Source organism: Oryza glaberrima, chromosome 4 (assembly GCF_000147395.1).
Source record: "Oryza glaberrima chromosome 4, OglaRS2, whole genome shotgun sequence".
Lineage (NCBI taxonomy): Eukaryota > Viridiplantae > Streptophyta > Magnoliopsida > Poales > Poaceae > Oryza > Oryza glaberrima.
Genome location: NC_068329.1, coordinates 25,225,143 through 25,295,476, shown reverse-complemented (window position 1 = coordinate 25,295,476; position 70,334 = coordinate 25,225,143). Strand labels below are relative to the sequence as shown.

Below are 70,334 nucleotides of genomic sequence, written 5' to 3'. Positions count from 1 at the left end.
CAGGGCAGCCGGCCGGTGGGGCAGGCGGGAGTCCGGCGGCCGGCGACAGGTGATGAGGCGGCGGCGGCGCAGCACGGCCTCCCGCGCCCGCCCTCCCTCGCCGCCGCCGTCACCGCCGCCGGGGAGGAGCTGGGCAACGGCGGCGGCCCTATCCCTGCCCGGAGCCGCCGCCGCCGCCGAGGCCGAGCGGCGCAGAGTCGTCTATGGCAGTGGCTCCCAGCGGCTGTGGGCGCGGGGGTATGCGGCGAAGGAGGTGGTATTCGGCGTCGGAGCCCGGGCCTCCCTTCTCAAGCGTTGCAGCCGCCGCCACCTCCCTTCTCCCGTGTCGTCGCCGTCGTCCATCCATGCATCTCCCACCCCCACTATCTCTCGCCCTCTCAAAACCCTCTCCTAACCCGAGCCGCCGTCGCCGCAGCCGCACGTCGTCTCCTCCGCTCGCGAGCTCCTCTTCCAGCCGGCGAGAGATCGGAGCACGTAGGGGGCGCGGCCATGATGTTGGAGACGAACAACCTGCTGCTGTCCCTCGTCAGGAGATCTTCACCGCCTGCGCCGTCACACCGCCACTGACTTCCTCCGGCGAGCCCACCGGAGGCAGCTCACCGTGTTCCTCCGTCGGCAACGGTGGTGGCGGCGTGGGGGGAGGCCCTCCTGCTCCCGTATCGTTGCCGCCGCCATCTCGTCGCCCGTCGCTGGCCGCCGGAGTCCCATCTCCCGCCTCCCCCGCTGGCCTCCTCTTCATCCGATGGTTGCCTTGCCCGATGAGAGAAAAGAAGAGGAGAGAGAAAAGAAAAAGAGGGGAGGGGAAAAAGAGGCTAACATGTGGGACCCATGTAGACCCCACGCCGAGTCAGCTGCCACGTCCGACAAAACAGGAGTCAAAACCGCCGAGGGACATAATTTGTACTGGTTTTGTAGGTTGGGGGATGCGTTGTATCCGGTTTTGTGGTTGGAGGACGATTTTATAATTCGATGACAAGTTGAGGGACCTTCAGTGCACTTTTTCCCCCAACAACTAGTGATTAGTGGGCCTTTTGAAGGCCAGCTTATAACAGCGACCTTTGGTCCAGTTAAATTTAAAGGCCCTTAACCCCGAGCTTAAGCCTCCTTTTGAATTTAAAGCCCACGAGGCCTTTGGTCCAGTTAAATTTAAAGGCCCATTGTAGAATGCAGCTTCACCCGATTCTGAATTTCACGTTCACACTCTCTGCTTCCCTCTGTTCCCACTTCCCAGGCACCAAACTGAACAAACGGACTGCACGATATTGGCTGAGACAGGGGGTTTTGGGCCTCCCATGGCTTCAGATTTCACACTGAATTTTATTGTAGCTTTAGCACCACTTTTGGCCTTCTTCACCCGAAATGTTCTACAGTGTGTTTATATCTCCACCGCAATGGTGGACGGTGTGTAGATGGATTGTTGATCTGCCGTTGCAGCGCATACGATGATACGAATCCACCGAAGACCAAGCAAGATAGCAATATATCCCATGTTGAGAACTTCGGATGTTCTGTTCTTTGCCGGGCAATGAAGGTACGCACAGGCTTCGTTCCGTCCTGCGTGGGGAAGCATTTGTTTGTCTCCGTCTCCCCCGGCCTGATGCTGCTCCTGCTATGCTAGCGCCTACTCCATACACCACGGCTCCACACGCATGTCGTGTAGCAGACTGGTGGGTACTCGATCCCATAGCACGGTAGAAAAGGGAACTTCTGAGTTCTGACGATGGCGGCATGGCAATGCGCCGCAGCCTCGCTGTGGTTGGCACAGCGACCACCGGTCAGATCGTCTTCTCGCCGTCTCGCGGGAGCCATGCCTCATCCGCTAGCTAGCTGCTGCCTGGAACAGGCGGCGTCCATGCACGCTACACACGCACGGCTCGTCTCGAAGCCGCCGATACATATATCGATCGCAAGTTGTCTTGATGTCTTCTGAACTTCGCGAGCTGTGCAACGGTTTGACCTTCGTGTAGATAATGATACATATCGATCGCCATACTTGGTGATTGGTTGCATACTTTGAAGCAGCCCGACCCACTATGTCTTGGTCCAATTTTTCCATTCCTCCAGCTGATGATGCTAAGTACTACTACTCCTAGATTAGACCGTTGTATTTGGCATGTGGCTCGGACTAAACCAAGTCGTGGCATCGATCACGGATGACTCCTGCCATTTTATAGTATTATCGTTACAGAAACAGAGAGAGCGGGACAGAGAGGACTTCTACTACTGGTAACTACACTTTGCCCAAGCTATAGAGAAGAAGCATGAGGGAGGCCGTCGGTTTGCTGCAAAAAGGGGCCACTAAAATAAACCAGGATTACTCTGTTTTAGGGCTCTATGAACCACGTGCATGCTTTGGCATGTGGGTTAGTTTCCTCGTCTTTTCGAGTGGAAAGTTGTCATGGCAGTTGGCTGAGTTGCCCCCATGCTAGCAGCGCTAGAACTACTAGCACTACAGTACTACAGTGGTACACTTGTAACCGCTGGATGCCGGAGTTCTGAAGTTACAGTGCACACCATCTTCCAGTAAAGAAAATTCTCCAGATCCAAGAACTGAGTAGTGGTACTACTGATTTTGGCTGGTGGGTGCCGCAGACCAACCTGGCCAACCCATGTGCCTCCAAACCATACTCTGAACAGAGTTTTCCTGGTACCCCGTACTAGAAAACGAGTGTCAGACATATGGCATCCTTATCAGAGGGGAGCATAGAGATTAGCGATTAACTGGATCAGCTTGGGCGATGGACCAACTGCTATTAAGTACTCTTAATACGGCTAGCTAACAAGTCAAAAAAGCCGATTCCCACACTCCATATCTACATATTACCAATTACGTCCCCCTATGGAGTATATGTTAAGGGCAACCACAATGTGCTAAAAAGATAAACTTAAAGAATAAATATATTCTTGAGACACACCTTATACATTGTGCAAGTTAGCAATAGGAAAAAATTTCTTATGATGCACCTTAAGCTTACAACTAGCCATAGTGAATAAACAAGTATTTTTTTCTCCTACACATCCTCTCTTTCCCTACTATCTCAAAGAAGTTGGCAGCCATCTTAATTTTTTTATTTTGTAGTGGGACCCATGTTAAAGACCATATACGTTGTCCATCATACCATAAAAAATACTAACTATTTATGGGTCCCACCTTAATATGTGTATATACATCATACGTTGGCCTTGCCCTAGGCTGGTATATATCCTGAAAAGAACAATGGCACCCGAATGACCGAATATATGTTTCCTCTTTTATTTATAAAAGTATATACTAGTTGTACTATACTTATCCAACCATGTATAGCAGTATAGTAGCACTTGAAAAGTGCCAATGCTAGCTTATAAATAAACAGAGGAAAACCATAATGTTGATGGCGCGAAAAATTGATACAGCTCGGTTCTTTGACGAGATGTTGGCGTGTCACCTCCTAATTAGTATTGCTTTTGTCGTTGCTTTGCCTTTGATAGTTTTAGTAAGGGCCTGGTTATTTGGTAAAAAATTTTACCACTGCATGTTACATCAGATTTACTGATATATATTTAAAATATTAAGCGTAGTATAATAACAAAATAAATTACAGATTTCATCATGAAACTGTGAGACGAATTTATTAAACCTAATTAATACGTTATTAGCAAATATTTACTGTAGCACCATATTGTCAAACCATGACGCAATTAGGCTTAAAAGATTCGTCTCGCAATTTCCCAACGAGCTGTGCAATTGTTTTTTATCTATATTTAATACTCTATGTACGTGTCCTACCATTCGATGTGACAGTGTGAAAAGTTTTGTTTGGGAACTAAACAAGCCCTAAGTATTCGCTAGGACAAGTTCCCACCAAGAACAGTGATCACGGAAAACGGAGTGGTCCATTAGCACGTGATTAATTAAGTATTTGCTATTTTTTTAAAAAAATAGATTAATTTTTTTAAGCAACTTTCGTATAAAATTTTTTTATAAAAAATACACCGTTTAACTGTTTAAAAAACGTGCGCCTAAAAAAACGATGAAAAATGCTTGGGAAAAGGGTATCCGAACACAGAGTAGTCCATTCTGTTGGTTGCTTCAGTCTCACACAAAGGTACGGCCCACAAAAATCTCCGCCAATTGATTGGAGCATGCTGACATTGATCTCGCCGACTAGCATTTGTTAAGATGCCGTACTCTATACCACACCGCAACTTGGCCGTTTATCCTATTGTTACAATAAGAAGCTCACAAGATTTGAATATCCAGACTTCAGTCGGATCAGATTAGGCATTCGTCACGCCGTCAAGGTCTCGAGGATAAGATCCTACCGCTTCCCATGCTACAACAATGATTCTAGTGAGGGACAGGCACGCCTCCTGATGGACAGTTGTGAACAGGTTACGTGCCCGGTTTTCAACTCATCGAGCGGTCAAGAAGGGCCTAATACAGCCTTTGCTGACTGTATTAACCCCACTCCTCCACTAGTCCAGTACCCTGTTGCCCTGGGTAGCCACTGCTCTTTGTGCTAGTGCTACAGGATGGAGGCGGTCGCACCGGTGTACCACGAGACAGCAGCAGCAGTAGTACAGTAACATACTATATGCGTTATGTCCGAGTCAAAAGACGGTGCATAGTTGGCATCAGGAGTACGGGGTACGGGAGGGGAGTAGGCACCGCGCAGCATGTGTGGCGTTTACTGCGGGCGGCCAGGCGCGAGGCATCATCCAGGCGCGGGGGCTTGCGCTGTACTTTACTCGTGCTGTCGTGCAGGCTCTTCCTCGGCTCCTCCACCTCTTCCCTGGCCCACGTGCCAGCGAGAGACCTGCCGCGCGCGGTCTGGTTCGAGGTTGATCTATCGGCCGTGCGAGTCCGGTTGGTCGGTTGCAGGTTGTCTGCCCGTGCACCGTATGGGTGGCGGCTGGCGTGGGCCCGGGCTTATTTTCCCACGGTAAATTTAGGGTTTATTCGGTTTGAAGGAAAAATTAATGATTTGAATTCCGAAGGTTTAATTTTTACAAGTGTCATTTGATTTCTGAGAGTGAGGTATAGTAAAAATAAAATTTTGCGAATTAACCGTGATTTGATAGGAGTTTGCATTATTGGTATTTACACGTGAGCATGTCAGCAGCCCAGCTACTGACGTTTCGGACGAGCAACAGCAACCGCAAGATGGTGGGCCGCGCAAACGGGTTGCAAGACTCCGTATCCCAAATACTAGATTCATTGGGCCGGATTGGGCCATGTAATAGCTAATGCATAGCTGGCAGTTGTGAGCTGGCGTTGTTGCCGAACGAGAGAGATATATAAACAAACTCCTCTGTATGATGAAACTCATATGAGAAAGATCAATATATCGGCGGCGAAGGCGGCGGAGGTGATGCGATCTTGTTGATCCATCGATGAAAATTTGATGGAGATAACCCAATCATGTGGAAGTCTAATTGTGAGGCTTATTTTGATGTCTATGGCATACATCCGGGTAATTGGCTTATGGTAGCAACACTCAATTTCACTGGTAATGCTACCTTTTGGCTGCAAGCAGTTAGGTCTCAACTAGAAGGGGTTACTTGGTCTGAACTATGTGAAAAAATTTGTACTAGGTTTAACAAAGATAGGCACCAAGCCCTTATTAGACAATGGATTAAAATTTGTCAAACAGGATCAGTAGCTGATTACGTAGAGCAGTTTGATTGCATCATGCATCAAATGATGGCTTATGACCCATCTTTGAAACCAGTCTACTTTGTCACTAAATTTGTTGAGGGGCTAAGGCATGAGATTAGGTCTGCTATTCTGCTTCAAAGACTTGGAGATTTGGATGTTGCTTGTACTCTTGCTCTTTTACAAGAAGAAGCATTGGAGGGTGATAAGCCAAAAGAATCTAAAAAATCTGATGGATACCAGAAACAGTCAGTCAAAGGTGCTATGCCATTGCCTCTGCCACCAACCACTAAAGGAGGGCCTCCAATCATTTCAAATGATAGGAGAGGAACTGAATTAAACAATCATTCAAGGGAATATGATAGATTGTCAGCTCTCAAGTCTTATAGGAGATCCAAGGGACTTTGTTTTGTCTGTGGGGAGAAGTGGGGCAGAGATCACAAATGTGCTTCCTCCATTCAGTTACATGTGGTCCAAGAGTTGCTAGACGTCTTACAAGGTTCATCTCAGTCTGAGCAGGCTGTTTCAGAACCACCTGAATCTGACACCTTAATGGCTATATCACAGCAAGCTATTAATGGTACTGACTCCAATCACTCAATCAGGTTAAGAGGATGGGTTCAGGGCATTGAAGTTCTTATGCTGATAGATTCTGGCAGTACTCACTCGTTTGTGTATCAACAGATTGGTCTCAAATTATCAGGGGTTAAGGCTATGCCAGTACCAGCTAGAGTTAAGGTTGCTGATGGTGGGTTCCTCACTTGCTCACTGCACATAATTGACTGTGATTGGTTAACTCAAGGAATACATTTCAAGAGCAACTTTAGACTTTTACCATTGGGTGCCTACGATGTGATACTTGAAATGGATTGGCTTGAACGGTTTAGCCCAATGAGGGTGGATTGGGTACACAAGTGGCTAGAATTTCAGTTGAATGACTCAATGGTCAGGTTGCAGGGAACACTGTCTAGTACTCTCAGCTGTCTCCCTATAACTCCGGGTCAGTTACATGGATTGGCTAAGTCTGGTGAAATCATGTACCTTGTTCAATTGGATAAATCTACTAATCAGCTATCTCCCTCTATTCCTGAGATTGTGTAGCCCTTACTGATTGAGTTCCAAGAAGTTTTTCAAGAACCAAAAGGGCTCCCTCCTAAACGGTATTGTGATCACAGGATACCCTTATTCCCAAACTCCAAACCAGTGTTTATCAGACCTTATAGGCATACACCTGGACAGAAGGATGAAATAGAGAGACAGGTTCAAGAAATGCTCCAAAATGGAGTCATTCAGCACAGCAGCAGTGCATTTTCTTCACTTGCACTCTTGGTTAAAAGAAGGTTGGTTCTTGGAGAGTCTGTATTGATTACAAATAGCTTAACAATATCACTCAGAAAGGAACTTACCCCATGCCAGTTATTGATGAGCTCTTAGATGAGTTGGCTGGTGCTAGATATTTTTCCAAGCTAGATCTTCGAGCTGGTTATCATCAAATCAGAATGGCTGAAGGCGAGGAGCACAAAACAGCTTTTCAAACCCATAGTGGACACTATGAATATAAGGTGATGTCTTTTGGCCTTACAGGAGCCCCTGGCACTTTCCAAGGTGCTATGAATGACACCTTGAGTCTAGTGTTGAGGAAATGTGCCCTAGTGTTTTTTGATGACATCCTCATATACAGTCCTGATCTGCCTACTCATCTTACTCATTTGAGACAAGTCCTGCAGCTGGTATCTAATCATCAGTGGAAGGTTAAACTCAATAAATGTGCATTTGCCCAGGAACATATATCCTATTTGGGCCATATTATCAGTGGGGCTGGAGTTGCAACAGATCCTTCTAAAATCCAGAGTATTGTCGATTGGGTTAGACCTACTACTATTAAAAAGCTGAGAGGATTCCTGGGATTGGCAGGCTATTATAGGAAATTTATTAAGAAATTTGGTGCTATTAGCAAACCTCTTACACAATTGCTAAAGAAGGATGCTCCTTTCAATTGGACTGCAGAAGTAGAACAAGCATTCCAATTGCTCAAACAATCTTTGGTTTCTGCTCCTGTGTTAGCTCTCCCTGATTTCCAGCAACCTTTCACTTTGGAAACCGATGCCAGTGACCTAGGCATTGGAGCAGTCCTTTCCCAAAATTAGCACCCAATAGCTTATGTGAGCAAGGCTCTAGGACCAAGAACACAAGGCCTTTCCACCTATGAAAAAGAATGTTTGGCTATTATGATGGTAGTTGATCATTGGCGCCCTTACTTACAATTCCAAGAGTTCCTGATCTTGACAGACCACCATAGTCTCATGCACCTTGCTGAACAAAGGCTTAACACTCCCTGGCAACATAAGGCTTTCACTAAATTGCTTGGGTTGCAATATAAAATTGTCTATAGAAAGGGCAAGCACAATGCAGCTGCTGATGCCCTTTCAAGGAATGTTCCTGCCGAAGTGTCAGAATTCTTGGCTCTATCTGAATGTTCTCCTGTGTGGTTGCAAGACATAATCTAGGGATATGACCAAGATCCTGTTTCAGTTAAGCTTCTAACAGAATTGGCCGTTAATCCTGCTTCTCACCCTCAGTATAAGCTGCACAAGGGGCTCTTGAAACACAAGGGAAGAGTGTGGGTTGGCAATAATTCTTCAATGCAACAGCAAATCATCTCTGCCTTGCATGACAGTCCCATGGGGGGACACTTAGGATTTCCTGTTACCTACCACAGAATCAAATCTCTTTTCTCTTGGCCTCATATGAAGGATACCATCCAACAACAGTTGAATGCTTGTTCAATCTGTTTGCAATCCAAGCCAGACAGAGCTAAATATCTAGGACTGCTGCAACCTTTACCCGTTCCTGATGGAGCTTGGCAGATTATATCCATGGATTTTATTGAAGGTTTGCCTCGTTCTAACAAGCAGGACTGTATTTTGGTAGTGGTTGACAAGTTCTCTAAGTATGCCCACTTTATGACCCTATCTCATCCTTTTTCTGCCATGGATGTTGCCAAAGTCTTCATGCTTAATGTTTATAAGCTGCATGGGTTGCCACAAGCTATAATTTCAGACAGAGATAAAATTTTTACCAGTACATTGTGGGAGCAATTGTTCATCAGGTCAGGCACTGTCGGTGATATGGGCCCGGGGGTATCAGGTTTAGAGGGAGGAGGCTGCCCCCCGATGCCACGTGGCCCTCCCCCGAGGGGAGTCAGGCCTGAGGTGGGGTGGCGGCCACTCCTTCCCCAAAGACTAGTCTGAGGAGGCTGCCCCCCGATGCCACGTGGCCCTCTCCCGAGGGGAGTCAGGCCCGATGTAGGACGGCGACCACTCCTTCCCAGAGACTGGATGGAGGAGGCTGCCCTCCAATGTCACGTGGCCCTCCCCCGAGGAGGGTCGGGCCTGAGGTAGGGCGGCGGCCACTCCCTGGCCGAGACTAGAGGGAGAAGGCCGCCCCAGGCGCCATGTGGCTCCCCCCCGAGGGGGGATCGGGCCCGAGGTTGGGCGGCGGCCGCCCCCTCCCGTGACTAGGGGTCGGGCTCCCCCGACCCCCTCTCTAGGTCACCACGTACGGTGGGTTAGGTGTCCGCCTCCAGGTGCCCACCTACCCGCATTTATGGCGTCCCGAGCGGTCGCGCCACGCCGCATTTAATGCGGCGTGTAGTGCACTCAACCGGTCTGTGACCGGTCGAATGACCGATGAGACTGGCTAGTGCGCCTGTGCGCTGCTCGTGTGTCAGGCGGCATGCAGCCTGACATGTCCCATCAAATAGTGATAGTGAGAGGTTCTCATCCTCTTATCCAAGCCGAAGTCGGTCCTCCCGCTCTGGTCAAAGCAAGGCTCCCGTTTCCCGGTGTAATAGGAGCCTAGAAGTCTTCACCCATTAAATGGTGACTGACAGGAGTATCCCTCGTGTCAGGCGGCAAGATTTGACAGGCCCCATCATCAAGACGACGTGTGCTTGGCTTCCCAACCACAGAGACAAGACATGCATTTAATGGAAAGATTATAATACTTCTCCACCGGAGCTAGGTTAGGTTGTTGGGTCCATGTGGTAACCCCTTGAGGTATAAAAGGAGGTCCAGGCCTAGTGGTGGAGGGGGGACGGGGGGGGGGGGGGGGCGAACTGGCGCTTGGGTCTCACAACCCCAAGCACTTGTGTTCTACATTCAATCAATCATGCACAGGAGTAGGGTATTACGCTTCTTAGCGGCCCGAACCTGTATAAACCTCTTTTGTCTCATCGTCTTGGGGGGGCGGGCGGGCTAACCCCCTCAAGATCACACAGCTCCGCTCACCAAGCCCTCGAATCTCACCCGCTGCCCCCGGCCGAACTCACAAAGGGGGGCCTCACGGTTCCCTGGTGGAGGAGTTCATTCTCCGACATGCACTAAGTTACATCTCAGTTCAGCCTACCATCCTCAAACAGATGGACAGACCGAGAGGGTTAACTAGTGTCTGGAAATCTTCCTTCGCTGTTTTGTCCATGCTACTCCCTCTAAATGGTCTGAATGGCTACATCTTGCTGAGTTTTGGTATAACTGCTCTTATCATTCTTCACTGTATAAGTCACCTTTTTGAGGTTCTGTATGGCTATCCTCCTGCTCATTTCGGCATCAGAGAAGATGCTTGCAGTATACCTGATTTAGCTCAATGGTTATCTGAAAGGAAGTTGATGGCTCAACTGCTTAAGCAACATCTGAATAGAGCCCGACAGGTTATGAAATATCAAGCTGATAAAAAAAGGAGTTTTCGGGAGTTTCAGGTAGGTGATTGGGTTTTCCTTAAGTTGCAGCCTTATGTGCAATCTTCAGTTGCCAAGAGAGCTAATCACAAACTATCTTTTAAGTATTATGGGCCATACCAAATCATTGCCAAGGTTGGTCAAGTGGCATACAAGTTACAGTTGCCATTGGACTGTGCTGTTCATCCTGTCTTTCATGTCTCTCAATTGAAAGGCTCTCGTGGGTTCAAGCATCCTGTTCAGAGTCAGCTACCTGGTCCAACTTCCAGTATTCAGTTTCCAGTCCAAGTTCTAGATACTAGGCTCCATAAGAAAGGTAACCGTATTATTCCTCAGTTGCTGGTTCGTTGGTCTGATTCTACTGCAGATGAAGCGACCTGGGAAGATGAAGCTAATCTCAGGCAAAGGTTCCCAGCTGCCCTGACTTGGGGTCAAGTCAGTTTCCAAGGGGAGGGGCTTGTCAGCAGCCCAGCTACTGACGTTTCGGACGAGCAACAGCAACCGCAAGATGGTGGGCCGCGCAAACGGGCTGCAAGACTCCGTATCCCAAATACTAGATTCGTTGGGCCAGATTGGGCCATGTAATAGCTAATGCATAGCTGGCAGTTGTGAGCTGGCGTTGTTGCCGAACGAGAGAGAGAGATATATATATATAAACAAACTCCTCTGTATGATGAAACTCATCTGAGAAAGATCAATATATCAGCGGCGAAGGCGGTGGAGGCGATGCGATCTTGTTGATCCATTGATGAAACTTGTGATCTTGTTCGTTCTTGTGAGGAAGAGTAGAGTGCTCATAGAGCAGTGGATTATGATTCTGCGCATTTTCCCTAACTGACTGAGAGACCAACATTCCGCCTGCTCGAAATTACTGCACTAAACGTGTTTGGGATGAATGTCCTTCTAAAATAATACTTCATTGTTAGTACTACAGGTTACTACTAGACCTAGAAGAAACAAGGTTTGGGTAGGAGGATAATACTTTATCGAAAGGCTTAGGCTCTAGCCCATGTTCCACGCAATCCAAACCTCCACGACAAAAGAATTACAGGGTTGGTTTAATTCTGTACCTATGAAAAATCATTCTACCAAATTGTGGTAGAATAGGATGACAAATATTATAAATCATTGCATGACAAGCTACTGTAGGTTGCTTAAAGTCAATACTGAGTGGTGGTGTCGGCGGAGCCCAAGCTGTGGTGGGCAGCCATCGACGAGCGGCACGCTTGCCAGGCCACGGCGGAAGGTGGAGATGTGGCGACGATGGTGACCTTATGGTCTCCGTGCGGCGCGAACCTTCCTATGCTGGCAACTTTGGCGAGTGCTGGGCGTCTGGCTTCCCTCCGGCAAGAACCGGTCCCCTCCACCGGTTTTGGGGCGTGAGCATCGTGCTTCGGTGGACGTCCTAGTGCCGCGCCATTGGACGGCGGGTGCACTGTGGCGGAGGGGGTCATCAGCACGGTGTGGAGGGTGGCAAGGCGCCGACGAAACGGTCCGGCGGCCCGAGGTGACACGGGCAACAGATTCGTGGCTGAGTCGGCGGTTTCTCTGTCAGGGAGGAGCCACGATCCTTCGACGGGCACATTTCCAGACTTATGTCCTCTTGTGACGACACCTTTGTCGACAAAAGTTGTCCATGTCGAGCGGGCTAGTGTGGGGGGGGGGGGGAGAGGGCATCCATTCTTCTCTCTCACCCTCTCCCCATCCAACCCATCTGCGTGGATGGAGCCGGTGTGTGTCGAGGTTCGAGCTTCCCCATGATGATCGACTGGCGGCGTGGCGCCGGTGCGGTGGCCGTGCGTCGAAGGTTTTCGTTGGTGGTGGCTACAGAGCGTGCAGGAGTTTAGTTCTTGGGAGGGACAAAATTTTGGGCGAAAGCTCTGCCTCCGGGCCGGCAACAACAACGCCTGTGGGTGCCGTTTTCCTCTTGGGGTGTTGTTGTATTTCTTATCTCTCCTAATTACTTTCTTCAGGTGAAAACCTTGTCCTGGCCTCCCGGGACAGACGACAGTGGCACCTTTGGTGTCGTTTCTTTCTTGGAGGTGTCGTCTCGAAGACCTTCTGTTTCGCTCTTGCAGTGGGTCTTGTTGTAGACGCACGGTGTGGTTGTATTTTCTTTTTTCTGGTCTGTGGTCTTCCAGGGCTATAGATTGTATTTTTCTCCTGCTTTATCAATACATAAAACTCGCACTGTCTTGTGCGGTTCGTTTTTTTTTTAAAAAAATAATACGAGCAAGGGCAAATTAATTGATTGATGAAAACAATCTTACGACATGAATAATGGTGCGATGTTGTACAGAAAAGAGAGAACACAGAAAAGATTGTTGTATGTTAATTAACATGTAGTCTAATAGACAAGTTAAAATAACCATCTACTTCACTATTTGTATGTGTTGTTTATAGAATAAAAAGTAATTATATAAATCTATTTGAAACAGCTAGACGGATGGCTAATGTGGGTTCTCTATATTCTGTTAGACATGATGTGAAAAAAAAAACTCTATATTCTCTATACTCACTCCGTCCCATAATATAGCAACCTAACACTGGATGGGACATTTCATAGATAATTACTACAAATTTGAACATGAGTGTGTTCAGATTCGTTGTACTATAAAATATCTCATCCAGTTCTAGGTTGCTATATTATAGGACGGGGGTAGACAATAAATATCTAAACCATTATTTATACATATTATTATAGAAGAAATTCAGTGTCATTGCGTTACTTGTAGTAGGAGTATATTATTGGATGTGTCTCTAGAAAGAAAAGGAATAAATTGTGCTCAAACTCTTGCTCTAGTACTGCCATGTCAGTATACTACTTATCTCCGTTCAAAATAACTTCATTTTTAAACTTGGATATGGAAAACAAGGTAAGAGCATCAATAATCTGCATGTCAACAGCGATCCATACACACGAGACCCACATACAGATTATTTTTGATCGATTAGTTTGTTTTTCACGGTTTTTTCGCAGATATAACATAAATCTTGAACATGATAGCAAACTATTAAACCACTATGTATGGACCTACAGTTGAGTGATTAACTGTACGATTATAGTTTTGTTAACTTCTTCCCTTTTCACTTAAGATGGCTGTTTATGGATGAAAATCTATCGTCATAAACATATTTTGTCTTTTTTTTGAGCAAATGTCGAATAAGGGGCCATTTGATTTGTAGAAAGAATATATAAATTTTAGAGGATTTCAATTCTATAGAAAATATTTTCTATGAAAACATTTAAAACAATGGAGTGAATCCTATCGTATCCTTTGAAATTTCTATAGAATATACAATCCTATCAAAACTTAGCAATAGCTCAAACCTCATGGAAAATTTTCTTTGAATCTATCTCTTTCATCCGATTTTTATATTTTTCCTATAAATAATCAAACGATTATTTATGTATTTTTCATACATCTTGCTGTTGAATTTATATCATAATCCCTGTACTTTTCTTGTTCCTCCCTTTTTTTTCACTTCTACAATTCAGAGGGAACCTTACAGAGTGGGCTCGTGCACTCAGCATTTACACTTTTAATAGCGCCAACCAGGATCGTATCAACAGAAAATATACAGTAACACCACCGAGTTAATGCTTGCTGAAACTGCTGCCACGCCGCGATATACACACGCAGCACACGCGCCGCCAGCGATAGCAGCGTAGGGTGGCGTAGTGTCGTGTTCCCAAAGCGCAACCATTTGCATCCTCCCAAGAGTAATAAACCAGCCGCTCCGGAGTAATAAACGCTCTCTCTTCACGATTAAACCAAAACCGGATGCATGTGCGGCTCCCTTTCACGGCCTCCCCCCGTCTTCACCTCCACCTAATCAATCGATCCCCACGCCCCCAATCCTTCCTAGGCGGCAAGCGCTTTAAGCAGCCAGCAAGGGGGGCAGTGGTGCAGAAAGGCGAATCGCCCCAATCCCACAAGAGGCGAGGGGAGAGAGGAGAGCGAGCAGCGGGAGCAGCAGAAGCCGCCAGCCAGCCATGGCGGTGGGCGCGACCGCCACGAAGCTGCACATGCCGTCCGCGGGCGGCCGCCGCCCGTCCCTGTTCCACCTCGCGGCCGTCGCGGTGCTCTGCACCGTGTCCTACCTCATCGGCATCTGGCACCACGGCGGCTTCTCCGCCTCCCCGGCCGGCGGCGTCGCCTCCTCCGTCTCCATCGCCACCACCGCCTCCGTCTCCTGCGTCTCCCCCACCCCGACGCTCCTTGGCGGCGGCGGCGACTCCTCGTCGTCCGCGCCGCTCGACTTCGCGGCGCACCATACCGCGGAGGGGATGGAGGTGGCGTCGGGCCAGGTGCACCGCACGTACGAGGCGTGCCCGGCCAAGTACTCCGAGTACACGCCGTGCGAGGACGTCGAGCGCTCGCTGCGGTTCCCGCGGGACCGGCTCGTGTACCGGGAGCGGCACTGCCCGTCGGAGGGCGAGCGGCTCCGGTGCCTCGTGCCGGCGCCCCAGGGGTACCGCAACCCGTTCCCGTGGCCGACCAGCCGCGACGTCGCGTGGTTCGCCAACGTGCCGCACAAGGAGCTCACCGTCGAGAAGGCGGTGCAGAACTGGATCCGCGTCGAAGGCGAAAAGTTCCGGTTCCCCGGCGGCGGCACCATGTTCCCCCACGGCGCCGGCGTGTACATCGACGACATCGGCAAGATCATCCCCCTCCACGATGGATCCATCCGCACCGCCCTCGACACCGGTTGTGGGGTAGGCCACTTCATACATAAGCACACCCTATTTGCTTAAGATAGATGACATTCGCGCATAATTAGCTCGATTTTAAGTAGTGTTTCGTACATTCGTAGCAAAATTTGGGGGTTTAGTTATACTCCAGTTTGTTGATGCACTAGAACATGAGGCGGAAATCTCGGCAACGCCGGAATGGGATTTTGCTTTGCGCGTGTCGGAAGTTTCCAGTCCCACACTGCTCCTCTGGGCCCTTCTGCCCGGGCAAACGGGTCTGACCCTAAACGAGCTTCTGCTCCGACCCGGATCAGAGGAGGATTTGTTCGTTTCATTCTGTGATTAGGCAGGTCAGACTGTAGAGTAACGTGACCAATCCGACATACCGTTTCGTTTAGAGGCTGAACTGAAGCACTGAACTGAAGTTACTAGTACTTGACTGCTTGTAGCATTCCGTGCGCATAGTGCATTCTTTGATCAAATTCTCCATGTCGGCTGCGGATAGGAGAGGTTCTGTTGTGTGCACTGTGCACTAATATCGTTGAAAACTTGGAAGATATGTAGTGCCTTTTTACACAGTGACAATGTCACACATAATGGAATTTTCACGTCTACAGCAAGCTGTGCCAATAGTTGTCATTTTGATCTATTTGTATTGCTAGATATGTGGAAACTGAGTTTTTCTCATGTGTAGAGGGGCAAGTTACCCTTTATATATTATAACCAGACGCCTAGAGTTATGGATTCCTAATGTGTTGCACTCTGCCGCTTGTTGCAGGTAGCGAGCTGGGGCGCATACTTGCTGTCACGCAACATCCTGGCCATGTCCTTCGCGCCACGTGACTCTCACGAGGCACAGGTTCAATTTGCACTGGAACGTGGTGTGCCGGCGATGATCGGTGTTCTTTCATCCAACCGGCTCACCTATCCAGCTCGTGCCTTTGACATGGCACATTGCTCCCGCTGCCTCATTCCCTGGCAGCTCTACGGTATGGCAACATTTTGTCCAAAATTAACATGTGTTGGCAATGTTCTGTTAATCCTTTGATAACTCAGGTGCAATTTGAAATGCAGATGGGCTGTACTTGGCTGAGGTGGATCGCATTCTGCGGCCAGGAGGGTATTGGATTTTGTCTGGACCTCCAATCAACTGGAAGAAGCACTGGAAGGGGTGGCAGAGAACCAAGGAGGACCTGAATGCAGAGCAGCAAGCGATTGAGGCAGTGGCCAAGAGTCTTTGCTGGAAGAAGATCACGCTCAAGGAGGTTGGTGACATTGCCATCTGGCAGAAACCTACTAACCACATTCACTGCAAGGCCTCCCGCAAAGTCGTCAAGTCCCCACCCTTCTGCTCAAATAAAAATCCAGATGCTGCATGGTAATTACAACACTAATTATATCTTTATTGTCCATCTTGAAGTTAACTCACGTTCACAGTTCAGGATAAATCATATTCATGTGATCGATTATAGGTACGATAAGATGGAGGCTTGCATAACTCCTCTCCCAGAGGTTAGTGACATAAAAGAGATTGCGGGTGGCCAGTTGAAGAAATGGCCAGAGAGGCTCACTGCAGTGCCACCCAGAATTGCCAGTGGTAGCATTGAGGGTGTCACTGATGAAATGTTCGTGGAAGACACCAAACTATGGCAGAAGAGGGTCGGGCACTACAAGTCCGTGATAAGTCAATTTGGACAGAAAGGACGGTACCGCAACTTGCTTGATATGAATGCGCGCTTTGGCGGCTTCGCTGCGGCATTGGTGGATGACCCTGTGTGGGTCATGAATATGGTCCCAACTGTTGGCAATTCAACAACTCTTGGGGTTATATACGAGCGTGGGCTCATCGGAAGCTACCAAGACTGGTGAGTTCTTGTACCGCAACTCTGCAAGCACTGCCCCTCTCTTTGAGACTGAATATGATGACGGTCATGTTTTGTTGGTGTGTGTGCTCATGTTTTTGTTGGTGTGTGACTTCTATCCGTGCTTACTGCAGGTGTGAGGGCATGTCCACGTACCCTCGGACCTACGACCTCATTCATGCCGATTCAGTGTTCACGCTATACAAGGACAGGTAATCATAAGCTGCAGTAAAATTCAGTCCATCAGAGCAACAGTGACTTCTGTTCTTGTCCGTGGAGTATAAATCTGTACTCCTATGCAGTAGTAACTGCACATTATTCTTTATGCCTGTATTTGAGAAATCTAATAGGTATCGTTAACAGTCACTCTTGGAGACTGTTTACCCTGGTACTGGACTGACGCAGTTTTCGTCTCTTGCAGATGCGAGATGGACAACATTCTGCTGGAAATGGACAGAATACTGAGGCCTGAGGGTACAGTGATTATAAGAGATGATGTTGATATGTTGGTGAAAATAAAGAGCATTACCGACGGTATGAGATGGAACAGCCAAATTGTTGATCACGAAGATGGCCCGCTCGTCCGGGAGAAGCTCCTCCTTGTTGTAAAGACATACTGGACACTCGGGGAAGAAAAGGAATAGCAATAACGTGAAATAAAGTGTTAGAAAAAATTGACATATTGGGCAAATATCGTAATCGGCTTACCATTTGCCTTGTGGATTTGAAGTTTCTTTTTCCATTTCATTCTTTGGGTGGAATAGTTCACATATGGAGTTCAGCCCTCGATGTTTAGGTGTAAAAGAGGTGCTGAGAAGGAAACCCTGCAAAGTTTTTGACATTAAAGGACAACCAAAGTATTCCAAGTGGGTAAATAGAAGCTACAATTATGGTGTCAATCCTTTTTGTTCCAATGCACGGTGTTTGCCATTACTTTTTACTAGTAGATTACCATTCTGATATAATTCTTACATTACTCGTAGGTCTGGTTTCTACGGTCAGTAGCATTCTTCATGCGCTGTCATCAGGCATTTTAGTACGGAGTACCAGTGTACCACCATAGTACGCCTACTCTCCCTAGAACAGTAGAACTACCGTGGAATGTTTACATGGCTAGACGCAAATTGTCTGAACTGCCTTTACGTTTGCTCGCACATGCTACTGGAGTGCTGAACTCAACTACTATGCCTGTGAGGTTTGACTCTGGATTCAGCTGAAAATTTGGTGGCCCACACTGAGCGTACCATATGCATTCGTCTACACTAACTCCAGGTGAATAATGTCAAAATTACAAAATTAGTTACAGTGTAGCTGAACATTAGGCACGCTAGCACCGACTGCAATGCCTTAAAATGAGACAAAACGGTTGTACTGGTATATTCCGCGTCTACACGCCTTCGTTGTTTTGTGCCGACGTCAGCGTCGGTGCTGGAATTGGAAGTGGTAGTGGAAGACAAGCCACGCAAAACATCCAAAAATCTGACACAGAGTCAGCCAAGTTGAGAAAAGGGCCTAAAGACTTTTAAGTCCTAACCACTTCAATCAGCATCTGGAATATATTTGCATAATTATTGACACCATTTTGTCACTGTCATACCATAATTTTCATGTATTACTTATAACGAGTACCATTTTTTTTTAAAAAAAAGATCGTGAATGTCTCTGAATTTTGCCCTTAAAAGCATAATTTTCATGTATTACTTATAACGAGTACCATTTTTTTTTTAAAAAAAACATCGTGAATGTCTCTGAATTTTGCCCTTAAAAGTAAATCTCAGTATATCTAGCATATAAGTAGTTTGCTAGTAAGATTTAGGACATATATCATGTATTATGGAGAAGATAACGTTAGCTGTCTAGTTTCAGATCTTGCAAGTAATGGACTAACGGCTAATTAAAGAGTTCATCACCATTGGCATGCATGCAATGCAAAGGATGCAATGCGACGGCAACAGAACGCACTGGTCCCCGACAGGAGGAGCAGAAGAAACAATTCACTTGTGGGCGATCGGTGCATGTATTGAAATGATGAGGACACTTGACAGACCACGAGGTCCCCCTGTCACAAGGATTCATCTGAGATATCCCCCATTATCCACCGGAAGAACAGTGATGCATACCACCTTACAGCTAACCAAAGTGTCAATCTCACCTAACGCTGCAATAACAGAGCTCTTAACAGTGGCATCTCTGTATACAATAGGAGGGCTACTGGTTACTGGTTAGCTCGCAATAGTGGTTACTTGTTAGCTGTTGAGCTAGCAATGGCAATCAGTCTATATAGGATGCTAGTGGTAGTGGTTAAGAATCTTCTGTCAAGGACATGCACGGAGAAAAAATAATTGACATTTAGTTTGTGGTAATGCCATAGGCCAGAGCAAATAATACAGTAAATTTTCATGTCCAACAAGAAGTATGAACAGGATATACTGTAACAAGAAGTATGGCTGGTAATGGTACTGATTAATTAGCTTGTACTCTTATAACTGCCTAAAAATTAAGCCCATACCTTTGGGGATTGGTGCAGCAAGTACTTCCGCTGCTGATATCTTCTGTCAGACAATACGTCGGGTTCCATTATCCTGTGTGTGGGTATATATACCTTTGAATGAAAACCGTGGCTCTTTATCAGGCAATTTTACTGTTAACGGACGAAGAAATGAATTCAGGTAGTACTTGTTTTGGTTTTGACAAAGCTGAAAGCTCTTTACTGTAATAAATGGATTCAGGTATTTGACAAAGTTCATCTCAGTGCGGACCGAAAAGAAAGCTTTGCAACAACCTCAGTACTCCACTGCGGATAGTTTTGCGTTGGGGACATCCATCCCAGCTGCTCAGTGCTATCCCCAACGACCCTACGCAAGGCGTGCAGGGTAGCCACATGATTGGAGGCAGGATAATCCGAGCACTGATCTGTTCCGAGAAACCTGACATTTGGATGAGCCACGGCGGAGTCCACGTGCTTGCAGTACGAGAGCTGGGATTATCCTCTGCTCTCTGCTTCGGTTGGTGGCTTGGTGCCCAGCACAAGCAAGGAAAAAGCCACCCGCAGCATTGAGGAGCAACCCCTTTTTCGGTGCCCGCTCGTCGGTGAGTCCTTGGCCTATTCTCCGTATTTACTTTCACCCGATATATACATTCAGAACACTGCCGTTCAATGCTCGGACCTACCGACTACCCCGTACCAAAATTTGCAACCCTAAACCAAATGTGGCCTTGAGGCTTTGACCTGAGGAGGAAGTACCTGTTGTGATAATCCATGGCGCCATCTCCCGTTTTCTGCTCCAAGTTATCAGTCAAGCGCGTGGTTCCGGTTTTGCTGGGGATCATGGCGTGTGTATCGCTCCGACGCATGCTGCGTTCATGCGGGAGCCCTTTCCGTTTTATTAGGGAGTGCGTGCGCTTTGCGTGTTTCCGATCGTGGGATGGCGCGGTCTACTCGGGAGGCATGGCGAAGTGGCGGGAGGGTAGGAACGCATGGCGGCAACTTCGGTCGTGGGATGACGTGATCCAGTAGAGAGTTGTGGACATGTAATTTGCTATTTAAAGTTTCCTAATGCAACTAAAAACGCTGCAAGTTTTTTCGCAGCACAAACATCATCTTCTCGCTCGCTCTGTTTTGATCGGTATTTCGTCGAACACCTGCGGGAGTTCGCCAACAGTACCTGACCACGCTACGCGGGTGATCCTTCCGGCCTCCGCAATCAGCAGACGAGCGAAGCAGCAGCTCGTCCATGCGGATTGGGGGGCGGAGAGACGTGGGTTTGCCTTCCCAGTTGTGCCACGGAAACCCGGAGAGAGCAAAGGATTTCGTAGGCCGTGTGACGATGGGCATTGTGCGGATTTTGGGAAGCCGAAATCTCTGTAGATGGGCCAGAATCTTAAGATCTAACGGGAAGGATCAGGCCGGCCCATCCTAGTAGCAGCAGCCATCGAACATTCGATCCACCAACAACGACAGGCTGAGCAACCACTAGTTTTTCACAACCTTTACGTTGATGGCTTCACCAAACCACGGTCAAAGCCGTGACCACCCCCTCCCCCCCCCCCCCTCTACTCCTTACATACCGATCGTCCTACAGCCAAATGTGCTTTGCTTTCGACGACGGCACATGTAGATCAACAGAAGCAGATACTGCCACTAGCGCATATTGCACGCGTGCAGATGTACGCCTACGTGGGGCTCGTGGGCGCCGCAGCTGCGCTCGTGCTGCTGCTGCTGCTGCTGCGGCACCAGGCGCGCAGGTGGAGGAACCCTCGCTGCGGCGGCCAACTCCCGCCGGGCTCCATGGGCCTCCCGCTCGTTGGCGAGACGTTCCAGTTCTTCTCCTCCGACGCCTCCTTGGACATCCCTCCCTTCATCCGGCACAGGCTGGCTAGGTACGCCTTTGTTAATGGGCCAGAGAACGGGCTGGGTTTCTTTTTGCTGTTTTTTTACTAGTTTGGGCTGCAAGTTCAGATATGGGCCGATATTCAAGACCAGCCTGGTGGGGCACCCGGTGGTGGTGTCGGCCGACGAGGAGCTGAACCACATGGTGTTCCAGCAGGAGGGGCAGCTGTTCCAGAGCTGGTACCCGGACTCGTTCGTGGAGATCCTGGGGAAGGACAACGTCGGGGAGCAGCAGGGCGCCACGTTCAGGTACCTCAAGAACATGGTGCTCAGGTACTTCGGCCCCGAGAGCCTCAAGGAAGGCATCATCCGCGACGTCGAGCGCGCCGTCTCCAGCTCCCTCTGCACCTGGTCCACCTTGCCGGCCGTCGAGCTCAAAGAAGCCGTCTCCACTGTACGTACGCGGTTTCTACCCAGATTTTAGAATGTTGGTTTCTTGTACTGTCTCATTGTGATGTATGTTCCGTTCGAGTGCATGCACTTGCGCAGATGGTGTTCGATCTTGCTGCAAGCAAGCTGCTCGGCCTGGAGCCATCGAGGTCAAAGATTTTGCGGAAGAGCTTCTTCGACTTCGTTCGAGGGCTCATCTCCTTCCCGCTGTATCTGCCAGGGACAGCTTACTACTCATGCATGCAGGTAAAACTTATGTCGTCACGATATTGCACTAATTAGTCGTTCTTCGCAAAGTTTCAGACATGGTCTCTTGGTTTTGAGACTCTTGTCAGGGGCGGAGGCGCGCGATGGTGGTGCTAGAGCAAGTTCTGGAGGAGAGGAAGCAATCGACAGGATTGCAGCGAGGAGGAGAAGCGCAGCAGCACGGCGACTTCCTGGATTATGTGATCCAGGAGATCACGAAGGAAAAGCCGGTCATGACAGAGAAGATGGCGCTCGACCTGATGTTCGTGCTCCTCTTCGCCAGCTTCCACACGACGTCGCTGGCGCTCACCCTGGCCGTCAAGCTGCTCGCCGACCACCCTCTCGTCCTGGAGGAGCTCACGGTGAGTGCTCCTATACTATACGCAAAAATCAAGATGTGATATACTGACATACACGTTTATGACTATGTACTGACATACACGGATATGTACGTACGCAGGTGGAGCATGATACGATTCTGAAGGACCGTGATGCAGGCAGCGAGCTAGATAGAATCACATGGAAGGAGTACAAATCCATGGCATTCACATCTCAGGTTAGTTACTAGTACTAGCTCGCACAAAACTGCTAGATAAATATCGATCAGATAGGGTTCAGAATTTGCTGTGCAACAGTTTATGCTACTGATTGCATTGGATCCAATTATAGCACCCCATGCATGTTTTGTATCAAAACGTGCGTTGCTAAACCAATCATACGCGCACATGCTCCTATTATGTAGGTCATAAACGAGACGGTCCGTTTGGCCAACATCGCTCCTGTCATCTTCAGAAAGGCACTTAAAGACATACGGTTCAATGGTGAGCCCCCCACAATCTGTTGATCATGGGTCCAAAATCATATCTTGATGCTGCTATTTAATAATGAGGTAGGAGTATGATTGATGAGCTAGCAAGGCTTACAAATGCGACCAGTCATTGAATAACCCAATCTATCTATTACTCCAACTTATTTAAAGTAATAGAAAAATGAGCCTCCACGTTCGCTCTCACGGCCTAGAAATTCTCATATTAATCGGAGAAAAAGAAAAACAGTGTCCACGTAGAAATACAATTTAGAAATACCTAAAATTCGGAATTAATAAAAAGGAATATTGAAAGAATAGACTAGAGTCCATGCCGGTATACAATTTAGAACTAATGGAAATTCGGAATTAAAAAAAAGAAAATTAAAATTAGGTTAGAGTCTATATAAAAATACAGTTTAGAAATAGCTAAAATTCAGAATTAAAAAATAAGGAATAAGTTTTTCATTTCACTCTTCTGCAGCAATGCCTGGGCAAGAAAACAATATGAGCAAATCCGCATATTGGAAGAGTAGATTAGAGTTCATGCCAGTATACAATTTAGAACTAATTGTAATTCGAAATAAAAAAAATAAAAATCAAGTTAGAGTCCATATAGAAATACAGTTTAGAAATAACTAAAATTCAAAATTAAAAAAAATACTGAAAGAAGAGTATAGAGTCCATATAGAAATACAATTTAGAAATAACTGAAATTTGGAATTAAATATAAGGAATATTAGAAGAAGAGTATATAGTCCATATAGAAATACAATTAAGAAATAATAAAAATTCGGAATTAAAAAATAAGGAACAGTAGAAGAGCATAGAGTCCATATAGGAATTTAGAACTAACTAAAATTGGGAATAAAAATAATAAAATTACAAATAGAGTTTAGAGTCCATATAGCAATATAATTTACAAATAACTAAAATTTGAAATTTAAAACACATGGGAAGAAGAGCCTAAAGTCCATATAGAAATACAATTTTGAAGTAATTGAAATTCGAAATTAAAAAAATAAAGAATATTGAAAGATGAGTTTAGAGTCCACATAGAAATACTATTAGAAATAATGAAAATTCAGAATTAAAGATAAATAATATTAAAAGAATAGCCTAGAGTCTATATAAAAAATACAATTTGCAAATAACAAAAATTCGGAATTAAAAAATAAGAAATATTGAAAGGCGAGTATAGAGTCCATATAGAAATACAATTCAGAAATAACTAAAATTTGATATTAATAACTATCATGTATATACAATAAAATATGAATATTACAAATTAGTAGTTTGGTAAAGTTAATATAAAATTTAAAATATGTTGTCATTCTAATATATTTTAATAACAAATTGAGAAAATATATGTAGTATTATATGAGAGAAAATATAATAATGCTAGCCGCGCAATCTGCGGGGGCCACCATGCTAGTTATCGATGAAAACATGTGATATTCAGGCAAAATTTGCTAAAAAAAATTAGTTTGAGCTTTTTTGAACGTGGTCAGTTGAAACAGTTTTGATCACTTAGCTAGATATCCACCGATTTGTTGCATGCTAATTAAATTGTTATGAAAAAAATCAAATTTTTTGATAAGATAGATTCATGTATAATATGGCACTCTACAAATATGCAAGTTCAAATTTGATTTTTACAAGTTGTAATAAAAATAGCAAATCAAAATTTAAATAGTATATCTATATTCACAATTAATTTTGTTATTTTTTTACAAACTACAAAAGTCACTTTTGAACTCGCATGTTTATTGAGCGATATATTAGAATCCGTCTCCAGATTACTATGTCACATGTTGAAACCTTGCTAACGAGTCAGTACATCATGCATCCGGTTAAAAAAGAGTAAATTTCACAAAACTACAAGTATTTTGATCAAATTATCAGAAAACTACAGATTTAACATGACGTATCACAAAACTACAGATTTAGTACTAAATTTATCACAAAACTATAGATTTATGGTGAAATATCACAAAACTACGTGTTTAGTAACAAAATTATCACAAAACTACATATTTAATGACAATTTAATCACAAAACTTGAACAATTATAAGTCCAACATAACACTAGTGCTAAGAATTTAAACCCTAAAATATGTAGTTTTGTGATAATTTTATTATTCAATATGTAGTTTTGTGATACTTAGCCTTAAATCTGTAGTTTTATGATAAATTTATAGTTAAATTTGTAGTTCTGTGATACATTACTTAATTGTGATAATTTGACCAAAGTATCTATAGTTTTGTGAAATTTACTTTTAAAAAAAGCATAACTGAATACCATTCTTCTTTTCCTAAGTGACATCCATTGGTGACAGGATACACAATTCCAGCGGGATGGGGAGTGATGGTCTGTCCACCAGCAGTGCACTTAAATCCATATATTTATCCGGATCCTCTCACCTTCATCCCTTCAAGGTTTAAGGTTTGATAATCCTGATTTTCCACTCATTTTTTTTATGAAACATATCTCCCACAAGTTAAAAAAAACAAAAAATAAACTCATGAAAGATCTACTTCCTCCGTTTTATATTATAAGACTTTATAGCATTGCCCACATTCATATCTATGTTAATGAATCTAGATATATATATGGATAAAGTTAGAAAGTCTAACTTGAAACGGATGGAGTAACACGTACCCCGGCCAAGCCCGTCTCCCCCTATACAGACACAAAAAGATCTATTCATTCGGGTATATTTAGTTAGCTTTCCACTAAAAGAAAATTTTAATCAGCTTGAGTGTAACATGCAGGATAAACCAGAGATAAACCGTGGATCAAAACACTTCATGGCATTCGGCGGAGGACTACGGTTCTGCGTTGGAGCAGACTTCAGCAAGCTACAATTGGCTATTTTCCTCCATTTCCTTGTGACAAAATACAGGTAGTGTTTTTCTCTTTCGCAGTCCAACTTGAGGGCATATTTGGGGAAGTCCAAATCCTTGTCATCCCATATCTCTGTGATGTGCCAACCAATTGAAGTAACATTTCGGAACAGCGATGGCTGAAATTTTTGGTCTCGCAAACGAGAGCGAAGGAGATGAAATAATTGCGCTTTTCTTTTTCAGGTGGATACCGCTGGGAGCAAGCAGGGTAGTCCGAACTCCAGGACTAGAATTTCCTGATGGCTATCGGATCCAAGTTATCCAGAGACATTAACAAGGCCTAACTCCATCAGCATCCGAAAATACTACAAATGCTATTTACAATGGCCAGTATCAACAATATAAAGAAAACATGCTCAAATGGTTCCAAATATAAGTCAATTTTAGGCTTATGCACAAGACTTGAGAAAATAACTCTCATGCCCTTCATGTATACTATCTTGAAAAAGACGGCAAATTTTATTTGTGAGAGGGATAGCATTCTTGTTTTTTTGAGAATGACAGGCATGGAAGAAAACATAAACAATGTCTAGAATTCCAAAACGACTTTATGTTGAGAGATGTACATTTATTATTGGACGCATGGGCTGTTTACTTATTTCTATTTTTGACACGGGGCTCTCTACTACTTTCTCTGTTTCAATATAAGTTCAATTATAACTTTTCGTGTCCAATATTTGACCATTCATTTTATTTAAAAAAATATGATTAGTATTTTTGTTGTTATTAGATGATAAAACATGAATAATATTTTATGTGTGACTATTTTTTTAAAAAAAATTTATAAATTTTTTAAATAAAACGGACGGTTAAACGTTGGACATGGAAACCATAACCCATTTATAATATGACGGATGTAGTAGTAATTACTTAATGGGCTGCGATTGAGACGTTCGTCAGCTGCAAGAAATAAATGCATGGACAGTTGATCCAAAGCAATTGAGATGACCTGCAATTGGATCAAAAGATAGCGGTCCGTATTGCTCGAAAAATAGTTCGTCAAATTCCTGTAGCAAGTACTGTATAACATGACCAAAGTTTGTCAAATTCCTGCACAGAATCATTATCCAATTCAAACGGGTTGTTAGGTGAATGCATCCTTCGAAAACAGTGGTACCGTTGCATGTCTATTTCCGAACTCTCAAGTCAATAATTCAATCAGAGTTAGGGGCAGATCTAGAACAAAATTAGAGAGAGATTTATCTTTTTCTTCCTCCTTCAATATCCCTTACTCTTCGTCCCCTCTCTGTTCTTCCTCCTCCTCCCATCTCTCCTTTTATCAATAGTGATTTAGCCGGGTAGGGGTTGGGGACTAGGGGACTCGAGTCCCTCCAGCACCCACGCTAGATCTGCTCCTGATTGCAGTTAATTTGAACGATTGAATGCCAAAATGCTGAAAAAATGTTGCTTTTTTTTCACCAAGAAGGCCGAAGGAGGCTATTCGAATATATTAAGAAGGAGAAAAGTTACAAGAAAAAACACCACAATGCACCAAAGTGCATGACCAAACACCGCGTGCTAACCACACAAGCACAAACAACTGAGAGTGGAGCCTAGCACCAAAAACGACCCCCGCTAAGTATGGCTAATCGCCGCTAGGCCTACGACAGCACCACAGGGACGAGACTCCGAAAACGATGCCACCATGGAGGTCATGACATCAAGGATACCGCCATCGCCAATCTAAGAAAGATATGGTTTTCACCCAGAAAAATGTTACTTGAAGGAATAAAATCCTTATTCACCCCTAAAAGTTAACTCAACCCCTTATTTGGCCCTCACTCTTAATAACATGTCAGTGACTCACCGCGGGCAAATAAGGCATCATTTACAAGGGCAAAGCATCCTTTGCAACAATCATCAAGGAATTTTTTTGAACGACTCGCACCAGACAGTGCGAAGTTCATATTGATAGAGCAGGGAAAAAATATAAGATTACAACCCTGGGAGGTCGTAACCAGGAAAAAAATACAAAGATTTCCCCACGCACCGACAACATCAAACACAAACCCGGGAGAAGGCTAGCACCAAACCAGCCATCACTAAGCGTGACCGGCCGCCGCTAGGCCAACAAATGAACTACAGCCGAGGTCGCCCGAACCTATCCCTAACAACTGAAACCAAACCCTAACTCTAGCAACATCTTTGGGATTGAGAGAGAGAGAGGTGAGAGAGAAGGATGGAACCGCTCTCCCCTCTAGGCCCTCCGACATGGCCAACTTGTGTAAGCTAGGACGCTAACACAAGAGGACATGCGTCTAGAGAGCGCGCTTGCACCAAAAGTCTGGGAGGATTCAGCCAGAGCTGTCTAGACGACGTCAAGGAATTTTTCTTTAATGTGATAGCTTTTGTGCAAGTTATTGTGCGCTTGTACCCTTGGAAAAGAAGCTATGAAAATAGCCCCCCTCTCCCCAAAAAAGATTAAACAATAATAATTTTAGCTCGAACTGAATCAAAGGTCAATCTATACACATATTATAATTGGTAAGGAAAAGCATAAATATCGTGATTTCTCATGAAAAGAAAATATCAAAATCGAGCTGGTAATTAAGAAAAATGAGACATTCTAAATTCTAAAAAGTCACACTGCATGAAACTCGAATTCATAGTTGACTATGCATTCCTTTTCGATACTTGTATTCTTCATGCTGATTTAGGCTCTGTTTAGTTCCCAAACAAAAACTTTTCACCCCGTCACATCGAATGTTTGGACACATGCATGGAGTATTAAATATAGAAAAAAACTAATTACACATATTGCGTGTAAATTGCGAGACAAATTTTTAAATCCTAATTGCGTCATGATTTGACAATGTGGTGCTACAGTAAATATTTGCTAATGACAGATTAATTAAGCTTAATAAATTCGTCTCGCAGTTTACAGGCGGAATCTGTAATTTGTTTTGTTATTAGACTACGTTTAATACTTCAAATGTATGTCTGTATATTTAATGTGACACGCAAAAACTTTTCACCCCTGAACTAAACATGGCCTCGTTTGTAGCAATCGGTGTATTCCCAATCTTATCTACCTACCTACATATTTATTTGCGAAGCCTACACTAATTAAAACAACCCCTAGAAAAAAAATCAAGTTAATTGGGGAAGAATAGATACAGCCATCTTATATAGGTTGCATCAAATAATAATGGTTGAAATTTTGCAAAACACCCGCAGAATTGCTGTCATCCTAACCATCAAGAAATTCCTTAGTAGAGAAAAAAACATCGACTCTACCAGGTAATGGATTTCATACCAAAAGTAGAATGCATTTCAGCTTTTCCAACCCCTAATGAACCAGGTTATCCTTAGCCAGAATTCTTTTACCGACTCCTACTCGTATATTGTAAGGGTTGGGCCAATTAGTTGCCACCCCTAACCCCTTCTCTTCAAAAAGGAGTCATCACCACCCCTTTATGTCTATAAATATATTTTGCACGTTTTTGGAAATAGCGATGCTCAGATGCTCTCTACCTGTTATACTACTAGTATTATTAGGATAGATTAGCAATTTACTAACACGATGATTAGAGGTTACTTTGTCATTTATGTTTTTTCCCGGCTAATTCCATCTATGACCATTTATTGCGCCAACATCACTCATATTTCATCGAAAAAGCTAAAAAGGAGGAAAAAAGTATACTCACTGTTAAATGGCGATTATACCCACCTATTATTTTTGACAATAATGTCCCTCCACGTTTGTACTATCGTTAACTGGGGTGGTAGTATAAATAGATCTGAACCCTTCGAACAAATGAGATCAACTGTTCATATTGTTTTTTATTACTAGTAGAGGGCACCGTAATGAGGCTCTCGTGAAAAAGTATTCTGTCTAACGGCATGGAGTAGAAATCATTGACAAACTCGATCAATGACATATTATGTATAGAGCAATCTCAATTATCCAATCACTAAAGGAGAGCAATCAATCCATGGGAAGGAATATATTTTCTTCATAGATACCTGCAACTTGCATGAAGTAAAATTCTACTAGTCAACTAATAGTACACGTGACAATTGCTATATAAAGATCTAGATACCTCCCCTCTGCGTGGGCAGCAGTGCAAGCTAGAAGCCTTGTTCCATACTTGCTCACTAGTTAGCTAGGACATGGAAAAGTCTGAGCTCTTGCTAGGATCGTATTCATATGCAGCTCTATGTGGTGTCACCCTCATCATAGGATGGTTAGCTCACTGGGTATACAAATGGATGAATCCTCCATGCATTGGGAGGCTTCCTCCTGGCTCCATGGGCTTCCCTATTATTGGTGAGACCTTCCAGTTCTTCAGAGCAAGCCCATCAATAGACATGCCAAGCTACTACAAGCAAAGACTGGAGAGGTTAGTGATAACTTTTTAGTACCAGTGTTCTACTTAAATATGCAACAAACATATGCACGTTGTTGATACGAACAACACACTTTCTATAAATATGAACAAATCTAAGTTCTATGCCATGCTGGTTTTGCGCTTGATCATCAGGTATGGGCCTCTATTCAAGACTAGCTTAGTTGGACGGCCAGTGATCATTTCCCTTGACCCAGAGGTGAACCGATTCATATTTCAACAAGAGGGTAAATTGTTCCAAAGTTGGTATCCAGAAACTGCAATTAATATCTTTGGCAAGAAGAGCCTCACCACATACAACGGAACCATTCACAAGTTTATCCGGGGTGTCGCGGCCAAGCTCTTTGGCCTTGAAAACCTGAAAGAATCACTCCTTCCTGAGCTAGAAAACTCTATGAGGGAGAGCTTCGCATCATGGACTGGGAAACCCAGCGTCGAGGTACAGGACGGCGTGTCAGACGTAAGTTAACAACTGCATTTATGCAAAACTATGCGACACTACATGGATATATGTTTCGGTTAAGGCATTGCTAATGTTGTTGGATCTATAGATGTCTAATATGAATAAATGGTAGATAATTAAGAACGCAAAGTGCGCACTGTAATTAGATTATCTCCGGTTAACTGTCTCACAAAATGGTCCTATTGTTTTACTATGAATTGTATTTTGCAGATGATCTTTGACCTAGTTGCCAAGAAGTTGATCGGACTCGATGTCACCAACTCAAGAGAATTGAGAAAGAACTTTCAGGACTTCTTTCAGGGGATGGTTTCCTTCCCAATATATTTTCCAGGGACATCATTCTACCGATCCATGCAGGTATTTGTATCCTCTATTATATACTAAAAGTCCATTAAATTTACTATAGATGCTCTCATGCTGTCATGTGAGACTCCTACAAACGCTACTAAGACGTCACGCGTCTAATAAATTAGAAAAATTCTAAAAATTATATAAACCATTGATTTACACTTAAATTGGTGGATCCATCTTATTCAACCATGCATTAGATTAGATCTATGGAACTAATTCCTCATATCCCTCTAGATCTATGGAACTATGTGGGAGAGAGAAAACGCCAGAAAAAAAGGAATACCCCAAAAAAAATGTATCTTAGCCTACCCTGCAAAATTATAAATCATGTTCAGCATTCTCCACATCAAGCGTGACAGCACATGCAGTCGATCCATACAGCGACCCATCTCACAAGTCACAAGAAGATTTGGATGAAACACAACACGCGTGTAATCAAACGGGCACTGAATTTAGACCCAGGTAGCAAACTCATCTACAAAATTATAGTTACAGAATCAATACCAACAAAACCATCCAAGAACCAGCTATTCACAATTTGAATTTATGTAGTCCCTCACTTTTCAAATATAAGGCATTTTTCATTTTTCTTCATTTTCTATTTTTAAAACAATCAATGTATTAGAGTTTACTAGGTGGATGACAAATGCATTATGTGTGTGTGTGGGCGGGGGCCGGGGGCCGGGGGCCAGGGGGGATTGCATTGAAATTTTCTACGCCGACGTAAGTATAGTAAAGGCATGCATATGCTTAAGTTGAGTGGCCCCAATAAGATGTAACCAGGGTACTTAACAATGCAATCTTTTATCAGTGTGCCAATGGTGAGTTAGGCGTTAAAATTATAATCCACGCTAATCTCGAGGGGTACAACTCCATTGATGCGAGACTCATGTTTCAAGGCATCAGAGAAAAAAAGCCCTCGGTTTCATCCGTTAGAGCGGTATTTATACACATTTTAATGGGTTTATCCCATTAATTGGTAGCTGTTGTATTTTTAAATATTTGCACAAAGATTTAGACATAGGTGAGAGATATTTTTTTTCTATATTAATGATGTACTAGGTGTTTTTTTTACATATATAGTTTCATCTATTAAAAATGCATCCTGCTTTGAAAACAAGTAATAAGTAGTGGTAATAAGTGAGTTTACATATAACCAGGACAAAATGTTTGAATATAAGAAATGTTATTATCATTTAAGATATCAATGTTTATGGTCTATTTTATGGTAGAGATATTTTTTCTTTTATTGTTATAAGATAATTTAAAGTTGTTATAGTAAATACGGTGAGATATGACTTCTTTAACATTCTTTTTATGAATAATAAATAAGTTTCCTGTGTATCTGCGCGGGTTTCTTTCCTACTTGTCCAAATAGCTTAATCAGGGTATACTCATCTACTTCATTAGAAATACATGTCCTGAATATTAACTAGGACACTGGTCTTCTAGATTACTTGTTTCAGTTGTCCTGATTTTTTTGTTCCCTAATGAAGGGTAGGAGAAATGTGCGGAACACACTTACTGATATAATGAAAGAGAGGCTAAGTGCACCTGGAAAGAAGTATGGTGACCTTGTAGACCTCATTGTTGAAGAGCTACAGAGCGAAAAGCCAATGATCGATGAAAACTTTGCTATAGACGCACTTGCTGCGCTCTTGTTTACGAGCTTTGCAACACTGTCATCAACCTTGACTGTAGCTTTTAAGTACCTAACCGACAATCCAAAAGTTGTTGAAGAGCTCAAGGTCTGTATTTTTTTTAATGCGGGTAGTTTATGTTCGAGACAAATAATGAAATATTGGATGAATTCTAAAATTAACACATCATTCTAGGAGGAGCATGGGACAATTCTAAAGAAGCGAGAAGGTGTGAATTACGGGTTCACATGGGAGGAGTACAGGTCCTTGAAATTCAGTACTCAGGTGATTTCACGTTGATGTCCGCTTATGTTTGAAGCATCATTGGTGCCATAGTGATGATTTCGGCAATTGCTTTTGTTAACTCATTTGAGCTTGTTTTACCTGAAGGTTATGAATGAAATTACTCGAATTAGTAACGTCACACCTGGAGTTTTCAGGAAAACATTAACAGATGTGCAAGTGAAAGGTAAACTTCTAACACAAACAATAAGATAATATATTGTGCATATAGCATAGTATTTACTCATGAGAATCACATCAGGCCATACAAATGGTTATTATAATATTTGGTTTTTACTCAGGATATACAATTCCATCCGGGTGGTTAGTCATGATAAGCCCCATGGCAGTTCACCTAAACCCAAAATTGTTCGAGGATCCACTTAAATTTGATCCATGGAGGTGGAGGGTTAGTGGAAGACACATTTCAATATTGATCTATTAGTATTCAAGGATGAATTGTTGTTAAATTGGTCTTCACTTGTGTTGTGTTTTACCACAATGTTTCTATCTGACTCACTGAAGCAAATGGCAAATACAGGAGGAGAAGAGAAGCTCGATGCTGAAAAATTACATGCCATTTGGAGGAGGCGTCAGGCTGTGTCTCGGGGCAGAGTTTAGCAAGCTTTTCATTGCACTCTTCCTCCACATCTTGGTGACCGAGTATAGGTACATACGAATGTTGATGTTCGTTTGTTGCCTGCTATGCTCACTGATATAGTCTTAGAAAAACTCACTGACATACATGTTGAACTCTGTTTCTTTTCTTTTGCCGGGTGAACTCTCCGTTTAGTTGGACGGAGATTGAAGGAGGGGAAGTACTGCGCATATCAGAGATCATGTTCCCTCAAGGCTATCACATCCAACTAGTTCCTCAGACTTAATATACCTATTGGATATTCCACTGTTGTAATAATAAAGAAATTGTGAACCCAATAACTTGTTGCGTGTGATATCTATATTGTAACTATGAAATAAACAGCTCGTGTGTCTTCAGTTTCAGACTGTGTCAAAAAGTATTATTGGAACAAAGGGTGGAAAATCTAAGGCATCTGAAGCTAGAGCACCTCCTTTATCTAGCATTCGGACCCTATGCAACTATGCAGCCCTTGGTTATTAATGTACTACCTCCGTTTTTTAATAGATGGCGCCGTTAACTTTTTCGCACATGTTTGAACATTCGTCTTATTTAAAAAATTTACGTAATTATAATTTATTGTGTTATGAGTTGTTTAATCACTCATAGTACTTTAAGTGTGATTTATATCTTATACATTTGCATAAATTTTTTAAATAAGATGAATGGTTAAACATGTGCGAAAAAGTCAACGGCGTCATCTATTAAAAAAACGGAGGGAATATTTCATATATTCATCATGGTCCTTCTCTTTCTATTTATATTTTCAAGTTTGGATTCAAAATATTGTTCTATTTAAGCCTCGCATGCTTTTCTTCGTCTTAGATAAAGCGTCCTAGGACACTATTCTTTCTTATAAAAACATAAAGCACCTACAGTAACCTTCAATAATGCGAAATCTGAGAGATGAAACGTTACAGTAGCCTTCAATTACTTGTAGGTTTGTGATACTTGCAAACAGGTCGGTTGCTGTGGTGTAGTGGTTATCACGTCAGTCTTACACACTGAAGGTCTCCAGTTCGATCCTGGGCAGCAACATCCTCTTCTTTTTGTGCATTGGACAATAAAACTGCACTAGGCCCTTTTTCTTTTTCGCAGTTGACATACAACAGCTCCAGGCCCATTGAACCTTTTTCTTCTTTGCTCCAGGCCTACTAGGCCCTGTTTTTTTTTTGTTCATCCCCTTGCGAGTTTCGGTCCAGTTTGTACCCCTCTCCCTGTGGGACTCCGTGCGTGCGTGTCACACGCGAACAAACCTTCTCGCGCGACACACCATCCTGCTCCCGACCTCCCGATCGAGCGCGTCGCGGAAGCACTGACTTGCAGGTCGCGCGTGTGACCGCGCGGTGTGCGGATGCCGTGTCCACCACCCGCCCAAATTTTGCTGGGTTTGCGCATGCGCCTCGACCAGTCGACGCCGCGCCGCGCGCGCCCGGCGAAACCTTGCACCGCGATACGGCTGATGCAGCGGGACAGGGCAGGAAACACATCTTCTGGGCACTCGGCACAGTCAAGCCCAGGTAGTTTCAGGCGGCACGGCTCGCCTGATCGTCTAAAAAGTTCTAAATCCATCTTGCGACGGGAGACCAAGAAAAACTCGAATGCAACGAGCACACAGCTTTCTCTACCGCTCAAAATCCAGCGGTTTGCTTAGGCCGTGGGGCCATGGCATGCAAGGGCGCCCACAGATTGCATTTGTTTTCTGCGGTTGGTACGTACAAAATCAGATTCCATCGTACTCGTACACGCATGCATCCGAGGTTTACTTTGACGAATCTCGCAGCAGACCCAAGCAAGTATCCCGCCGTTCGGGATCGAGGGGAAAGCATGCATGTGCTTGTCTAGCGTGGCATGAGAACTTGCTCGTACAGTAAACGAGCTAGTGTACAACGTCCCTTCGTGTGCGTGAGGGTGCATTGGCCACTCCTCCAACCTGCACATACAGTCATACTGATACTTATCTGGCTAGGTGGATGTCCCACAGAGAGAATAGTATTGTACTATATACGCCACGATTTGCACAACTTGTCGCGTGTTTTGATAGTTGGACAACCTGGCCGGAATAACGCATCGAAATGTTTTCACACTGTCAGCCATGAGGATGTAGCTAGTTACACAGACAGTCTCTGCTGGCATAGCATGTCTCATTTCCCTGAGTAAAAGCTTTTTTTCTGCCATACATACAGTTATGCCTGCATATTGCCACTGCACGAGCTTCCTGCAAGCCTGAATGAATGCAACTTCACAGTGATGAGAGTTGCACGCGTAGCCTGGCAGCTTCGTCGCATTCGGCGGCAACGTATACATAGAGATCGATGGCAATGTATCCAGTGTCGCCTAATAGGGTGGTACGTAGGGTAGTAGTAATCCACAGGAGAGCAGATGCTGCCTAGAGCCCAGCTACTTGTCCATGTCACATGAGTTGCAACATCTGCAGGTCTACAGGCATGTTGCTCTATATCTACCAAGCATCAAAGCTTGATGCAGGAAACACCTGTCGCTCTTGAAGCCGTAAGTTCCAAAACTTGACAGCTCAGTATGTCATGCGCTGTCGCGCTCTGTTGGAGTAGCCTAATAGCCCAGCCTGGTTTAACGACAATCGTGTTGCTTTTAGGTGGTCGATGCAGTTGAGCAGTTCCAGTTCGTACAACTACTAGTCATCATGCACCCGAGAGATCGATTAGAATCCATCTTGTGCATATTGTTGCTTGTCTCTCTGGTGAGTTTTGCGAGACTTGCATCGCTCAGTCTCCAAGTAACTTTAACCGATGGAGATCCATGGTGCCTGATGAGAAAAAGAAAAGGGTCGTAGCCTGTTGCTGGTCCAACTGGTAGTCAAAGAGGCATTCGTATTATCATATCGCTATTGCCTCCTCCTACCAGTACCATGTGAGATTGTGAGTGCAGGCAGCTAGAGTAGCTAGCTAGCTAGCTCCATCTGAACTTTACAGTCAAAACTTATCATCCACTCGAAGATCTTCTGTCAGGAAATGCTCATGCTTGTTGTCTTGTTCAGCCACTCAGACTCCCTGCGCATGTACGCAGTTCATGACTTTATGTGATGCACCTATAGCTCTTGGAGGCGAGCACTTCAACTTCAATAAGGACCAAAAGGTGATTCGTGTCGAGCTAGCATCTCCATTAATCTCACTTCCAATTCAAGGAAATCGACGAATTGTTTTGAATGAAATTTGATGACAATGTGTTATAGTTGTTGCCGGAAGAACGTACTTCTCTGGGTAGAAACGGAAACGATGATGGCCCCTTAAGAACCAGCACGGAAAAGTAATTTTGTTCCTCAAGAGGATGTCCACTGGTTTCTCTTGTATGCCAGTTATGATTTTTTTTTTTTTTTGAAAATCCATCTCCCAGGAAGAACCCAACCACATAAATATGGTGATATATATACTTATAGAGAAATTTCTTGGGCGATGTCGTTGCTGATATCCTAATTGCACTTTGATTGAATTCCATTTCTGCATTTATCGTCTATACATGCATTTGTACAAATCTTCAGCCTAAGCGCACATGACTGTGTTGGCCGTGTCGTGCAGGTGGCGTACAGAGTATATGTACGTTGAGTGCTAGTGCAAACACTTTGACCAGTTGCATGAGTGTAACACTCATGCTTAGAGCAGGCATTCGACCATTTGACTGGAGAATATGGCGAAAATAAACCTTAGTTGAATTGACAAGTATATCATGTTGGTGGCCGTGTTTTACTGAATTTGCACATGCTTCTCAACAATACCGATGTTGAAGTAATATTTTAGACCATGCATATGTTTGAGTTTTCTGACACGTTGCTTACGTTGGATCTCCAGGAAGTTTGGGATGACTTGGGAGATTTGCTGGCAAGCTTCAGCAATTTAAATCTCTGCTGCTTCAACCATTATTAATCATTTCTGCATGCTTTTAAAATAGCCATGAAAAATTATTAGAGAATTACAAAATAAATTATTGTGTTTAATGCGTGCGAGGAGCTTGCTCAGCACATGAAAGGGGGGGGGGGGGGGGGAATGCATTTGCATGTGAGACGTCCTTTGGACTATGGGAACTAAACTATTTCCTATAAACATTGTATAAAAAATTATGTTTCAAGAAGGCCTAAAATATGTAGTCATATTCCAACCAGTTTTTTTTTTCTAAAAGTTGGCGTTGTATATATATTTGTGGAGTGATTTATTTATAGACGAGATCATAATTTAATTTCTAATTTATATCATGAGGCCTTTTGAAGATTCTTTTTTTACTAATTGAGATCGTGTACGGAATGAAATCCGTCCCAGTACAAAATTATAAATGAAATCGTTCCACCAAACATGTATATACTTTTATTGACCTCACTATCAAATCCCCCCACCTCAAAAAAAAAACTTATCTAATAGGCTAGTTTTAGTTTAGTTGGGTCCCTCCCATGGTTGGATCTCTTCCTAGGGTGTGGGTGTGTTTAGCTCACGCCAAAATTGGAAGTTTGATTGAAATTGGAACGATGTGACGGAAAAGTTGAAAGTTTGTGTGTGTAGAAAAGTTTTGATGTGATGAAAAAGTTGTAAGTTTGAAGAACAAGTTGGGAACTAAACCATGCCCTAGTAGGATTATTTCCATTTGTATAGCTTGAGGGATAGCTAGAATTCAACGCCTTTGTCCTTGTGATGAAGGCGGAGCGATGTTGTGTGTTGTACCAGGAGCCAGTGGTCCATATTTGGAGCCTCACATGCAGCACATGTAGGAAGGAGGATCTTAGAGGCAGGGACCAATCTACCTATTAGTCAGGGTGGGTCAACCAACACAGCTACGACCCGTGTCGCCACACCCCCGAGACCCCCTACCCCCTTACAGTAGTTATAGACCATCAAAATTAGGTATAACAAGGTGTGAACGTATAACATATTAGTCCGTCTCTTCACAACATATGCATGTCGCAAACAATGATTGAGACAGTATGCGATTGAAATATAAATATGATATGTGTTTTGTTCGATTGCTCTTAAAGTTTTAGTCCCATCTAAACAGGGTCTTACACTCATTGATTGTTTAGCATCATTTGACCCACTGTGGTTTTAAACTGATATATACGTCCGCTACTGCTTGGAGGCAACAAAATGGTTGGTAGAGGTGCTCAGAGTCATCGGCTCCGTTGGTGGTTGGGCCTTGGAAAGGTGGATTCAATAGCAGTGAGCATTAATTGGACATAGTGGATATCTAGTGAAGCTAGTGCTCATGCTAAATGTACCAATGGAGTCTCAAGGATCCAGCGTCGGCAAACAACTAAACTGGAGAGCCGAAGGGCTAGTTTACTGACAAACCCTTCAAGATGGCTTGGCTCTCAACTACTGTTATCTGAAGGTCACTGTTGCCAACATGTTGATTGCTGCTTTCCATGTTGTCCACCGTCATTTATACATGTTAAATGCATCGCCACCATCTGGATCCTTTGACGATTAATGTATACTAGATTTGGAGGGTGTCTTATATTTCCTTCTTTCATAATACTCCCTCCGTTTCAGGTTTTAAGATGTTTTGACTTTGGTCAAAGCCAAACTATTTCAAATTTAACTAAACTTATAGTGAAATATAGTAATATTTACATTACCAAATTAGTTCTATTAAATTAATAATTAAATATATTTTTAAAATAAATTTATCTTGGTCGAAAATATTACTATTTTTTTCTATAAACTTGGTCAAACTTGAAGCAGTTTGACTTTGACCAAAATCAAAACATCTTATAACCTGAAACGGAGAGAGTAGTAACCATGACATGGTCTCTATTCGGGTTGAGCGCCAACCGCTTATGCAACCTTAGTCAACAAGATTGATGTTAGTGCTCCTTAGATTTGAAGTATAACTTCGTGGCAATCTTTTGTTTAGTCCAGTAGAGCTTCTAGAAAATCAACAATTCAACCATAAATCTGAAATTATGTTGTTTCCGTAGAGGCAATTGAAGAGATCGCCGGTTTTATCTAGCAGTGTAAACCTTAGTGGAGGCTGAAGGATGTAACAGTCGCGACAATGCCACAACTCCTTGGTTTCATCCTATACTACTATAGGTTTCACCTAGAAGATAGTTTATGTAGTTCAGTTGTGCTTACCAGAATGGTTTTTCTGTTAGTTATATAATTGTTGTCCTTTATAGTCATCACATAAAAGAACACGATAGCAAGTATGAGGGCAAAGCCATCAGGGAGCTCGACGGCAACGTCACCTTCAGCATGCTCATTCTCCATTGACTGCTCGTACAAGTTCACATTGTATCGAGCAACACGTTGTGCCCCGTGCAGGAGCCGTCTAAGATTGTACCCTCTCAAGTACAGACAACAATGATAGTGGCTAAGCTAACACTTCCGTCACCAACGCTGGCAAGATGCACTACTCCACCGCATACTCAGAAGCGGCAGAGTGCACCTCGATGTTTCTATGTGACTACTTCCACAAGCATCTCTTTTATGACTTTCCACAAACCCAAGCCAATGCCATCGCCAATGGTGAATGGGGTGATTGGTCCATCTACAAATAATGCACCCACTACCATGGGTATTAGGCATGGTATCCACATGGTATTAGACTTGGTGTTCGTAATTACTAGATCTGATACCCGCCTAGTATCATATCGTTTTAGAATAGGATCTGTACAATATCAACCATCTATTTTTAAGAAAAGATATGGAATATACCTAATATAATATATCATGGCAGAATTAAACACGTCGTAATGGTTCGGACATGGCGGCCGACAATATATACTCACCGAAATATGAATTTTCCACGGTTTTAGACAATTCATGAACAGCAGCGGCGTATGTCTATTCGTTATCGCCAAATCCAGCAGGGTCGGAGGCCGAATGTCACTAGATAATGCACACCGAACGCCGGCATACAAAAATCACGTAGGCAAATGCTGCAACGCGGCGAGACGCCCGGATTCATCACGCGCGCGTCACCTTAACGCGGGAACAGTGCGTGTTCCTACGAAATGCTAAGAAACGTGGCCGTTTCAGTTGAGCCATCCTAATCGCGACGCCGTGGTTACAGGTTGGAGCCTGGATCTGCAGCGCATCCGCAGGATTTGGGGTCTATAAACCCAAACGATTCCCGGTTATAGTAAACTGCACATTTGACCCCCAGCCCCTGCCATATCCAAAGGTGAGATCCTTTCTGCCTCTGACCGGCCGGAGATCAGGAACCGCGGCGAGAGATGAAACAATGTCAGATGGCGATTGATGGCGAATTGTTTTATCAGCTTGTGCCATGCGATCGAAGCAAAGATCAGGGAAGTACGTGCTGGCCATTTTGTTTATCAGCTTTGGGCCTGAGTTCTCCTTGTCTAGTGTCACTAGTTTAACATCCTGCTGCTAGTATAGTTATCCACTTGCATGGGGGTAATAATGGACCAAGGGAATATTTGCAGACTTTGGAGTTGTTCCCCTCTGTTGGTAAAGACAAGCATAGTTTGTCACCTTATCTTTTTCTTTTGAGAAATGGAAATTTACGTGCCGTCCCAATTGAAATATAGAAACATACATATATCCACGGTAATATCACACGTAAAAGAATGGCATATGCCCTAGATTTTTCACACTTCGATCGTTTTAAAAAAACTTATTCTACAAATAGGCACCTAAAAAAACTTATTCTAAAAATCATCCTTTTCGCGGCGTCAATGTCATTGGCGCCGTGGTCCAATATAACGGTGCCAATGACGTTGGCGCCGTCTCCCTAGCCCCCCGATGAAAGTTAAGTTACAAATGTGAAGGGGGATGGCGCTAATGACATTGGCGTCGAGGACCAAATTGTAATTTTTTAAAAAGGGACCTATTTGTAAGTAAAAAGGACCTATTTATAAATAAAAAATATTTACAAATAGGTCCTCAGTGCCAATGACGCTGGCGCCGAGGATCTATTTGTAAATATTTTTTTGAGTGAATTGCATGTTGGACTATGTTTTCTTACCCATGTTTCACAATGAACTAGGTGTTATCAACCATTTTCACTTTCAACCAGACATAGTTACTTGAGCATGCAATTTGGTCTAGAAGCCCACATGTCAGCTATACCTGGTGTCTCTCCCTCTTCCCCTTCTCTCTTCCTCCTCCAGACCGGTCATTCCCATCCCCACTATCGCTCCCTCCACTTTCCGTTTCCAGTCTGCCTTGCAGTCTAGTTGTCCATATGTTGTTTTTCTCGATCTTAAGCATCTAGATTAGGAGCTTGATGACTAGATCAAGCACTAGACCGGATCCTGCTACCACTATTGTTGCAAGAGCAATGAGCACAACACATGGGAGAAAAAAGAGTAGCTTCAGGGCAGGGCTGTTGAGGCGCCACGGCAGTGCAAGTGGAGCTCGAGCATGGGGCATGGAAGGTGGAGGTAGAGCTCAAGCACGTTGCTGGCAAAGGTGGCCACTGATGGAGCTCGAGCTCAAGCTTAGGGGCAACATAGATAGAACTCCTCTCTTCAACGCCATTCCCCGCGGCTCTCAATACCTCATGTTAATGGTGTTGTGCTCATCTGCTGGCTTAACCCAATGTCAGTGCCGAAGTAGACGATCGGCAGCAGGCAGCAACTTGATTTAGGAGCAAGCAGTGGCTGAGTGGAAACAAGGGGATGTGGAAATGGATAGGGTGGTCTAATCTGCAATCCAAGGTAAAAGACTCTGGTTTAAACTGAAAATGTTGGGATGTGCCATGGTCCAAATTGAAACTTTGGTCATAATAACTAGCCCAATATGCAATTCACTCTATTTTTTTACAAATGGGTCCTTTTTTATTACAAATAAGTCCTTTTAAAAAAACTTACAAACTGGTCCTCTTTGTGACTTAACTTTCATCTAGGGGTGGGGGGAACGGCGCCAACGTCATTGGCGTCGTCATGTTGGATCACGGCGCCAACGACATTGGCGCCGTGAAAAAAATTATTTATAGAATAAGTTTTCTTAGGAGTTTATTTAGAGGATAAGTTTTTTAAAAGGACTAAAATGTGAAAAATCCAGATATGCCATGGTGGATGAACACATCTACCTCTGCTACATGGGTGTGATGACTGCGCGTTTGTGGCATCACTGTCAGTGTCACTGTTGTGCATGTCTAGCAGGTGTCATCCATTGGTTCACTAAACCGACTCACCGAAAATTCATGGTTGACATGCTCTGTTCCGAAGAAAGATTTGTGTGAACTCGTTGCGAGATCAAGAAAATTGTATTGTACATTTGTACTTATTAATGGACTAGCCAAAAACTCTGGTTTGCAAAGTTCGCTGATGAACTGCATTTTAATCTATCTTTGGGGGGGAAATTATTAATGTACTTGGTCTACTTCAGCAGGACGTGTTTTCAGCGTTGCTGACGAGGATTGTATTCTTCTGTCGGTGGGGGCTCCAACACCAACAGCCTACTCCCTCTCTCTGATCCATACGTATGGGAGAAAATGAAATAATTCCACGTTCCTGTTGCTGGCAGGCAGTTGAAATCATCTCTTTCATCATTTGTTCAGAAGTGCTTCCTATCCCTCATTTGGAGTGGCCAAATGCATGCATGCAGTTTACCTGCTTGAAATTCCTTAGCTACACAACTCAAGAATACGAGTTGCTTGCAAATTGCCAAGATGCGAGACCAGCCAAAATTCTCGACGGATTTGTGAACAAGGCATGCATGTGAATGAATCCAACAGTAACATATCTCCATCGTCCAAAAATGAATCCAACAGTAGCTTGACAAAATCCAACGAGGAAACGCCTACTGGGTTCACTTGTGCAGTTGTGCTGCTGTAGCCTACAAATTAGCTCCATCACACATAGGCATACGCTCCTAGCTGCATGAATTATAAAACATTGAGATCCTGGCATTGATTTGCTCCAAATATATATTCTCTCTCTGGATCTTTTCCTTAGTTCAGAAGGAGAGCTAGCTTCTCTGCATCTCATGTCGTCGAGGCCCTTTTCAGTTCGCGCGTTTTTGCTTACAATCATTCGGTGGTTGAGATCGAGTAGCAGATCAGGTCTTCGCTTTTCAAGTCGCACCCGCGCGCACGGATCTAAGCGCTCGGTTTTTTCAACCCTTTTGCGGCTGAAGTTAAATTAACACACCACGCGAAGAACGATCTGCTTAAATAAATTTAGACACTGGAATTAGGGGGCGCTGCGATTATCGTGACCTGCCACGCCCAGCTAGCTCACGCTACAGAACACTCTGTTAATCTATCCTCTCACGAGGCTTCTGAAACGAGAAAGTCTACTGGCAGATGCAACTTGAAAAGGGAAGGAATTTCAGACTTCGGTGCTGTATCAATGCTGTCCACCACGGCTCACTGCTGCGCGAAATGAACTGGAAATATTCGCCCAAACACTGAACAGAATTATTGGCAGCGGAAGCACAAGTAGAGGCATGGACGATGAGACGCATCTCACACTCTCACAGGATCTGTCTCCCATTCCCTTGGTACGAAGTAGCTAGTACATGTTATGTTTATTCCACCTCGCTCTGAGCCACACATTCACACTCGCCGTTGAACTTTTTAGTTTTGAGTATGAGTAATGAGCTCATCATCGTAGTTGTATAAAAAATTATGCAAAGCACGTACTTTGTATCGCTTTGGAAATTGGCCAAGTGGGATGCATAGGAATCTGTACAGAATCTTATTAGAATGGGTATTTGTATTTGGGGTGTGTTTAGTTCATGTTAAAATTGGAACGATGTAACGGAAAAGTTGAAAGTTTGTGTGTGTAGAAAAGTTTTGATGTGATGTAAAAGTTGAAAGTTCGAAGAAAAATTTTGGAACTAAACTCGGCCTTGATTTTGCTTTGCCGTAATGATAATGTGCTAAAACAGGGCGTTTTTACGTGATCTGGTTTTCACCAAGTCAATATTACCTCCGTCTTTTAAGAGATTTTTTTTGTCACACATTTAACAATTCGTCTTATTCAAAAAATTTACATAATTATAATGTACTTTGTTATGAGTTGTCTTATCACTTAAACTACTTTAAGTATAATTTATACCTTATACATTTGCTTTTTTTAATAAGACGAATGGTCAAACACGTATTTAAAAGTCATCTATTAAAAAAAAAAAGGAGTACTGCATATTATATTTGAAGTAGTTTCCTAGTAGACTTCAAGATTTTTCACCCTAGGACTCTTGGACTTTTGTACTTTATATATCTTCTATAAACCGCATAGAAAAGATGACGTCTTATATATTGTTCTTCCCATTCATTTGTAACCAACTTTTTAGTAATGATTATTGCTGATTGATATTTGTGGTCTTATTAAGTGTTTTCTACATAAAAATCTGTCTCTTTTACATCTACTCCGTATTTTAGTACCAGAGAAGGGGATCACCGGCATCAATCGATTTGACCAAAAATGGCAAGCACATACTCCCTCCGTTCCTTAATATAGAGCGCAACTGCTCTGGACGGCAATACCAAGAAGACTTAACTGATTTTCTCGAGCGACGCATGCGATGCTTTGCTTCTCCCGTGTGCATCGGTCTTTGCATGCATGCATGCAGCTCTTTGCATTCTTCCCTGCAAACGACCTGTTATTTTGGCGTGTGAAAGGATAAGCAACGCAAAAACCGAAGAAGCATTGAAAGCCTTTGCATTTATGCATGCGGAAGTCGACCAGATTTCATACTTTTGTTTTAATGCTATTTGCTTGCATGTGCATGAGCGCCCTATATTTTGATACACTTCAAAAAACCAAAAAACCAGTTGCGCCCTATATTAAGGAACGGAGGGAGTAGTATAATGCGTAGTCACTCAATGTGTCACCTACAATTCAAGTTGGAAACCCCGTCTTCAAAACCCTATCCGATTAGAAGCAGTCAATTTATTTACTCCGAGTTAGCGACAAAGTCAAATTGTGATATGTAAGTAGTGTTCTTTTCTAATGAAAGATGAAGATAAAGTTAGGGTACGTAAGACAAGAAAACTATTAGCGGATGATCAATTAAGTTTTAATTTTTACAAACTTAAAAATAGATTTATTTAGTTTTTTAAAGCAGCTTTCATGTATAAAAGCTTTTGCACAAAACACACTGCTTAACAATTTGAAAAGTGTGCTAATGTTAACCTCTTCATGGATTATCCTATGTGGTGTCCTAATTTCTACATGGCACCAAATCATATGAGTCATGGCATATACATGGTTTCAAATGTCATAGCATTGCTTACAAAACTCCATTTCGGTAAAAAGCTTCACTAGGTGTCTAGCTTAAAAAAAAATGAGCCTATTCCACGGCTTGTTGCAACTCTGCCTAGTAGCCGGACGATAGTTCTTTAGCGGCAGCAACTAAGCAGTAATTGGTTGTCAATAACCGTTGCATGTTGCAGCCGAACAGACCAATACTTTTCCAAAAAATTTCGGCAGTGATTGTTGTGGCTGCATGCTGCAGCCGCGGAATCACTTTAGATCATGGTCTAAATTGTGAAAACCAGCCCCGCCTATGGAGAACTGTTCAGAATTTCTGGGCAAATTTTTTTGGTTTCTCTCTTTGCTCCGCTTACCCTACTCCATGATTTGGATCCTATTCTTCAGATTTTTCCTTTTTTAATTGCCAGTGGGAAACCCCGTTTCTTATGTTTCGCTGTTTGTCATGTTACTCGCGGCATGGGCCACTTGTGACTTGTGTAGTACGTGCGCGCCCCCGCTGTTCGTACTGCTTCCCATACGGAGCCAAATGATCTGTACCCATATGCATCCAGGAACACGTACGCATGTTGCGAGGTGCATGCATAATGTTGGGATATGGGAGAAGCCAACGGGGGCCACAAAAGGAGCTCCGCTGCATAAAGAATTCGATCATGAGAGGCGGTGAAGGAAACACAAAGCCAGAGCGAGCGTTTTGCTCTGGCTGTTCCAGCTTAAGCGCTCCAGCAACTACATGAAAAGGTGTCTGAATATCTGGCTGTTCTCCCTGATGAATCTTGACGACTTGACGCGAAAAGTTCAGACAGTGCTGCTGGGAAATGGCCTGTTCTTTGTTTCTTCTTGTTGCACTTGCTGCATAGGCATCGAATGGCAGAAGAAATTAAACTCCTGTATAAAATTCCCGAAATGGACAGCCAACCATGTCGAATCTATTTGACACGGAAATGCACCGCTTCAGGACCGCTTCTTCTGATGCTTCCAGGAAGATTCGGAAATCGGATCGATCTGACGTATTTCGCTCCAGTGCCAATTTCTGGGCTGGATTCAGGCTAGCAATCTTGATATAATTGTCTAGGGGAAACAACTTAATCTATATACTGTCTGGCTAGCTGGTGGAATAGTATACTGTCACTGATTACCAAAAGGTGTAGAGCTTAGATTGTGACACATATTTGCACAGCTAAGAAGAAGAGAGAATTTTGTATGGATCCTGAAAGCTATGCTTTTGACTCACATCCATGCAAGCACACTACACAGTTTGGCGTCCCAGGTGAGTTATTCAATCAGTTCATTTCTGTGATGAGCACGCAGGCCACGAATTACTTAACAAAAGGTTCAGTTTCTTGCACGCCAAGTTCGGATTCTTGACTATAAGCTCTGAAATTAGTGCAAGATAGGTGATTAGAGTACAATGTACTTTGCATGTATACTACATTTCAGATAGCCTGCAGATGTTAGGCATCTGAATCTTTTTTCCCCCTATAATGGGTCTGAATATTCTGAAGTTGAGGCAGTATTTGCCAGCTGCAGTACTTGCCAGGTAGTAATACTCTGCTCCAAGAGTGTTATGTACACTGTACAATACACAGACTCACCTGAAGTTGAGGCTGAAATCTCACACTCCGATGGAATTCAGTATGGTACACTTCGCACCATGCTTTTGCATAAACAAAGGCATCATCTGGGGTTGGTAGGGACAGCAGAATAATCCATGGTCTGGAGACACACCGGCAGTACTTTGCTATTCCCTTTCCCCTTCTATATAATCCTTAACCAATCAGGACCAGCTCTCAACAGCCAATAGGGTTGCCAGAGAAATTGATCACTGGACTGGCAAAGCATCCCCATTTCCCACTCTGCCTCGTCGATGTATGAATATTTCAAGCCTATCCCTCAAAATGTTGATATCACAGCCATGTCCTTCTATGCTTCTAACTAGGTTCCGGCAAGAACACCTTTTCAAAGATTGCACATTTGTACAACAAGTTTGGGAGAAGATCTTACAACAGTTGGGATGCAAGACACCAAACGTGCACGATGGTCACGAGCCACTGTTTGACCGGTGAATAAGGGGACATCCCAAGGGGAAAAACACAAAACGAAGGCAATTGAATTAATTCATATGATGGTAGCTTGGGGAATCTGGTGCGAACGAAACAAATGAGTGTTCCACAATCAGTAGGCTCAATTCCCCCAACTAGTGACCAAAATCACATATGAGAACAAGGTGTGGATTATGTGCAGCGCCAAAGGTATTACGAGAATATCCCAATATAACACATGCGAGGATGTCTTGTCTTGTTATTTTCCTTCCTTTTCAGTTTCTTTTCGGTTTTATCTCTTTCATATTTCGTGACTCTATAAATAACTTCTATCCTACTTAATATAACACCAGCAAATACTGGCTTCGATTTAAAAAAAAAAGAATGACTGAAATCGAACTAACCAAGACTGAAACCGAATATTTTGATAAGTAATTCTTACTACTGAAATTAGTACGGTGGAAATGACTGAATAGATCGAATTATATCATTAAAGCCTATTTAAGTATCATGTGTGACGTAAATATTAATGCTAAATTGGACTTACTATGATGATATCTTGATGACTTGATGTGTTATATATTGTTTGCATATTTTACTATCAAAACATGTCCTTTAAGAGAGGAAATGTTGCTAAAATTTAATTATGTTTTGTGTTTTTTTAATCGTACAAAGCTACCAATTATTTTAGCCATGACCAAAGATCGAAACGAAATAATGATACTGAATTACTCGGTCTTAACTATTTGCAATGAATTTAGTGTTCGGTTTTAGATGTACAAAAATTTTAAATGAACAAGAGACCGAACCGATCAGTCAGACCGAATACCCACCCTACTTCTAACACATCAAGTTCCCATGGGCGTGCAAAGTAAACAAGGGACTAATCTAAAAATATGTTAATTTTGTTTAAAAAAATGTTAACCATATTTGTAGTTTTGAAAGAGCAAAAAAATAATTTGGCACCCCTTAGAAATTAAAAACTAGTTGCACAAAACTAGAAAGGAAGAACTCAATCATATATGTTGGTGAAATTGAGTTACACCCGCATATATTACTTGTTGGTTCAAAATATTGCATTTTCAAGTCTAACCGTTTCAAGCTAATCGAGCATTACTTTAGAACCAGAAGACTAGCTAGCCTATTCCTTTTGATTGTTGAATTATATATGTGCTTCGATACATCAACACATATGTTACAATCGTACGCCTACCAGTAGTAAAGAAAAAGTTTGGTAAATCTATTAGCCAAAAAAAAAAAGAGCAAATATATTAACTGCATGCAATTAGAGTTTAATCTTGGGCATGTATGCAATTTTCCCTCCCTCCTTTTATTTTAAGGCCATGCCTTTCAGCATGGTGGTTATATAAGCTGACCCCCCTCCATCCTTACCCACAAACCCACAGATAACCCCTCCGCCTCCTCCCCTTTGGCCTTTGCTAGCAACTCTAGCTAGCATTAGCAAACCACCTCTCCTCTCGCACAGCTCTCCCCCATACGCACATGCAGCCATATCTTCAGCTAGCTTCTCTCCGCCTCGCCACCACCATCCCTCTCGCCCCAAGATTATACGACGCGAACCTTCTCACCGCCTCCGGGGCGGCCATGGCTTCTTCCATGGCCTATATAGCGCTCCTGTGCGCGGCATTGGCAGCCGTCGTCGCGCTCCTCCGCTGGGCGTACAGGTGGAGCCACCCCAGGTCGAACGGCAGGCTGCCGCCGGGCTCGCTCGGCCTCCCCGTCATCGGCGAGACGCTGCAGTTCTTCGCGCCCAACCCGACCTGCGACCTCTCCCCCTTCGTCAAGGAGAGGATCAAGAGGTACACACCTCCACCTCAGAACCAAGAATGCATGCGGCAATGGCGTGCGGAAGTATTGACGTTGTTGATCGATCGAGTTCGGTCCGTGACATTGGCGTTGGCGTTGGGCGCAGGTACGGGAGCATCTTCAAGACAAGCGTGGTGGGGCGGCCGGTGGTGGTGTCGGCCGACCCGGAGATGAACTACTACGTGTTCCAGCAGGAGGGGAAGCTGTTCGAGAGCTGGTACCCGGACACCTTCACCGAGATCTTCGGCCGCGACAACGTCGGCTCCCTGCACGGCTTCATGTACAAGTACCTCAAGACGCTCGTGCTCCGGCTCTACGGCCAGGAGAACCTCAAGTCCGTGCTCCTCGCCGAGACGGACGCCGCCTGCCGCGGCAGCCTCGCCTCCTGGGCCTCCCAGCCCAGCGTCGAGCTCAAGGAAGGCATCTCCACTGTAAGCACACACCGGACGCCAAATCAACCAGCATGCATCAGCATGTGCTAGCTGCCTAGCTAGCCGCATTGCGCGTAATTGACGAGGATTAATTCTGTATATATATTTCAGATGATATTTGATCTCACAGCCAAGAAGCTGATCGGCTACGACCCGTCCAAGCCGTCGCAGGTGAACCTGAGGAAGAACTTCGGCGCGTTCATTCGCGGATTGATATCCTTCCCACTGAACATCCCTGGCACGGCCTATCACGAGTGCATGGAGGTACGGCGCCCACACGCCCGCAGCCGCCCGCAACTCGGCAACTGCCCCCATACTCTTGAACACGATATAATTCGTACAACTTCAAATTGCACCCTAGCTAGGCCGTCTGCACATGCGAAACGCCACTAAACTAAGGACCACACGCACAGACAGATCGGTGTACTTGGCCGTATAGCCGCGCACATGCACTCCATAAACCTCAGAAACTCCTGCTTCTCACTGTTACACAGCTAGCTGATATATACTCAAAAAAAATGAATTCCGATTTTAAATTTGTTTTTTTGAATTGATACGTACACAGGGGAGGAAGAACGCGATGAAGGTGCTGAGGGGCATGATGAAGGAGAGGATGGCCGAACCGGAGCGGCCATGCGAGGACTTCTTCGACCACGTGATCCAGGAGCTGAGGAGGGAGAAGCCGCTGCTGACGGAGACCATCGCGCTGGACCTCATGTTCGTCCTCCTCTTCGCCAGCTTCGAGACCACCGCGCTGGCGCTCACCATCGGCGTCAAGCTCCTCACCGAGAATCCCAAAGTCGTCGACGCACTAAGGGTTAGTCTACTCTCTACTCTCGCTGTTGATCATATTTCACTCAACGGGAGCGTGATGAGTTCAACTAGCTCGTCATTGATCAGATCAATCGATCGACAAGTTAAAGCAAAGTAGAATTAAACCTTGTCGATCGCGTGGGCATGCAGGAGGAGCACGAGGCAATCATCAGGAACAGGAAGGACCCCAATTCCGGCGTCACGTGGGCCGAGTATAAATCGATGACGTTCACGTCTCAGGTGAGCCTAACCCGGGACTAGTGTGCGCTAGACCAATCTGCACTGCTACGTACTGTAATACCCCCGCTCGAATTTACTTGGGGAACAATGAGATTGATCTGGAACTAGTGCAAGAATCTTGGGAGCCCAAAGCTGTTGCCAACAAGACTGCAACTCTGCAAGTGCAGAGTTCGTGTTCCCCTGTTGTTTAACCAAGGCCCAATCTTCAAGAATGATAGATAATCTTAGTTAATAATAACTGTAAGAACTTTCTTGAACAGGCTTGGCTGATTAAGAAAAACTCCTATTTTTACAATTGAAAATAGCAAAAGAGGAAGAGAATCAGAACTCGGCAACCTGAATTTTTACCGCAGTTAATTGTTTTGGCAACTGCAGGTTATGTAGTAGATGCCATTTCCGTACGATTTCTGAATCCATAACTGCCAAAACTAACGCTTCCATGTTCTTTATGTGAAGGTCATAATGGAGATTGTAAGACTCGCAAACATCGTGCCGGGAATTTTTCGGAAGGCGTTGCAGGATGTTGAGATCAAAGGTACACACATCTCGAATACTATCTAGCACATGACATCTCTTGTTAATTAGAAAGGTTCACTTCAGCAAGTTGCAGCACAAAACTGAACTCTGAACTTTGTGCAGGCTACACAATTCCAGCAGGATGGGGTATCATGGTGTGCCCACCGGCAGTGCACTTAAACCCTGAAATATATAAAGATCCGTTGGCCTTCAATCCATGGAGGTGGCAGGTTAGTCTTCTTAATATGAACTTTCAGTAATTAGCAGTTTCTGCATGTACATTCTAAGTTTACACGTAGGTTAGGGTTCCATCTTGCCAGGTTGAGCGGCAGCTCCAGCCTTGAGCTTTGGTCCTTCAGTTTATTTTAGGCGTCTACCTTTTTTATTAAAAAAAAAAGAGCTCTCTCCTCATCTAGGAAGTAGGAACTGTAATGATCTGATCTGCTCACCGAACTTGCATATATTCTCCTCTCAAGCCTCGACATTAAAACGGAAATTATGAAAGAAGAATACTTTAATTAACTGCAACTTCCCAATTATTAGCACTGTGATTAGTGTAAGGTTGCAAGGTTCTGATCTCAAGTACCAGCTTGATCGGTCAGGGGTTTAATACCAGAACCAACAGAGAAACTTCCTGCTCAGTAGTTTAACAACAAGGTCAAATGCCAAGAGAAGTACATAGTGTAACCTATGAAAAAACAAGTACCATGAAGCTATCTCATCTGTCAAGTACTACTTAAGTGCACAGAAAATTGTTAGCTATCATTGGGGCTTGTGGTAATAAATTTGTAATCCGACAGTATCTCAATCCGGTAGGTGAACCATGTGCTATTTCACCAGTCCCTTGTAAAACAAAAAGGATGATAAATTGCATAAAGAGCAATGCAATCTGTAAAAAGGCAAGCTGTCTTGCCTGTCTATGACATGGATCTATAGATGCAGTAACAAGCTGATTTCAGGTTCAGTGAGCTCTCCTAGGTGATTGGGTATAAAGAAATAAACAAAGTGAGAACCAAGAGTTTCAATAAACAAGTGTTTCCATTACCTTATAAAAAAAGCAACTGTTTGCATTGAAGTTGTGGAAAATGAGTAATGGGTAGCATAACGAGGAAAGGGAGAGAATGGGAGCATCACATGCATTTTCCACATTAGTAAGGAATATCTGCATTGAAATAATATATGGCTCTAAACTAGCCCTTGTCTGAACAGGGAAAACCAGAGATCACTGGAGGAACGAAGCATTTCATGGCCTTCGGTGGTGGGCTTCGGTTCTGCGTTGGAACTGATCTCAGCAAGGTTTTGATGGCAACATTCATACACTCTTTAGTTACAAAATACAGGTACCATTTCTCAACCTAAATATAACATTCTCACGTTGGCTCATCCTGTGGACATCATCTGAATAACCATTTTTTTCTCATGGCAGTTGGAGGACAGTGAAAGGAGGAAACATAGTCCGAACCCCCGGTCTCAGCTTTCCAGATGGTTTTCATATCCAGCTCTTCCCTAAGAACTGATCGTTTTTTTACCTCGGCGGTTTGGTTTTTGCCACTAAACACAAAAATGTGTGTGCAAAGATGTCGTTGTGTTTTTATCCTACGGCGATAATTGGTGATAGAGAGCACAACTTAAAAGATGGAGTGGTCATCACTCACTTGGTCAACCTCTCGGGTTGTGTAGACCCGTCGACCTTAAGTTGTGGCTTCGACTAGACCTGATAGACTGGATCAATACACACCCATCCAAGATGCGTTTGGGGAAAGATTATTGGGCTGTAACAAGTGGCCAGTCTGAATGAACCGATGTATGATGGGAGAGATTGTTGTGGGGGAGCATAACTTAGGCTAGTTTTAGGTTATTTAGGGACAACAGAAAAGGATGGAAACACATACTTAGTCTAGTGATAGAATAGACACATCTCAGATAGAAGTAATGTCATGTTACCGAGTGCTACCTCTAGTCCGTGAAAAGGGGTTTTTGTACCTTGGTGGTTCGTTTTTCATGTGGTTAGTCAAGTCAACTATCCATGTGTTGTACTCCGTATATAAATCAACCTATACATGTCTAATGAAGCAAGAATATATTCGTTATGTACATAGAAGTGTTTGTGAGCCATACTTAGGGCTTCAATTATTCTCAAGCTTGTTCAGATTCACTTGCAGGGCAGCAGCAGGAGTAACTGTCACAATGCCGATATGTCTCATGGCAGGTTAACAGACGCGCTTAATAATGCAAACCCAGCATTTGTCTGAAGATTTAAAATTGATGTGTTTCGGACACCAGGAATCTCATGGAACTGCATAAGTTGGCAGTCCTAGCTGTTCCCCTGGCAGAACAGTCTCGAATTGCGCCATCTTTGTGTGTCCCTGGTTGTAATCAACCAAAAGCCCCACAGGCCAAGTTGCTCTGAACGAAATCCTTTGCGACTCAAATCTAACCTTAGCTTTCTGTATTTGCAAGACGTCGTATAGCCCAAGCCGAGTTTAATACTGGTAATGTTCAGAGACTTGATAAAGAATGATACACACAAGTGGGGTGTTTTATTATACGATGAAGATAAACTTTCTGTAGACATCCCAACGACAAGATCTCCCCCGCAGGAACAAAATCAAGGGATAGAGATTATGGTATCCAGCAGGTCAGCTCAAAGGTTTGAATGGCATGCCTGGTTAAGCCGCGACGTGGATCTCGAGGTATCTCTGAAGTCTGAACTTTTAGCTGGTAGATGACACCTTTGTTTCCAGAAGGTCTGTGCCCGCAGGAATGGCGCGCGCTCAACACAATACAGTTTTGCTTTGATGCAGAAGTTGAGCAAATGCAGAGCATCAACGCCGTGAGATCAGCTAGTTTTGTGTTGGTTAGTATAATGCTCAGTTGCAGTTTTAAGTTCAGATGACTTAGATGAATCATGAACCTGATGAGCGCCTTTCCTAGTACTTGGGCCGAACAAAGAGGTTCAGCAGGAGACAGATGTGCAGTCCTGCTGTGCACTGGCCTGGTCAGGCCCGGCCCGTCCAGAGTAACAAACTGAATCGGCCCAGCCAGAGTAACAAACTGAATTGTGTCCTTTTGCTTTGCCAGCCGGAGTAATATCCAGTCCAGCTAAAGCGATGCACCTGATGATAATATAGTGACAGTTGTGTGTGGTTTTAATCAGATGTCTTATGTTTAATCTCTAACATGTTCATATTTTTCAAAAAAAAACTAGAAAAAAATGCCCGTACGTTGCAACAAGTGAAGGCTATTTTAATCTTATTATTGTTATACGGTTAGTTAAGGTGAAATTTACTTTGGGAATTCGCTTGGATATATTTTTTTTTAGAAAATCATGAGCTGCAGTTAAGAGTTCGGTCGTCTCAAGTAATTCGTTTGGATATAATTTTTATTAGAAAATCTAATCATGAGCTGCAGTTAGAAGTTTGATCGTCTCAAGTTAACATGCGAGGTTTTTAAAGAGATCATTTTATATTTCCCAAAGCCAACAAACTTAAAAACTGACTCAAATAAGAATATGTATTTTTAAAAGTGAATGAGCTTAAAAACCGTCTCATATATAAATGACGTACCAAAGTACCTATAAAAATATTTTTATTTTTTTATAACAGTAGAGAAATGTTTCGAAAGACTTCTCTCCCTTCTAATCTCGTTTTTTTTTATCTAGCTACAACACTACACTGTGGTGGAACGGGGCACGCCGAGCGACAAGGGAAGAGCGGACAGAGAAAAGGTCGCTGTCGTTGTCACGGCGGATGTGCGGCCCGTGCGATACGGGCGGCGCCGGCGCGGGGCCGGGGCTTGGTTGCCGTTGCCGCCTTGCCGGTAGCGGCAAAGCCAGCAGGCAGGGAGACAGCTGAGCTGTGTGGACTTAAGCATCACCGGCACCTACGCCTGCGCTCCTCGGGCCGGTCCGGCTCTCATCAACCCGCCGTCACCCCGTTGCTTTTGTGAAGCCACCGCGCCCGCGAGCGTGCCTTTTGGCAACCTGGACCGCGGGGAAAGAAAAAGGCACAAGGACCAGATGAAGTGCTCACAGAAGACGCTCATTGCGACGTGAGTTGCCTTCGATTAGGCTGTCGCTTGTGCCGGCCGTGAGAGCTTTTGGGAGTAAACGAGGATCAACAAAAAAGGATATGGCGCTACGCAGACCAACAAGGATCGCTCAAGTCATCCAGGGGTCCGGGCAGGTCATCCCGAATGATGGCGTCCGTCTTTCGTGACCGCGACACGGTCCACGTAAAAAGGGCAAAGCCAACTTTAATCGTATCCCCCATCGTCTGTCACCATGATTGCATATTTGCGTCGTGTGACCTGTAGTCAACTCGATTCTCTGTGTTTTTTTTTTCTGAATGATGATGACTTGGGCTCTGTTAGGGCCTGCATAGCTAGGGGAATGAAAATTTTTGAGAGTCACATCGAACGTTTGATCGGATGTCGAAAATGATTTTTGGACACAAATAAAAAAACTAATTTCATCACTCGCCTAGAAACCGCGAGACGAATTTTTTGAGCCTAATTAAGTTGTCATTAGTATACGTGGGTTATTGTAGCACTTATAGCTAATCATGGACTAATTAGACTCAAAAGATTCGTCTCGTGATTTGCATGTAAACTGTGCAATTAGTTTTTTATCTATATTTAATGCTTTATACATGTGTCTAAAGATTCTATGTGATGTTTTTTGAAAAGTTTTTTAACTAAACGGGACTTTAGCACGAAAACAAGTTTGGACTTTCCTGTCATGGCAACGTCACTGTGATTATTGACCTGTTATTACAGTGTACTGTGACCGAAAGTAGACGTCAGCGGTCAGACGGTCTCCGGTGACTAAGTTTAGTCCAGAACTTGCGGGGTATTTAGATGGGACTAAATTTTTTTAATTTATGTTAGATTAAATGTTTGGACACTAATTAAATATATTAAATATAGACTAATAACAAAACTCATTTTATAATCCTGGACTAATTCGCAAGACGAATCTATTGAGCCTAATTAATCCATGTTTAGCCTATGTGATGCTACAGTAAACATTCTCTAATTATAAATTAATTAGGCTTTAAAATTTGTCTCGTGAATTAGCTCTCATTTATGTAATTAGTTTTGTAAGTAGTCTATGTTTAATACTCTAAATCAGTATCCAAACATCCGATGTGACAGAAACTAAAATTTAGTCCATGGATCCAAACACCACCTTAAAGCCTCCTTTCAGATCAGGGTTAGACATCACCGTAAAATAAAAGATAATTAAATTTACCACTCTTAAATGTGATAATCAATGATTTTTCATTGGATCTATATGTCATAGACACGTAAGAATCCATGTGTCATAGACTATAAGTGACAAATAATTAAGGGTTAATTTGATCCGTGTATTACAAATGTGCCTATTCAGAGGGGGGAGGAGGAAGAAAGGAAGCAAAAAAAAAAGAGGATGACATGTGGGCCCCACAATTATTTTCGTGAATGACAAATGGGTCCCACATATTTTTTTTAAATTCTAATACCACATAAGTGCCACGTTAACGCCACGTTGGATAAAGACTAGGTCAACACTGCCATGTTGGTGCTACATCAGCAAATCACCCTTCAAAACCACCATAAGAGTCAAATTGCACCGGTTTTAATAGTCGAGGGGTCAAGATATCCGGTATTGTGGTTCAAGTATATGAATTTGATTTGGTCACTAGTTAAGGGACTCAAAGTGAACTTATTCCTTTTCATGGCGGGCGGAAATCATACTGGACCATTCAGGCCCATATAACAGGGAGAACCGCTGCTTCCATGGATGATGGATTTGGGCTGCTGCTAATGCCCAACAATGTAATAGGCCCATATCTTGGACGCACCTCGTCGCTGCAAAGGCTGCAACAGCGTCCTGGAATCCTGGCAACCTACTGGCGATTCCCCCGTTCGGCTTCGGCCCCACACTCTACCGAGCGCGCAGCGCAAGGCCGCGCAAGCACCAATCCGTCGACCCGCCGGTCCGGCCACGTGACCGTCCTGTGAATCTGGCGAGGCGAGGTAGGATTAGCCTTTCTTGTGCTCACGCCACCCCCCTCCGTGACAGGCCAGGCTACAGAGCACAAAACAACAGGTTTTCCTGCTAGGCTTGGGTGCGCTTTTGGCCCCGTCACGTCCCGCGCGGTAGTACTACGAGCCAGCGAGCTCCCCCTTTCGTCAGCTTTGCAAACAGAAAAAAACAGTGTGGGGGGTAGGCCGGGGTAGCCAGCCGTGCGTAGGCAACCAGGTGCACCGCACACATGAGACAACCGCACAGCTCCGTGGACAGCGTGCCCAGTACTACTACCGCGGGACAGGGGGACGCCTTCTCTTGCGAGACGCGCGTCGCGCGGATTGTGGGAAGGAAGGGTCGCATTCGATCCAACGGCGCCGAGGGAGAGGATGACGATGGATGGCTGTATCTGCGGATGCGCTGGGAGGCACGAGTAGGGCGTCGTCGTCACGGAGGTGGCGGGTTGCTGCTGTTGCGGTGGTCCCTGCTGTCAGCGGGGCGTCGAAGAAATGTCTGCCCCGACGATCTGACTTCCCCCAGGGAAGAACAGTACTGCTAGTATTCCCAGTAATGTTGCAGGGATCTTATGAGAAGAAGAGTCTGAATTGTGCAATGGTCACTCTGCCGTACAATGAGCGAGCAATAAATATAGCACCAAGGAAAACCCTCGTCCGGGACAATGGATGAATTTCATAAAGGATTTTCTGGATTTGTTGTAATAGCAAGTATAGTGGTGGTGTTCGGATGTGTATGTCGTTGTGACGAGAAATTTAGAATTACGCCACATCATTGAAAGTGAGCTTCGTTTAAATGTCGTTTCGCAAATGAACTCAATTAAAATGTGATTTCTTAAGCGATGTGTGCATCAATAATGAAATGATATTTGTCCTTTGAATAGACGAGATATCATTGCCTCTGCTTTAATTTAAACCTCCGACGTGGCGAGAAAAATAACGACGGCGGTGACATGCCATGGCCAACAAGTGATGACGACGATATCTCTTCACTCTTGCACCACCGGCCTTCTCCAACCTAAACATCGTTGCAACCTTCTCGAGCCCCAATGTATATCGAGGGTTGGAGCCACCAGGGTCCACGGTGGAGACAGGCATCATGGGAAGGTTGCTGGTGGAGATAAGCTATAGGGGATTAGTGACTATCCTACGTTGACACACCCACCATAGTGGCTCAATGGTTGTAGAGCAAGAAGGAAATGGCATAAGAGCAATATACTGGAGGTTAAGCAAGACGACCATTGCAGTGGGTTGCAAGTAGGCATAGAGGGCGAGCATGATGAGGCTCCTCTTGTTTTTGTCATCATCACTAGCAAGTATATCGAGTTGGAAAAGAATAGGTCACGACAAGAGAAGCCTACGGACAATTTCATCCGAGTTAGCATTCTAGCGTGTAACCGTCATTCGAAAGTGACAAATTAGTGAAACTTATTTTATGGAATGGTATCTAGACGATGTACACTTTTGACGTTAGCATAATTCCAATTTTAAGGCAAGGCGCTAATACAACTAACCGTTGCAATTAGTATTTGTATTTAAACATATTCCTTTTTTTCCCGCCTTCTTTACATCGAATCTATAGTTCCATTAGCACAGGAAAAAGAATTAGTAGAGGGACATAAACTCGTAAAGTCGTAATAGGTTTTGGTTTTGAACACGCAAAATACTTACATATCAAATACTATATTAGTTGAGCTAAGTAAACAATTGAAGTACACATCCTGATTTACTCAGTCAAGTAAAAAGTACTCCTATTTATTAAAAAACTTTTATAGAGATTCTTCTAAAACATATTTTCTTTTTTTTCTCAAAATATAAAGAATCTTGAATGGATGGGACGTATCCAACTAATACAAATATGAATGTGTAGAATATGTCATATCTATTCAAAATCTCTTACTCCATCCGTCCCAAAATATAAGAACCTAGAATAAGATGGAATATTTCCTATAACTATAAATCTGAAAAGAGGGGGTATATTTTAGGATGAAAAAAGCATTATTTATGAGCTTAAGAGAAATGTATCTCTAATAATAATTTGTGACCCGTAAGAAGAGAAGTAATAGCTGGAAAGCTAGTAAAACAAAGTTATAAAGAAGTTGCATGATTTATTTTGCCGGAGCCCGGAATGGCCGTCTGATCAAAACAATAAATAGTCAAACGGCTAGGCGGCCGGCGGAGCAGAAGATCAACACCTACTACTTTCCCCATACCTCCCTCAAAACAAGGACATTTTACAGTTTTACGATCGCTTCGCCGAAAAATATTAGCACAAGCGGCCCCTAAAACGGATAAACTATTTGCAAAAATGGCCCCACCTCTTGTGCTTCCTCTATAAGACAATCCCCTCTAACCTTCCACTAGGCTCTTCCTCTCCGACCTTGCTCCACTTCTTTTCTCGGTGTAAGCGTGCGCGCGTTTCACTGTTTCGGTTTCATCTCCCGCTCTTCCATTTTGCCGCTCCGGCGAAGTGCTGGAAGCGGAGCCGAGGTTAAGCCATGGGAACGGCCGAGCTGAAGGCCTAGGAGATGGGGTGGGCGTCCAGGTGGCTGCGCGTGCTGCTCGGCGGCGGCAAGAAGCCCAACTCCGGCTCCGGCGACCCGAAGCCGGCGAGGGAGAAGAAGCGCTGGGGGTTCGGGAAGTCGTTCCGTGAGAAATCCCCGGCCCATCCGCCGCCGCCGCCACCGCCGTCGGCGGCGGTGCAGAGGGCGGTGACGCCACGGCGGGCGTACACGGCGTCGGATGAGGGGGACGACGAGCAGAGCAAGCGGGCCATTGCGGTGGCGGCGGCGACGGCGGCGGTGGCCGAGGCTGCCGTCGCCGCTGCCCAGGCGGCCGCAGCCGTGGTGCGGCTGACGAGCAGCGGACGATGCGCGCCGGCCGCCGCCAAGCGGGAGGAGTATGCGGCTGTTCGGATCCAGGCCGCGTTCCGCGGCTACCTGGTAAAGCTTCTCATCTCGACTCGTCAGTTCCTAATCTTTTCTGATAACTTCACGTTTTAGAATTAAGTTGGTGGAAACTCCACTTTTAATTTTAAAGCCAAAAAAAGGAGAACACTTTCGTCCAAAAATCTCATCTTTCTTTTTCGCTTCGCCAAAAGAAATTTCCGGTAGCAAATGTACTCTTGTGAGGAAAAAACACGCCGTGGTGTCATCTCCAGCCAAGAGAAGCCTCTTTGTGCTTCTGCTCTGCCATTCCTGCGTCTTTACTGCCCCTTAGTCCCTAGACTTCTTTTATCCAAGCAAGGCATGGGCTCCGGCGCTTTAACTCCATTTTGCACATCAAGAACACTGCCGTTTGCATTTTGTTACCCACCGAGTTACTGTTCTTGGAAGCAGCTCTAGTAATGGCGGTGGTGGTTGGCATGTCAACCTCCGGCCTGCGGTGCATGCTCCCGTTGTTACCGGGGGTCCCCTGCTGATTAACCTCTCTGATTGTCGTTGCGCGCGTGCGTACGTAGGCGAGACGGGCACTGAAGGCGTTGCGAGGGTTGGTGAAGCTGCAGGCCCTCGTCCGCGGCAACATCGTGCGGCGGCAGGCGGCGGAGACGCTCCGGTGCATGCACGCTCTCGTCCGAGTCCAGAGGCGGGCGCGCGCGTGTCGCGCCATCCGCTCCCAGCATGTCTCGGCCCATCCCGTAAGTAAAAATTCTGTATGATTCCTGTATTTTCACCTGTAGATACTTCAGATTAAAAAAAAATGTTATCACAATTCTGTATTTTTCAATTTTAATGTCGTTGACGTCTTCTCATGATGGTTCTTGGTGGTGGTTGGGCATTGCAGGGGCCACCGACGCCGGAGAAGTACGACCAGGCGACTCACGAGGGCGTGCCTAAGCACGGCCGTTCTGGTTCTCTGAAGGTATTGCTCCGTTTGTTTGTTCAGATTTTTATGTATAGTACATTGCGACAGCCTTGGAGATTAATGGCATGGCGATTTGTGTTGCAGGGGAGCTCGTCGAAGACGCCGGGAAGTGAGAGACTGACCCGGGAGAGGTCAGAATCTTGCGGGAGGAACTGGCTTGACAAGTGGGTGGAGGAACGGTATTTGGATGACGAGAAGAACGCCAAGATTCTCGAGGTGGACACCGGCAAGCCTGGGCGGCACGCCTCACGGAGGCGCAGCGGCAGCCATCACCACCACTCGTCATGCTCGTCCATGACATCCGAGCAGAAGAGCCGGAGCTACGCGACCATGCCGGAGTCTCCGTCCAAGGACTCCACGACCGCGCAGCAGTCCGTGCCCAGCCCGCCGTCGGTGGGCATGGCCGAGGCGCTCAGCCCGCTGCGCATGGCCGTCGACATCGCCGAGCTCTGCGACAGCCCGCAGTTCTTCTCGGCGACGTCGCGGCCGGGGAGCTCGCGGAGCAGGGCGTTCACGCCGACCAAGAGCGAGTGCTCGCGCAGCCTGTTCGGCGGCTACTCCGACTACCCGAACTACATGGCGAACACCGAGTCGTTCCGCGCCAAGGCACGCTCCCAGAGCGCGCCGAAGCAGAGGCCGCAGTACGAGAAGTCCAGCTCCCTCCGGAAGGCGTCGGCGCACGCGTTCGGACCCGGATCGTGCGCGCCGGTGGCACAGAGGACAACGGCCTCCTTGCATAGCAAGTTCACCAACAAGGCCTACCCTGGATCGGGCAGGTTGGATCGGCTAGGCATGCCCGTCAAGTACTGATCATATGCCGGATTCTCGCGATCAACCGGGACAAGTGAATGAAAGCGACAAGTGTGTCAAACTGTGTTTAGCAAGGACCGAGTGAATTTAGCAATTGGTCGTTGTTAGGCTCGAGCTTTTTATGGGTGCTGTTACCGTCACAGATTTTCTTTCTTGTTTTTAACTAGTTATGAAGTGTAAGTTGCTGGTAGCTGTTTGGTGAAGTATCTATGCGTCCTTAACCTTCCTGACAATTCCAGTCTTGTGCTTCGGTAATACTCCTATGGTGACAGGGTGTCGATCTACTCCGTACTCTGCACGCTCTGATACTCCTGCACGGGTTTTAATCTGACCTCGTTGTATTGATTAGCGATAATGCATCTTGCAAGCTAAACAACACACGAGAGCAGAGGCGGGTGAATGAATCCATACATATTAGCCCACTAATTACGGCATAGGAGATCAGCAGCTAATTACCCATTTCTTGCTCTAGAAATCTGCTGGCTACAACTGGACCCATGAATTGATTTACTACTATAGCTAGAATTAGTACTATAACTGTCGGCGCGCAAGTGCACACTGTTCTGTATGCTGTAGCTACTGTCGCCTCTGGCCGTGGGTGCAATATGATTGGGCAATTTGGTGCGTTGCTCATCGCTAGTACTTCTACATGCCATGGTAAGAAAAATGATGGTTAGTACCACAAGCTGATCATCCTATTCACCATTTCGTCTGCTTATTAGCGAAAGGTAGCCTGCATTGTCCATTGGTGGTCCATTTGGCATGTTTGTCCAAGCCTCGGACCTACCTGGTGAGCTGTGAGACTTGTTTTAATGGCCGTAGCTGTCCTCTAGCCATTGGATCTGTTCACGCCTGTGATAGGCTGGTGCAATCAGTTGCCTTTGGCCCGTACTAACCACCGGTGTATTAGAGCACTTGCAATGATAAAATAAGATACTCTATATAAAACATGTACATCTCAGTAATAAACTAGATTAATAGTAATCCACATCAATAATATGTCTACATGAGTATCTATAGCTCTCTAATCCATTGCCTCGTTTTTCTCTATAGACTATCTTCAGGTTAGTAGATAGCTTTGCTCTCTCTCTTCATTTAATCTCTTCCAAGTAGAAAAATATGCTGATATAGATATCTTATATAGAGCCTATAAATAACCATTGCGGATGCCCTTAGTAAACGAGAACCATTAACCATTGGTCCATTGCACAATTACGAGATGCTCCGTGAAAAGGGAAACTTGCTTAAGCAAATTCAAGTCATCGTTAACCGCAGCCACAGGTACCATCAACTGCGTGTCGATGACGAAATGACACCGCCAAAATTCCAAACTGTCACCACCTGGAATTAGCCGAGTAGAGTATGGTTTCGAAGCCTTTGCGAGCGTTTTGGGAGGCGAGCAGGGAGGGGGGTTTTGTGCTTGGCGTTCCGAGATGGGTGGTGCAGTTGTGTCGGTGGGCGTGCATGCCGCGCCGGTGAGGCGACGTTTCGTCGCTGTATTTGCTCCTTTCAATGCCAAAAATAGTCGCCATTCCGTCGGGAACGGATGGATGCATGGCCCCCGGAGGACGGCAAGGCACCAACACGCAATTAATTTTGCATTCCTCCTTCCTTGCGCCCACATATACTACTCCTATTCCGGCTTTCGGCTCGGCTGATCATAGTTCATAGAAGCACAAATGGAGGCCAAACTGGCAGAGAATCTAGCTCGATCAGGGCCTACCGCTAATGCTAATCCCGTGTCAAAGGATTGGTCCCTGACCAGGTTCGTCTATCCTTAATTTTAGTCTCCTATAGCATTTGCTTCACACGAGACAGGTTTAGAACATACTGGTAGAGTAGTAGCATATCGGTTAGTAGTACGATCTGTAATAAAGATTAGCGGTTGATGTCTGGGTCAGAACCATGTTCTTGTGGAAAGGGAGATAGCGATTGGTGGGAAGAAAATGTCCGGTTATCTGATCTCCAGATGGGGTCAATGTGCACCCCGTACTGGTAGCATATTGATCCATCCAGCCGGCGAGATTAATGTCACGTAACAAGCTGAAGATTTTGATCAATGATCACAGTAGCTGAAGAAAAAAAAAAGTTACGAAGCGCTGCACCATCCTGAGAGACAAATGTACTGCAGTACCAAACAAAAACCAAAGCATTATAGAGATGCTCCTGTTGCAAACTCCGCCTGTGGCCTTGCTCGTCCGGCCTGCGAGAGTTGTTGGGGGTGGTCACAACTCCAACATTTTCGTTGCCATCTTCTACAGTAATCTTAGCTATGCTTGTATACACTAGCATAGTTGATGGTACATGGTACCATCCTCGAAGCTGTCTCTGGTGCTGGATGTGCTTGCCCTGCGCCAGAAATAAATTTCCGTACCTCCTAATTACTCTGGATTTGGTGGTTTGTACAAATAATTCCAAGCATCCATGCACGGTGGATAGAAATGAGACACAACGCACGAGTAGTAGTTTAGTACGAAGACTGATGCTTATGAGCAACGGCAGACGACGGGGACCACGCATAATCTGGCATGCATGGATGATATATAGGAAATGCTGTATGTTTACTTGACTCGTTGTAGTGCTATGATGGAGGAGAAGCATAATGAAAGCTCCAAGGCTCCAACCATCGGTCTCCTTCCTTTGACGTTCGAGGCCTTGGCGCCTTGCAATGAAGGCAAAGACTGTTCAGTGATTCGTGACGCCCCTTTTCGTCTATTGTCACCTTTCTCTGGACCTGTTGTTTATTTGACACTGGAATCTTGATATATGATACCCTACTGATTCGTAATGATGGTGTGATCAGTGATCACATTCGTTGATTATTGCGTTGGTGTCATCCACTACTAGTCCATTCCTAATCTGGTTGTTGGGAATACTTATTTTGAAGTAGCAGCAGTACCCCCACAACTCCTGTTTATGAATTCGGTCAAAGTTTATTACAGTTCGTTCGCTCACATGGTAAGCCTAAATGCCTAATGACACTAGCGAATTCCAGTGGCAGCATCAGAGCGCACGAGGAGGGAACAGTGTCGCATATTGTTTACACCGCCACGTTTTTGTATGGGTATCGCCGACTCGCTGTGTTGCGGCGGGCACTGTGGAGCAGGCAAACGTCGGTGAGCAGCATGGGTCTCCAGAGCGTGCCGTTTTGCGCCCTGAACGTGCGACCGAGATCGCGAACCCGTGTGCACATGGGCCACGGCAGGCAGCGCCATCCCGTCTACACGCGCGCCGCGCGCGCCCGCCCGGATTAGCGGAACGCTTCGAGGAATTCGGTGTGGATGCATGCATGCGACGCCATGAAGGCATGCAGCCGCAGCGAGGGGATCTGGGAGAGATCGAATCTACCCCGACCGATCGGTGGATCGCGCGTATACACGTCCATGCCCTGGGCTACGCGACACTGCCCACGGCGCCACGCGGGTCCTTTTGCCCAGCTCGCCGTTGTTGTCGCCCGCGCGTGTCCCGCTCCATCCGCGAGCGCGCGGGAGCCGAACGGCCCGGTTGCTTCGACGCAGCACACCGGGTTTTGGCCTCGATGCGCATTGTGTGTCTGTGCTCCGTGCGGGGAGAGCGCCAGGGCAGCATGTGCGAGGGGGAGGCGTAGGAGAGAACCCAAAGGATGCTGCGCCTGCGATGCGGTGCTTTGTCGCATGCCAGATGCCAAGAAAGTGGCCATTGCCTCTGCGTCATGCGTCTCGTTCCATGTGTCTGCCACACACTGCGTTATGCATGCGCTGCGCAGGGCAGTGGGCGCAATTTCTTCCGGTTTAGTTTTGAGTGCCTGTCTTGAGAAGGGCCTTCCTTGTGGTGGTGTTCTGTGCTCTCTATGAATGGGATCGATCCGCCTTGCCAATTTTACCCATGGGCACGGCATCCACTTGCTGGGCGCCAATTGCATTAGCGTGCCTTGGCGCGTTTTCTTTTCTGCCCTCTGCGGCTGGCTCTGTTATTCCCCTTTTTATCTTGTCCTTTTGCGTACGTACGTCCGTTGATTTGGCCCCGGGGATGACGCAGGCTACTTGCTGGACGGCGAGTTCACCACCGGTTTCCGTCGGGCCGGCTCGGGCGGCCGGACTCGTGTTGTGAGTCAATAATTGTAGTCCACGGGCGAAGCGAGTGGCGATCGTGGATGCAATGCACCAGCGGAAAGCGACGCGGAAGAGAACTGTGGCCGCTCGGCGCCGCCCAGGGCGGCACGGCACGTAGGCCGCGAGGGGGCCGGGCGGTCTAGCACGTACACCCGGCACATGATCGGCTGGCTCTAGCTAACACCTGACTAGAGTAGGAAGCGACGGCACCCACCCACATAAGCCTAATCCATCTACCAGGGCAGATGGATGGATTTTGTACGGAGGAGGAAGGGTAGTACCAGTACGTGTACGTCAACAGTTTGTAGGACATGCTAGTAACCGCCTTTTTATCTTATCCTATTGACATGTGCTACGTACGACGACGTATATATATAAATCCCAGGTGGTACGGCGAGGGAATCCTAACGGGATGGAATTGACTTGTCGACCATCTACAGTAGCCAGCAGCCTCAAGATGCCAATATTTCCATGGTTTGATTTGATGTGGCGAGGGCAAGTTAATCTACGGACCCGTTGCTTGGCTTATCACGGGAATAAGCTAAACTATATTTACAAACGGAAAATAAAAATAAAATTTTTATATACCTGTTCTTAGCCATGTAAAAGCAAAGTCTAGAAAATAAACTTTGGTTATGTTCATATTGTATCCAAAATAAATCTTACTAAATTTTGGTAATACTAAAATTTGGACAATTTGACAATATTACCAAGTTTTAGCAGGATTTCTTATTTATTTATCAGAGTTTGATAAGAAACTAAATGGATACACATATATGATAACCTTGCCAAAAATAATATGGTTTGAAATGAGATCAATCTGAACAAGCCCTTTGATGGAAAAAACCCTAAAAAAATCTATCTTCTATCTATTATATTATTAAAACAGTCTTGAAAGGAGGCACCACGTTCGTTGTGGAGGCTAGAAATTCCCACATTAATCGGAGAAAAAGAAAAGAAGAGTCCAAATAGAAATACAATTCGTTGTGGAGGCTAGAAATTCCCACATTAATCGGAGAAAAAGAAAAGAAGAGTCCAAATAGAAATACAATAAAAAAGCTGAAATTCGAAATTAAAAATATGCAATATTGAAAGAGGAGTCCATATAGGAACCCAATACGTGATTAATTAAAATTCGAAATAAAAATAAAATAAATTTTGAAATTAGAAAAAGAAAAAAGAGGACTTCGAGTAGGAATACAATTTAAAAATAACAAATACAATAAAAAAATAGCTGAAATTCGGAATTAAAAATATGCAATATTGAAAGAGGAGTCCATATAGGAACCCAATACGTGATTAATTAAAATTCGGAATAAAAATAAAATAAATTTCGAAATTAGAAAAAGAAAAAGAGGACTTCGAGTAGGAATACAATTTAAAAACAACTGAAATTCGGAATTAAAATTAAGAAATATTGGAAGAAGAGTACATATAAAAATCCAATACGAGATTAATTAAAATTTAAAATAAAAAAAATAAAAAATCTAAATTAGAAAAAAAATAATAGAAGAGTTCAGCTAGGAGTACGATTTAAAATTAACTGAAATTCGGAATTGAATATAAGCAATATTAAAATAAGAGTATATATAAGAACCCAATACGAGATTAATTAAGATTCGGAATGAAAAATAAAATAAAATCCAAAATTGGACAAATTAAAAAGAGAGTTCAACTAGGAATACAATTTTAAAACGACTAAAATTGAAAATAAAAAATAAAATATTAAAAGAACACAGTACAATATTAGTTAAAATTCGAAATAAAAAATAAAATAAACTCTGAAATTAGAAAAAGAAAAATAAGATTTCAACTAGGAATACAATTTATAAATATCTAAAATTGGTGATAAAAATAAAGACTATTGGAAGAAAAGACCATCTAAAACACATGACGTGATTAATTAAGTAATAGACCTATAAAGGAGTAGAGTGGTGGCGGTTAATGGGACATCTAAAAACTATTAATAAAACACCAAATAGAATGATGGCGGGTAGGTAGTGAAGCAACCGGTCAAGACGGTTGGCGGGACTTCTAGAAAGTAAAAAAAAATCCCTCAATGATAATCATATTTGATTTTTAAAATCTCAATGACAATAAAAAGAAGAGGTAGCGGGCGGGTTGTACGGGAGTACATTGGCAAAGCTACTGTAGAAAGTAAAAAAAAAGAATTCCAACAATAGTTATGTTCGATTTTTAGAATCCCAATGACAATAAAGAATAGACGGCGGACGGGTCGTAGAGGAGTATACTGACAACGTTTCATGGGATTTCTAAAAATTATAAAAAATGAAATCCAACGAGACAATAAATTATAAAAACTATAAGGTCCAATTTTAAAAGGTTTGGGCTTCTGAAAAGTAAAAAAAATAAACCCCAATGATGATCATGTTTGATTTTAAAATCTCAATGAGAATAAAGAATGGAGGCAGTGGGCGAGCCGTATTAGAGTATAGTGACAAAGTCGCTGACGTTTTGACGAAACTTCTAGAAACTAATAAAATGAACCTAAATGATAATTATGCTTGATTTTTAAAATAACAATGACAATAAAGAGAACAGACAGTGGACGGGCCGTAGAGAAGTATAATGGCAGAGTTTGGCAGGAATTCTATAAATTATAAAAATGAAGCCCGATGAGACGATAAACTCTAAAAACTATAAGATCCAATTTTAAAAGTTTTCAAAGAGAATGAATAGAAACAATAATAGATCAAGCAAGCAAATAAAAAATGAGATAACAGAAGTAACGGGTAGCAACTGGTGTAAAATTATAAAATTAGAAAGACAGGAATGATAGGGTTTGGTCTTTCAAACCTTATCATATAAAAATATATAATTTTGTATAGGTGCTAGCCGCGCAATTGCGCGGGCCACCCAGCTAGTTATATTATTAAAGGAATAGAAAAACGAGCCTCCACGTTCGCTCTCATGGCCTAGAAATTCTCACATTAATCAAAGAAAAAGAAAATGCAGAGTCCATATAGAAATACAATTTAGAAATAGTTGAAATTCAGAATTAAAAAATAAGGAATATTAGAAGAGGAGACTAGAGTCCATATAGAAATACAATTTAAAAAATAGCTGAAATTCGGAATTAAAAATAAGGAATATTAAAAGAGGAGACTAGAGTCCATATAGAAATACAATTTAGAAATACCTGAAATTCGGAATTAAAAATAAGGAATATTAAAAGAGGAATAAGGAATATTAGAAGTAGAGTATAGAGTACGTGTAGATATACAATTTAAAAAATATAAAAATTCGGAATTAAAAAATAAGGAAAGTAGAGTATATAGTCCATATAGGAATTTAAAACTAACTAAAATTTGGAATAAACATAATAAAATTAAAAGTAGAGTTTAGAGTCCGTATAAAAATACAATTTACAAATAACTAAAATTTAAAATTAAGAAAAGCATAGAAGAAGAGTTTTAAGTCAATATAGAAATACAATTTAGAAGTAACTGGAATTCGAAATTAAAAATTAAAGAATATTGAAATATGAGTTTAGAGTCCACATAGAAATACAATTAGAAATAATAAAAATTAAGAAATAAAAATAAATAATATTGGAACAAGAGCATAGAGTCTATATAGAAATACAATTTACAAAAAAATTCAGAATTAAAAAAAATATTAAAAGACGAGTCTATAGTTTATATAGGAATATATTTAATTTACAAATAACTAAAATTTGATATTAAAAAAAATTTATAACTAACACGTATATAAAATACAATATGAATATTACACATTAGTAGTTTTGTAAAGTTATCGCAAAATTTAAAATTATGTTGTCATTTTAATATATTTGAATAATATAATGAGAAAACATATATGTTATTAGATGAGAGAAAATATAATGATGCTAGCCGCGCAAACTGTGTGGGCCACCATTCTAGTTAACATTAAATTTAAAGTTAAAGATTTAAATTTTATTAAATAAGTATAAGTATAAGCGAAAAGATGAGACATTTAACTTACACCCTTTTTACTTCAAAATCCTCGTTCGAGTCCTCCTTGTCGTCTCGCATGCGGACTTCGCAAGCAACAGCCCTTTTTTTTTTAATCGCCAGAAGAGATCTGTAAAATTCATGGTACAAAACAGGTTCTAAACTATTCGATGCATGTGTC

At 43.9% G+C, this 70,334-nt stretch overlaps 5 protein-coding genes and 1 non-coding gene across 7 annotated transcripts; all 6 read left to right on the top strand.

Annotated features, from left to right (window-relative positions):
- The first annotated feature begins 14,150 nt into the window (after window positions 1-14,150).
- On the top strand, window positions 14,151-17,827 carry LOC127770576 (probable methyltransferase PMT15). The gene is made up of 6 exons (XM_052296346.1): window positions 14,151-15,090; window positions 15,845-16,055; window positions 16,141-16,444; window positions 16,539-16,931; window positions 17,063-17,140; window positions 17,350-17,827. Exons 1-6 carry the CDS (start codon window positions 14,368-14,370, stop codon window positions 17,570-17,572), a joined length of 1,932 nt encoding a protein of 643 aa, XP_052152306.1. The 5' UTR covers window positions 14,151-14,367; the 3' UTR covers window positions 17,573-17,827.
- A 3,186-nt stretch (window positions 17,828-21,013) lies between these two features.
- LOC127770577 (cytochrome P450 87A3-like) lies at window positions 21,014-26,291 on the top strand. Of its 2 annotated transcripts, none has more exons than XR_008017021.1 (9): window positions 21,014-21,308; window positions 21,388-21,712; window positions 21,808-21,954; window positions 22,044-22,316; window positions 22,415-22,510; window positions 22,697-22,775; window positions 25,080-25,205; window positions 25,535-25,665; window positions 25,850-25,860. XR_008017021.1 is itself a non-coding variant. In XM_052296347.1 (9 exons), exons 1-9 carry the CDS (start codon window positions 21,094-21,096, stop codon window positions 25,938-25,940), a joined length of 1,464 nt encoding a protein of 487 aa, XP_052152307.1. In that variant the 5' UTR covers window positions 21,017-21,093; the 3' UTR covers window positions 25,941-26,291. The 2 variants fall into 2 exon arrangements, 1 of the variants encoding a protein (XP_052152307.1); XM_052296347.1 differs by having other exon boundaries at window positions 21,017-21,308; window positions 25,099-25,205; window positions 25,850-26,291.
- Window positions 26,292-29,736: 3,445 nt separating this feature from the next.
- LOC127771649 (cytochrome P450 87A3-like) lies at window positions 29,737-33,899 on the top strand. Its single transcript, XM_052297574.1, has 9 exons — window positions 29,737-30,009; window positions 30,151-30,475; window positions 30,689-30,835; window positions 32,326-32,577; window positions 32,665-32,754; window positions 32,860-32,938; window positions 33,054-33,160; window positions 33,293-33,420; window positions 33,545-33,899. Exons 1-9 carry the CDS (start codon window positions 29,780-29,782, stop codon window positions 33,633-33,635), a joined length of 1,449 nt encoding a protein of 482 aa, XP_052153534.1. The 5' UTR covers window positions 29,737-29,779; the 3' UTR covers window positions 33,636-33,899.
- A 454-nt stretch (window positions 33,900-34,353) lies between these two features.
- TRNAV-UAC (transfer RNA valine (anticodon UAC)) lies at window positions 34,354-34,426 on the top strand. Its single transcript has one exon. It is a non-coding gene; the product is annotated as a tRNA-Val (tRNA).
- A 14,566-nt stretch (window positions 34,427-48,992) lies between these two features.
- Window positions 48,993-53,479, top strand: LOC127771607 (cytochrome P450 87A3). Its single transcript, XM_052297538.1, has 9 exons — window positions 48,993-49,401; window positions 49,515-49,839; window positions 49,951-50,103; window positions 50,405-50,656; window positions 50,803-50,892; window positions 51,349-51,427; window positions 51,532-51,638; window positions 52,618-52,748; window positions 52,835-53,479. Exons 1-9 carry the CDS (start codon window positions 49,085-49,087, stop codon window positions 52,923-52,925), a joined length of 1,545 nt encoding a protein of 514 aa, XP_052153498.1. The 5' UTR covers window positions 48,993-49,084; the 3' UTR covers window positions 52,926-53,479.
- Window positions 53,480-59,787: 6,308 nt separating this feature from the next.
- Window positions 59,788-62,390, top strand: LOC127771815 (protein IQ-DOMAIN 22). Its single transcript, XM_052297755.1, has 4 exons — window positions 59,788-60,374; window positions 60,893-61,069; window positions 61,216-61,293; window positions 61,381-62,390. The coding sequence occupies exons 1-4, from the start codon at window positions 59,961-59,963 to the stop codon at window positions 62,104-62,106; spliced, it is 1,395 nt and encodes a 464-aa protein (XP_052153715.1). The 5' UTR covers window positions 59,788-59,960; the 3' UTR covers window positions 62,107-62,390.
- The last annotated feature ends 7,944 nt before the right edge of the window (window positions 62,391-70,334 follow it).

Bases quoted from the DNA above. Each gene is read 5' to 3' on its own strand.
- LOC127770576 (XM_052296346.1), top strand. From the start codon at position 14,368: ATGGCGGTGGGCGCGACCGCCACGAAGCTGCACATGCCGTCCGCGGGC. The intron at 16,932-17,062 runs GTGAGTTCTTGT...TGCTTACTGCAG, and splicing joins ATCGGAAGCTACCAAGACTG to GTGTGAGGGCATGTCCACGT. The intron at 17,141-17,349 runs GTAATCATAAGC...CGTCTCTTGCAG, and splicing joins TTCACGCTATACAAGGACAG to ATGCGAGATGGACAACATTC.
- LOC127770577 (XM_052296347.1), top strand. From the start codon at position 21,094: ATGTACGCCTACGTGGGGCTCGTGGGCGCCGCAGCTGCGCTCGTGCTG. The intron at 21,955-22,043 runs GTAAAACTTATG...GACTCTTGTCAG, and splicing joins CTTACTACTCATGCATGCAG to GGGCGGAGGCGCGCGATGGT. The intron at 25,666-25,849 runs GTAGTGTTTTTC...TTTCTTTTTCAG, and splicing joins TTCCTTGTGACAAAATACAG to GTGGATACCGCTGGGAGCAA.
- LOC127771649 (XM_052297574.1), top strand. From the start codon at position 29,780: ATGGAAAAGTCTGAGCTCTTGCTAGGATCGTATTCATATGCAGCTCTA. The intron at 30,836-32,325 runs GTATTTGTATCC...TCCCTAATGAAG, and splicing joins CATTCTACCGATCCATGCAG to GGTAGGAGAAATGTGCGGAA. The intron at 32,578-32,664 runs GTCTGTATTTTT...ACATCATTCTAG, and splicing joins AAGTTGTTGAAGAGCTCAAG to GAGGAGCATGGGACAATTCT.
- LOC127771607 (XM_052297538.1), top strand. From the start codon at position 49,085: ATGCAGCCATATCTTCAGCTAGCTTCTCTCCGCCTCGCCACCACCATC. The intron at 50,104-50,404 runs GTACGGCGCCCA...ATACGTACACAG, and splicing joins CCTATCACGAGTGCATGGAG to GGGAGGAAGAACGCGATGAA. The intron at 52,749-52,834 runs GTACCATTTCTC...TTCTCATGGCAG, and splicing joins TCTTTAGTTACAAAATACAG to TTGGAGGACAGTGAAAGGAG.
- LOC127771815 (XM_052297755.1), top strand. From the start codon at position 59,961: ATGGGGTGGGCGTCCAGGTGGCTGCGCGTGCTGCTCGGCGGCGGCAAG. The intron at 60,375-60,892 runs GTAAAGCTTCTC...GTGCGTACGTAG, and splicing joins CCGCGTTCCGCGGCTACCTG to GCGAGACGGGCACTGAAGGC. The intron at 61,294-61,380 runs GTATTGCTCCGT...TTTGTGTTGCAG, and splicing joins GCCGTTCTGGTTCTCTGAAG to GGGAGCTCGTCGAAGACGCC.